The sequence below is a fragment of the Oryzias latipes genome, chromosome 8 (genome assembly GCF_053564925.1).
Source record: "Oryzias latipes strain Hd-rR chromosome 8, Olatipes_Hd-rR_3.1".
NCBI classification, from domain to species: Eukaryota; Metazoa; Chordata; class Actinopteri; order Beloniformes; family Adrianichthyidae; genus Oryzias; species Oryzias latipes.
In genome coordinates, this window is record NC_136244.1 from 23,671,011 (window position 1) to 23,743,099 (window position 72,089).

Here is a 72,089-nt window from a genome sequence, read left to right on the forward strand (position 1 = left end):
CGTCAGTGAGCAGTGATTGGTACAATTTGGTCTCAGTCATTATTTCTATGGCAACCACTATCGCTAACCCATAGAATAAAAAATATCGTGAAAAATTTTTAGATTATGAAGAACGTGTTAAAGTCCCACTCCAACTATATTCCCAGTGGTCTTTTAATTATTATTTTGAAGTTTTTAGCCAAAAAAACAAACGAAAAAACGACACATTTTCTGCAGAGCCACAGACGTTCATCAGGAATTGACCTCTGAGTTGTGGGCAGGAATGTTGTCATGAAAGTAATATGTTGATATCCCACGACCTGTTTAACACTCTCTCCTGCTAGCTTACAGCCACTCACAACCTAACATTAGCGGGGCTACAAAAACTGTGAGCCATATAGGAGCCATCCAGCTGTACACTTTCGAGCTACATGCCAGCTCAGACGAGAGAGAAAAAAGACGTACATGGATCTATTTGTCTGCAAGAGGATGCATTAGCATGGAGCAGAGCAGGGAGCTTGGGGCCCGCCCATTTCAGTTGCTGCGTCACAACTGGGAGCTTTATCAAATGGAAGGTTTTAATCTGCCCCTGATCCATCACAGTTTGAACAAAAAATACACAGAAATGCAGTTTTAAGCCTAACTTCTTTAATATATGTCCTCCATCGGGAGAAAAATTCTACAAACTCATGTTTTAAACACCAAAATCCTTAGTTTAATTTGAGTGGGTTTTTAAAAACACACAATGGAAAGACGGGTTAATGGTTGTTTATTTCTCTATAAAAGTCAATGGGATTGTGGCTTTTTGGAGCCTGCAAATACTGTTTGGAGCACCAGGGAGGGGTCACTCAGTCCAGTAATTATATACGGTCAATGATCTTCATCTAGGACCCACTACTGTACCCAATTCTTTATCATTGCTATTGTGTGTTTCAATGACAACAAAAAGTCGAGTTTTTTGTTACGTCAGAGAACATTTGAGTATTTGTACTCAAAAGCAGGGTGATATCGCGTCATTACAGTTAATTCTGTGAAAAAGAGCCACTTGACAGGACAGAAAATGTCCTGTTAGGCGCAGAAAGAAATCATCTCAGATCAAATTTATCAGCAGAAACAAAGAGACGAAGGAGAGAGGAAACATCCCAGCGGTCAGTGTCACCATGAACTGAGTGTGAATGTCAAGACAGAGCAGCCACGTTTCAGTCTTCTAATCCACATTTTTTAGTTTTTGTGATTGTCACAGACCAGTGGAGAGTGGTGTACTTGTGGCTTTCACTGCATTTCTTTAAGCTCTGGAGCAGATTTCCCAGCAATGAGATGTTTACCTCTGTGGATTTATGTTTTCTTTGTTTCTCATAGCAGGAGATTGGTGAAATCACAGCAGGCCTCCAGAGGATTTTCTTTATTTTGATTTATTATTTCATCCTCCACAGTGTTCTGGAGTGAAAAACGCCTTCTGCAGCCAATTCTAAGAAAAAGACATGTTGTCTGAGTAACAGAGCTTGCCAACTCTTTACAAATGAAAACAAAGAGATGCCAGACGATTCTGGCTGATAGAACAGTAAATATTAGACTGTTAAGAACTTGTCCTTTGAGGAAATAGGCGCTACTCTGTCTAAAAGCAGACAGAAGAGCATGAAGATGGTTATAAACCATTATCTCCTCAGTGTGACCTGGACACACACAGGAGGATCAGATCTGATCAGAAAGCTTAGACATCCTCTGTGTGTGTGTGTGTGGGGGGGGGGGGGGGGGGGGGGGGGGGTCTGAGGCAAACAGAGGATGCAGCAGGAGAACATCTGAGTGGTGTCATGTTGCTCCTGAGACGGTTCACATCGTTACAGTGACCCAATCCGAGCCGGCACCAGCGTTTCAGAGGGAAGAATCCCCTTTGCATTCCTGGATGACGGCGAAGTGAAATCAGAAATAAAACATTGCAGTGTTTCTGTTCTCCTGGGGGGGGGTCAGGCATACTTGCATCCAGATGCCCCCTCAGATCCCCTGCTGCCACCCTGTGCCGACACAGCTCCGTGAATGTAGCAGGTTGTAAAACACGTGACCCCTCGGAAGCAGGAGCCGGACCTGCAGGTCAGCGAGGGTATTTACACAGCTGATCCTCAGAGGGCGGACACACTCGCTGCAGAAGATTTCCATTTTAACAAGTCATTGCAGCTCATGTCAGCGTATCAGCTGACATCTTTATGATATATTTGCCTCCATTGCAGCTGGGAGACTCAAAGTAAAACAAGAAAAATGTTGATCCTGACTTAAAACCTGTCTGTTTTAACCATCAAGGTATCAGAGCTTGAACTATTTTACATTTTTAATTTCTAACTATTAATTAATGCACTTCAGGATGGAAATTACTTCCTATCACCCATCTGTTTACACTCCCTCCCGCTAGCTTATAGCCCCTCACACCCCCAACCTAACATTACCGGCGCAACAAAAATGGCGAGCAATATTGGAGCCATCCAGCCGTACAATTTAGATCCAGATTCCAGCTCAGATGAGAAAAATGAAGGCCAACATGGATCTAGTCGTCTATAAGTGGATGCATCAGAAGTGACAAGCTTTTGTTGATTGCAATTTTTACGTCATAAATAAGCACTTTTTTAAACTGCCTTTTTTCATCTGCTCCTGATTTACAACCATTTGGATAAAGAAATACTCAGAAATGCAATTTTAAGCTTAATTTTCGTTATTTGTGTCCTTTAAATGGACAAGTAGAAACAAGATTGTAGACCTGAACAAAGACTGGGAGAAACCAATCTACAATAAACTGATGCCTAGGATCAGCTGATCAACTTCACGAGAAGCCCAAAAGGGAAATGAATAATAATAATAGTAATAAACAAGTAGCCTGAGAGAAGAGATCGAGTGTTGGAGCAATCATTAGAAAATGGAAGAAAAACAAGATCACTGACACCTGGTAGTCTTCCTCCACCTGGAGATCCATGCAAGATCTCACCAGGTGGAATAGAACTTTCTTTCCTGTTCTGACCAGAAGGAAGGTGGAGTTCAGTTTGAGCTCCTCATTTGCTTTTTGTTCATTTGAAAGCTTAAATAAAACTGTGATCAACATGAATGAACCTGAGCTGGATTTCAGGAAACATCTTGTCATCTCTGAGAAACGACTTTCAAACAAGGATGTGAGCTATTAGAATCTGGACTTTTTTTTGGCTGACAAATCATAAAACAGAAACATGATAGAGAAAGTAAATCTGTTTCCTATAAGGCCTTTTTAGCCTTTATCTATATATTGATGGAGATTCCAATAACTTTCATAGGACAATTTTCTGCTTCCGGCTGCAGGATGGATGCTCTTCCTTCAGTATTGAGAGTCTTTCTTCACAAGTTCATGAGAAATGGGTTCATTTACTGTTGAACACAATTGCTGTTAATGACCTGTAGTCCTGTTGATGCAAAAACATAAAGTATAGAAAGCTGCGCGCTTGGAAAGAAGTGCTGCCCAGAGTCATCAGAATAGTTTTCTCAAAGGACGATGTAGGAAGTGGGAAAAATTGATGTGTCCTTAGATCAATACTGGAGAGCATCAGATCTCAGAAGTGGAACTAAATAACCTTGTGGCCTCAACTGCTGCTGCTGCTTCAGGGACATCGACGGATGATCCGGGTGGAGGAGGAGGAGGAAGTGGCAACATCCGGAGGACGAACGCTGAACTGTGTGGTAAAAATTTAAAGAAAAAAATGTGGTTCTTTCTTTAAAAAAAGCACTATTTGGGGTCAAAGCAGCTCAAAGTAACTAGGAAGCAACAAACAAACAAACAAAACAATCACTGTTTGTTATTTTTACACAGATACGTTTATCCTTTGCAGCCAGGATGCAACAAAGAAGTCAATAAAATTCAGATTTTTTTTGTTTATATGCTAGGACTTATTCAAATAAATTTGTGTTCTCTCTGTTCTCTGTGATGAATTAGTTGTAATTTTGTAAATTTTGTCTGTTAGTCCTGGCTCAAACTGTATTCCTGAGGGTTATATATCCAAATTATCAGCTTTCTACCACCAAACTCATTAATTGGCTTAAGATTTTTTTTGGAGAAATATTTTTTACCATAATAACTATGCAGTTTGGTTAAAAAAGTGCAGTTTAAAAACTCTTAAAAACATTAGATTAAAGGGAATGTAAAATAGAGGTTTATGTTTTTTATTGAAAAATGTTATGAACGAACTAAAACACATGTAAATATTAAGCTAAACAGCAAATCGTGGAATCACACCAAAAACTTTGCTATTAAAAGGGAAGTCATTTTTTTAAGAAGTGAAAACTGTTGTGATGATAGGTTGTGTTTGTTAAAAGAACCTCATGTCTATCCAATTGATTTAATTAATGTCTATCAAATTGATTTAATTTAAAAAAATGTTTGCCTGTGATCATCACAAATTGCTGAGTCGCCCCCCTGTGGTCAATAAAGAGCATGGCAGGTTTAACTTGAACTTTAAAGTCAGGAAAAAAGCTTGATTTTTCTGAATCTGACAGAAGTAAAAGAGAAAGATGACATATTTATAATGAAATGAATATTTGTATTCAACTCCTTTCAGTGGATAGGTGTGTGGTGGGTTTGTTTTGTAAGTGCGCAGATCTTTGTAATAGCGCATGCATGTAGAAACATTAGAAACACACTTTGGTATAATGCACTCCAGAAGGTCGCAGCGCATTCTCCAGTGCTTTTCAGGCATTTTTTGCTCTTTTTTCGCCGCTGGTTTCATTTGCTGTTTGGTTCATTATGGATCCATTTCAGCCCTTTAAGTTCTAATTTGAATTCTTCTCGGTTGCTTTGTGGTCACTGGGAATCGGTTTTTGCATCTTCACACTAATTTGTGCTCACGTTCCGTTCGTGTGGGATTTCATTCGTTTTGCATATGTTTTCGCTTTTCCGCATCTTTTTATGATTTAGGTTTAGTCTCTGAAGTCATGTTGCATCATTGTTAAAACATCCTTTTTTGTATAAATCTCATTTGGAAGTATTTAAGCTTCATTTTGGGATCATAAAATGCGTAAATTTCACCAGGGATGGTCAGATCCTCCTGAGGAAACTTTACATGACATAATTTGGGTTTATTTCCGCCTTTTTACCTTTTTAATAATAGTGATTCATTAAAAAGTAAATGGATGGAGAATCACTTAATGAGGACAAATGAATGTTTTCATTGTTGGATGCTACAGATGCCTATAATTAGATGCTGACGCTGCAATAAAGCAGGCTTCACGTGAGGCGGAAACAGAGGAGGGCGCGCGGATCAGGACAAGGATCAGGTTGTACTGCGGAACTATCAGGGCAATAAACCGGAGGCTGGACGTGCCCCTCTCCTCCTTCTGTGTCTCGGCTCCTCCGCAGTGCACTTGCAGCTGAGCTGAACTCCGCGCAGGACGCTCTCCTCCTCCTCCTCCTCCTCCTCCTCTTCCTCTGCGCCTCGGTGCGTGCGCTCTGCTCTGCTCGGGGGCTGATTGACGCGCGGTCGTGCGGACTCATTGAGAAAATCCGCGCCGCTGGATTTATAATGAGATGTCCTGCTGAGGGGCTCTGCTCTTCCTCACAGCGACCTGTTCTCTGCTCAAGAAGATCTGTTTCATGTGAGTCCAGCAGCAGAAGCAGGATGACTTCTGTCTCATCGGTTTTGACTTTGTGCGCGCTGGTAAGTGATGCATCTTGAATGTGTCTCCTCATCATAAGTCATCTCCAGTCTATGTTTTATTTTTCAGTCTGGGACAACTAATGTATTTATTTAAAGATTTACAGTAAAATTAAAAATCTCCCGAAAATTAAATTTTCTGGATAAAACTTGTGTGGCAGTTTTGAATTATTTCAAGTTTGGCTGTTTTGTCCTTCAGTCAAACATCTCTTGCTTTTACACGTCAGTGATGTTCAGCCCATCATCCATTCTGTTGGCTTTTCAGACAGGGATGAGAGTTGCTGCTGCTGCTGCTGCTGCTGCTGCTGGGATTTCTGCAAAGTTGAGATTTGAGCCTCATATTGCTATTCTGCCTGCAGACGCTTTGCTGTAGACTTCACAAGTAAATCTTTTTCCACCGGTTATCTCAGATAATTGAACAAGTTTTCACCTATAGCTGCATTGTTGTTTTTTTCCCTGACTGCACACAAATGCCGATTATAGAGGATGAAGCTCAGAGCAGAGGGTTTCATCCTGGCGGTAACCTGCATGTCCACAGCAGCTGGTCTAATTGGGCTGCAGGGCTCAGTCCTGTATGTGAGGCGGCACTCTGTTATGACAGCTGGTGTGAAGGGGTGGCGACAGTCGGGTGCACTTTAGTGGAACTCAATTTGGAAATAAACTCACAAATTGAGCATGAAATCCTGGAGAGCAGAACCCCGATCCGTCACACGTGTGGCTTACAGAGGTGGGTTTGCTTTGAATTTACCATCGGTTTCAGTTTGAATGAATTTCCAGGTGGATGTTACAGGAAAATGAGCTGGCCGGCAGGGACATGAAACCCCAAAGCAAACATATTTTCAGGCTGCTTCTAAAACAAGAAAAACAAATCCAAAAGACTTAAAGTCACAGACCTGGGAAGAAGTGCTGATAGAAGCAGGGTAGGGACAATATTTTAAGAAGGGGAGAGGATATAATTGGGAGGGGATTGGGAAGGAGGAATGACAGAGGGAGCTGCTGGCTCCTCGGTACATCTGTTTCTGAATGAAAGCAGGGACAGCAGGCAGGGGAGGGGCAGAGGGAGGCACGAGCAGGAGAAGAGGATGAAATGATGTCTCAGCAAATGTGAATTAGGTGGAAATGAGGTTTTACTCGTTACGTAATAAAAGCCATCGTTCATGGAATAATGACTTTCTTTGTTCTCAAACATTTGGAAAAAATTTTTACCATTCGACGCGAACACAGACTAGCAGAGGACGCCTCAGTTCTTTTGCCAGTGAGCTTTTTGGCATTTACATCAATCAGACGAGGCTGAGGCAACAACGAAAGAGAGAGGCTGGAATAAATGACAAAATAGACAAGATAAGAGGAACAATTGTCAACTTCAAAGCTTGTTTAAGAATGCATTCATGCAAACTTGCATTTTGTTTTTTACATAAAAAACTGCCTGAGCAGAAAATGTGTTTTCTCTTTCTGGTGTGCTCCTTCATATCACTGCAATGACCTGCAGCCAAACACCAGAAAACTCAGGCTTTTATCTTTGTGAGGACGTGTTTGAATCTATGTGAACCTTTTTGGAATGTGGCAACAGCTCAGCAGGTTCTCACTTGCATGCAGGTATGCTAATGGATGGATCCTAACATGCTGTAAAGTCAGGAGATGTCCAATAAAGATGGGAGTCCTTGTGGGAGTGAGATGAGAGGCAGCCGTCACCTTTGGACAGTGATTGGGATGGGCACGTGTGAACTGTTATGTGCAATTTTTTATGGTCCCCGCCTCGGCTGGGGCGGATGTACCTGCAGGGGGGCTATTAGGACCGTTTGGGCAGCAGCTCTGTTTGAAACGTTTTCCAAAGTAGGAGGAAGCGACGTGACTCATGATGAATTCAGGTTATTAGAAAAGGGGTGTTTACCTGTAATTTGCAGTAATCTTCATCCCGTTTCCTGAACCGCTGTCCCCCGTGTGCCAGGTGACTTTAGCGCAGGCAAACGAGACGGAGCGAGGTCTGGATCTGCCCTGTGGTACCGACCGGTACACCAAAGATGGAGAGTGCTGCGAAGAGTGTCCACCTGGAGAGGGAGTGGTGAGGGAATGTGGCGCCACTCAGACTGTCTGCTCTCAGTGTTTGGACAGTGAGTCATGATTTTTCATTGTTTGCACCTCACCTCAACACGTGCACGCACCAAACTCATCAGGCTGAGCTCATGCATGTGAAGGCTAAGCACTCTCAGCTCTGCCGTCAAGTTAAAAGAAACATCTCTTGTGCAAGATTTACAGTAGATGTGGTGATGAATAGCCGTGCTCATCAGAGACTGATGCTTTTTAGATTAGCCCTTCGTCGAGGATGAGAAAAGCTGCCGGCTTGTGTAAAATCCTGTGGTGTTCCACAAGTCAAACCCACAGCCATTTACATGGAGAGCAGTCGGTGGGGCCTTCCACAAACTCATCCCAGCCAACAGCAAAGCAAAAACACCAGAGCTGGTCTTCAGCTGGACCATAGATCAGTCTGCGTCGGATCCGGCCCGTCTCATCCGGCCATTATAATCTGCAATTGATGGGCCTCCTGTTTCTGTTTACTGGACCACAGATAGAACGACTAATAATAAAACAACAGCAAACAAAATTTGGCTCATTTGATCCACATTCTAAAGGTGGTCCATCATCCCAATGTTCCTAAAATATGACAGATAACACTGTTAAAGCTTTACTAGAATTCTAAAAAACAAACCTATCCATTACTACATGAATACAATGAAAAAAGTGAGCTAAACTTTGAACAGAGGATTGGTACAGTTTGACATCAGCATTGCCACCAAAAACTGGGAGTTTTTTCCCAAGTCCTGCAGCTTTTTCAATCCATCGTCAGTGTTTCTTGGACACCCATTTTTTGGTAACAGCAGATAAATTCAGAAAAATGAGATGTGAGACCAGACCCTTCTGAACAAGCACAAGAAAAGAGACAGACAATGGTTACATACATGGCAACATCTCTGTGAGCAGGTTTTACTGTTGGCACCGATAGAAACTGAAACTAGAAACAGGAACCAAAACTTTGCCTTTTTACAAAATAACTTTGTCACTAAATTGTAGAAACATCACTTCCTAATGTCTGTTTCAAGGTTTAAAAATGTTCATTATTTATACATTGACTCATTAAATAAAGCTTGATTATTGCTCTACCTATTTACATTTGCATGAACAAGATTTAATAAAAATGAAAGTAAGTGAGATATTCATAAGTTTGATTTAAGCAGTTGGTTTAAATTTTACTCACAGCTCTGTTTCTGGTGTTTTTAACATGTCCTTGTGACATGTTTCTGACTATAAAGGACATTTATAAAGAAAATTAAGCTTAAACTTGCATTTCTGGGTATTTCTTAATCCAAATCAGGAGCAGGCAAAAAAAAAAAAAAATGCTGTTAAAAAAAAAATGGTGTTAAAAAAGAGCCTGATCTGCTCCATTCCGATGAATCCATTTGCAGACCCACTTACTTTCTTTTTCCTCGTCTAACATGGCCTCTGGCTCAAAAATGAAAAGCTGGAAAGCTGTTAAATTTGCCCGCCATTTGTGTTGCATCTGCAATGTTAGTTTGTGGTTGTGAGGGGCTGTAAGCTAGTGGGAGAGCATGTAAACAGAGAACTCTAAGCAACGGGGAGGGGTAGGGGGAACGGAGTTGCTCTGTGCCATCAGTCCTGTCCACAACTCAAAGTTGAATTTCTCTAGACTTCCTGCCGCTCTGCAGAAACTATATCCTAGAAATTGACACCTTTTTTGGATCAAAACGGCAAAATCAAAATTAAAAGACCACTGGGAACGCTTTTACAATAGATCAAAAGATAATCGGAGGGGGACTTTAACACGCAAGAGGAGGAACCTGCATCCCAACATCTCAGTGGCCAAAAAAGCAGATAAAGAGTCAGAGCTGACAAAAAAAAAAAGGATGAATCATCAGACTTCACTGCTCTCTGTCGTCTCTTTTGTTACAAGAACTTATTCAAGAGAACTTGAACATCAATTCTTGAGAAATGCATGCAACTTTTAAGAAAAAAAAAGCATTTCAGATCCCATTTCTAAAGGAGTTGCAGAAAATGTATGTTTTTCTGCAGCTTGGCTATAAATGAAAAAGTATATTAAAGTTGTTTTAGTTTGACATAAAACTGTCGCCAAATAAGAAAGGTGAATTCAAGTGTAAAAAATGCTTTGCATCAACGTGGCTAAAATGGCAGAATAAATCTTAGTCTTGATGTGGGATTTGTCCCGCATGTCACTTTCCTGCAGATCGTGTGGAGATGCTAATCTTCAGCTCAGTTTTTGCATACTGTGGGCCGGCCCTCAGGACTGTCCTGATTAGGATGCGTCTGACTCAGCTCCTTTATCCTCCACTCCTCCGTGGCATCAAATCCCACCAACTGCTGTCCTGCCCCCCCCCATCCTCTCCTTTAATCACTTTTCTCAGCCAGCGTCGGCCCCTCCCAGCCGCTGTGACTCATCGCCTGCATTAGCGGATAAGATGGTGTTAAAGCAGTGGCCATCAAAAGGCACGATCTGCAAAATTTATCATGCATACTGCCACATCAGTGAATCTCTGCTCGTTTAATCCAGCTAATTAAACCATATTGAAAAGCCTATTGTGTGCCCAACAGTCAACAATTATCCTCCTCTGCAGAACAGAAGCAGTATTCACCGCTGATAAACACTCAGCAATTAAGCTGAAACTCCCGGGAGGTTGCACTCAATTTCCGGTGCAAGTTCATGTTCACATATTTAAATACTGTTTATGATTCAGTGGATATCATCTTCGTCTGCCTAGGTCAGCATGGAAGGAGCACTATGAGGCGGAGCTGGATGTTTTTTAAGGTCATAGGTCAAAAAATGAGACCTAACCTAAAAGAAAAACCAAAAAAAAAACAGGGGCCATAAATACATCCTCTAAAGTGCAGAAATTAATAATTGATGAGTAAAATTGAACACATCCATTTCCTGTCCCACCGTAAGTCTGTATTTACCACTACCCCCCAGTAATTTCCCACTTCCTGTTGGTGTAACCCCCACCCCCCACCTTACCTACTCATGGTCCTCTTCTCCCAACTGGGGACAAGTGGCAGCTTCAGCAGATATGAAATATTTATCGTTCTCCTCCACTTCTGCCCACCGTCAGGGAAAGAGGGATGAGCTGGGAAAAGCCCTCGGATGAGCTCGCCCTGAAAACTGGCTGAAGACCTGAGAGAAAAATGATTGAGGAGACAGAATGGAATTTAAGAGGAGGCCCTGGGCTGTGGACGGTAGCTCATGGGGAGTTTTAGGGAGAAGGAAAGTTAAATCCCTGGAGCGTCTGGTAGAGGGCTGAGGCGGAGCGTTCAAGAGCTGCTCCTCACTTCGGTTCAGTCGGGACACAAAGAGGGGGAAAGAGGGGTTTGACATTATAGGATTCATCCAAACACAAAAAAAGTCAAAACCATAAAAACCCATTCCAATGAAAACAGTGTTTTTGCGTTTTTATCTTGTTCTTGTGGCATTTTTCTGATGATGGAAGACACATGACAGGAAAATTTAGCTCAATATTGCGTTTCTGAAAATTTATTTATTCAAAATGTTGTGAATCAGGAGCAGAAGAAAAAATGCTGCTTGAAAAAGAACGTATTTGTGAATCCGCTCCGCTCCACTCTGATGCATCCACTTGTTGACAAATAGATTCATATACGTTTTGGTTTTCCTCGTCTGAGCTGGAATCTGGATCAAAACTGTCCGGTCGGATGGCTCCAAAATCGGTCGCCCTTTTTGTTGCACCGGTGATGTTATGTTTGGGTGTGAGCTAGCGGGAGAGAGTGTAAACAGATGGATGACGGTAAGTAGGGGACGGGCTTACTCTGCGTCAACAGTCCCCGCCCTCAACTTAGAGGTGGATTTCTACTGAGTTATTGCCGGTCTGCAGAAACTATGTCCTACAAAAAAATGACATAGACTTCTGGATTTTGGCTAAAAACTGAAAAATCATAAGCAGAAGACCACTGGGGTGACTTTAGAAGTTAAAGCTAAAACCTCACTAGCTGTCACGCACCTAGGTGTGTGAAATTTGCTCTCCGCATATAGCCCATCCCCTGGGGGGGGGGAGCCACGCACAGGAAGCATTTGGTGGTCCAACCCCTTCATGCTGAGTGTCAAGCAGGGCGGCATTGGGCCCCATTTTTAGAGACTTTTGTTTGAGTAGACCCCACTGCTTAATCATAATGCTAAAACACCTGTTTTGAATCTGGGGGTGGGCAGTGATTGCACACAGAAATGTTTGTGGAAGATTTTGAATGTTGATCATTTATCTTTGGGGTCTTGAGGGTCAGCAGCTGAATCCGTGGAGCCTGGAAAGGTTACCCTGGAAGTGCTGATTGTTAGGATCATCGAGGAGCTTCAAGGCCATTCATGTCTACATTATTGATGACACTAATGGGACTGAAGCACATCAGTCATAGGAAGTGGCACCTTTTAAGTGCTAAACGCCCCCCACTCATGGTCACATCTCCTCTACGCAACAAGACTTGAACACTGGAGAGCTGATCGTCACTGAAGTGTGGAAAATCAGAAAGAAGGTCATATTTTATTAATAAAGACACTGCCCCCCCCCCCCCCCCCCAGTCTTTCGCTGGCCTTTGACTTTTATCATTTTAGCCTGAGATGAAGGCATTGATGCATAAAACAGTAGCACCTTTTCAGCAAGCGGGACCTAAAGATGCTCAAAATGACAGAGAAAGCCTGTATGCTGAGCACTAACTGAAACAAATTCAGGAGGTCTTTAAAGTCCCTCTCTGATCCTCTTTTGATCTATTCTAAAAGCGTTTCCATTTCCTTTATGACATTATGACTACCCCGTTTTTTTCCCTCCAAAATACGGTGGCCCAGAAGGGTCACAACACAACACATTAACTTTATACACAACACACTAACTTTACACACAACACATTAACTTTACACACAACACACTAACTTTACACACAACACACTAACTTTACACACAACACACTAACTTTACACACAACAGATTAACTTTACACACAACACATTAACTTTAAACACAACACATTAACTTTACACACAACACATTAACTTAACACACAACACATTAACTCACAACACAACACAATAACTCACAACACAACACATTAACTCACAACACAACACAATAACTCACAACACAACACATTAACTCACAACACAACACATTAACTCATGGCCCAGAAGGGTCACAACACAACACATTAACTTACCTCACAACACATTAACTCACAACGGAAGTAAAGCAGCAATTGAAGTGCTTTTATTCTGAAATTTCTATTGGGCTGAGCAGCTAACTACCTAACAGAAAGTAATGTCACAGTGAGCTGTGGAGGGAGCTGCACGCACGCTCCTCTCCTCTCACACAGGCACGTGCAGTCCCCAACACACACGCACACACAGGACGGAGCGGAAAAAAGGAGAGGAGAGGAGCGCGCGTGCAGCGACAGAGGGGGGTGTCAGAGCGGAGGGTGGAGTGTGTGTTCATATTGTGTGTGTTTAGAGGAAGGAGAACCGTAGTAAAGACAAAGTTTCTGGCAACACTGCTGCTAGCTTCTCTTGTAGCAATAACATGCTCCCTCCACAGCTCACTGTGACATTACTTTCTGTTAGGTAGTTAGCTGCTCAGCCCAGTAGAAATTTCAGAATAAAAGCACTTCAATTGCTGCTTTACTTCCGTTGTGAGTTAATGTGTTGTGAGGTAAGTTAATGTGTTGTGTTGTGACCCTTCTGGGCCATGAGTTAATGTGTTGTGTTGTGAGTTAATGTGTTGTGTTGTGAGTTATTGTGTTGTGTTGTGAGTTAATGTGTTGTGTTGTGAGTTAATGTGTTGTGTTGTGAGCTATTGTGTTGTGTTGTGAGTTAATGTGTTGTGTTGTGAGCTATTGTGTTGTGTTGTGAGTTAATGTGTTGTGTGTAAAGTTAATGTGTTGTGTATAAAGTTAATGTGTTGTGTGTAAAGTTAATGTGTTTTGTATAAAGTTAATGTGTTGTGTGTAAAGTTAATGTGTTGTGTGTAAAGTTAGTGTGTTGTGTATAAAGTTAATGTGTTGTGTTGTGACCCTTCTGGGCCACCGTACCAAAATCCAAAAAAACCTGTTTCTTTTTTTTAGGACATGGCTTCTGCATAGCAGCAGGAGTTCATTAGAAATACACTTTTGAGTTGTGGGTGGGACTGTTGGCACGGAACAAACCCGCCCCTTCCCATCATCCATCTGTTTACACTCCCTGGAGCCATGCAGCTGTACAGTTTTGAGCTAGATGCCAGCTCGGAAGAGGAAAACAAACATGTACATGAATCTACTCGTCTACAGGTGGCTGCATCAGAATGGAGCGGAGCAGGGAGCTTGTGACCCGCCCAGCGGACATTCTTCATCACAAATACGTTCTTTTTCAAACAGCATTTTCTCCTAATTCATAACAATTTGAATAAAATACATACTAAGAAATGGAACATGAAGCACCCACAATGTTTCCTTTTATAGCCACAGTACCACTGGGTATTTATATGGTATCTACTTGTTTCCTGCGTTGTACCTGTGAGGTACCTATACAATATTTACATTGTACTTGCGTTGTACCCATGTGCTGCTCACATAGTGGTGGTTGCTATTTGTCTTACTTTTGTAGCTCTGTATTACACGTTTCATGGTACTTACCATGTGTAGGGAGAGAGCAAGTACACAAAACGTATAGTCCCTTGAACATACCGGTACACGGTAAGTTTATGTGTGTCATGGTACTTACCGTGTGTAAGAAGAGATAACTGGAAATGTTCTTTTTTTAGTTTGGTTTAAAACAGGAAATGTTCTTTTTTTAGTTTGGTTTAAAACAGGAAATGTTTTTTTTTTTTAGTTTGGTTTAAAACAGGAAATGTTTTTTTGTTTGGCTGACAAAATGTTATCAAAGATTGCTGTTGATTTTTTATTTGATCTTATTTACCTTCAAATTGGTCACGTGTTACTTGATGACAGTTGGAATGATGTTCTGTGTGTTGGTTGCAAGTAAATATGTGTGTTATTTGTTAAACACATGCTAAAAGTATTGTAAGAACATCCAAAGAGAGACAAAATTGGTACCATATGACTCCTCCATTGTGAGAAAAATGCCACAACGTTAAAAACACCAAAAATAAGATTTCTATTGCAGTGGATCGGAGAAAACAGAGACTTTCATGCTCACATATTTTAAATTCGCACTACCTTGAAGGTCGATTGTTTAAGTCTTAGGTGTTCAGTCAGTCCTTCCCCACCTTTGCCGCCAGAGGGTAGTTTAGAAAAAGTTGCATCTGATGGCTTTGGAGGAAGGAGAACCTACAAAAAACAACACAAAAAAAAAAGACGCTTGTTGATCCATTTCCCCTTCCAGTGGCTCGACTGCCCTCCCTTAACTCTTTGATTACAAAATTAGCTTTTTTAGATTAGATTTCGACAGACCACCCTCAGAGGCTGTTGCTTCAATTACGCCGCGACAAACACTCTAGATCCACTCGAGCACATCGAGCATCTGCCAGCCGCTTGTCCTGCCTCCTTCCTACCTGTCTCCATATCGTCGGCTCCATCTGCTGCGCTCAGGCTGCCTGTAGGATTTGACAGGCCTCAACGTCGGCTGCTTGGCTCTACAGCTGTTTACAAGGTGTTAAGCATTTTGGTTGGTGCAACTGTTTACATACAATGCAGACGCGCGTCCCAGGACATTGCAGCTCTGACGGATGGAGAAAACTCAGAAACATGTGGAGAAACAGATAAGAGTTGCTCAATGGAGCCCAAGCGTATACAGCTATACAGCTTTATTTAGAATTCCAGCAGTAAATTATGAAACAAAACCTTTTCACACAACAAGCCTGCAAGAAATTACTGCATGCCATCAAAAGCAATGCAGTTGCAAACCCTCTTGTGCTTTCATCTCCTGCTGGGAAGCTTTAACACCAGCTTTGGTTTCATGCCATGATTTACTCGGTTTTCCGTGCAAAACCTGAAAGGTGACGCTCTCCCGTGCAGCTCGTCACAGAAAATGAAAGTTGGATTTTGGAGAATAGTGATGCTGCCATGAATCTGTTTCTTTTCACCCCGTCAACTGCTACCAACACGCATGCACAGACTATCTCAGCATGCGTGATTCAGAGGGCTTCCAATTATATCTGACAATAATTCTAGATGAAAACGCAGCCTCAATACAATGTGTTTCGCCCCAAGGAGCTCTTAGTGCAGGAATAAGCTAATTTGAGGTCATCTCTTCCAAAACCTCTTGACACAAAATGTTCCTGGAGAGCAAATTTAAAGAGCCTGCAGTAATTGAAAGGAAGCAAGCAACTGGACACCAAACGCTTTTAGCTCATCTGGACAAAGTCAGAGGCTAAATCTCTATTGCCCCCAAAACCCCTACGAAAAAAATCTATAAAATGCTCTGTGTCTAATGCTCAGCTCGAAAATGAACCGGCTGTTTGCAGAGTTCATCACTTCTTGAGGAGGTTCAGGAAACAAGCTGTCAGAATTTAGAGGTGACTCACTCTTTTGGTCAAGGAAGGGCTGCTGTCCTGGACTGCAGACAGCTTCAGTCAGATATAGTTTGGCTGAGATGGAAATCTTTAAATACATTTAATGAAATTCTGCAAAATTATTTGTGCCTGTCAGAAGATATCTGCTTTTGAGATTGAGGATCTTTCATGAGGTGCCATCACTGATTAACCATCAGGGTTATAGCCAAGTTGAAGCTGGCAGAGGGTCCAGACCTACTAGATGCACTAATTTTGGATCTTTTTGTCATATTCATTAAAGGATCTGTTCCAGAATATCATAGTTCTTACAGATATCCAGAAACAATAAAGTTTAAAGGTGAGTCTGATATTTTCTGAAAACAACAGCTTGTCTGAAAACGTTAAAAGTGTCCATTTCAACAGAATAAACAAGAATATTCCTTCTTAGTTAGAGTTTCGTTGTTTCTGCTGCAGGATAAACATATATCACACCCAGCAGCAGTTGAAAATGTAAAAAGTCTTGAGAGTGCACAAACGCTTCTCTCAGATCACAGCAGTTTACTTAGCGCCGCACAAACACAGAAATCAATAAAGTTATGAGGAAAACAAGCTTTCAGCTCACGCCTCAGTGAGAGTACGGCACTCATACAGGAGCAAAAGTCAGTGCTGCCTCCTAATGAACAACCAATAAACAGGATTATCATCATTGCTCACAATACAGTCCCACTCCCAACATTTTTTGATCTAGTTTCAAAGTGTTCCTAGTGGTCTTTTAATTAAGATTATTCTGTTTTTAGCCAAAATCCCAAAACCTGTATTGTTTTCTTGGACATAGTGTCTGCAGAGCGGCAGTAGTTCACTGGAAATTCAGCTCTGAGTTGTGGGTGAAACAGTTGGCGCACAGCAACGCCACTGATTCACAACATTTTGAATAAATAAGTATTGAGAAATGCAATTGTGAGCTAATTTTTTAATATGTCCTCCATCCTCAGAAAAATGTTAAAAGCCAAAGACATCCTTTTCATCGTAGTTGGTCTATGGATTTCCTTCAATGTGTCATCTTCTCTCTAACACCGGCTTTCCTGATCTTGTTTTCTGCAGGTGAGACCTTCTCAGAGAGCTACAGCCTCACAGAGAAGTGCATGCCATGCACTCAGTGTGTCGGTTTGATGCGGATGGTGGCGCCCTGCACCGACATCAGTGACGCAAAATGTCAGTGCGACTACAACTTCTACTTTAACCCGCTGTCCGATCGCTGTGAGAGGTGCACGGTGTGCCCGAGGGGTCAGGGCGTGTACTCCCAGTGTGATCATGACCAGGACACGGTCTGTGAGGACTGCGTGGATGAGACGTACTCCGATCAGGACAGTTCAGTGGAACCCTGCCTGCCCTGCACCATCTGTGAGGAGGACCTGGAGACACTGGAGTCTGAGTGCACACCCACCACAGACGCTGTGTGCTTTAGTAAGTCTGCAGCACTTTTAGTCACTTCGATGCCCGTTCAAGTGACCTTTGCAGGAATTTTTAATCGTTTTAACATGACAGTCACCGATTTAGTGTTGAAAGAAATTATCCACCCCTTTGATTTGTTCAAAAACAGCAAACAGATTGACAATGAATATTTATGCAATAATCAAGTGTATGGGCAGCATCTTTACGAATGGCTGCCATTTGGGATTTTTCTGGTGGCTAATGCGCTTTTCTGGAAGAGGGGATCCTAAGGTACATCCATGCCAAATTTGCCGCCTGTACCACAAAATGCACAGTTTGTCTGAAATATCAACCTAACCCGCTGATGCAGAGGTGGGACGCAATTTTTGAACTAAACTAGGGGCAGAGAAGTGCACTTATCTTTGCATTAATTACATCAGGCTCAACTGGACAATTCAGGGTTAAATAACAAAATATTTTAACAGTAAAAAAAAGAATTCTGGCAGTTTTACTTTGAATTTGCAAAGCGGTTTAAAGAGGTTATGAGTTCTGTGAGCTGGATTAGGTTCAGGCTCATTTCCGTCATTATTTGTGAACAAATTTTTTTTTTTATTTAACGACAACAAAGCACTCAAAAGTTGAAAAGATTTCATCAGCTACAAATTCTAAGTTTATTTAATCCAAACAACTGCAAACTATGTCCTGAAAAGAGTGATGTGTCTCTGCTGCCAAAGATGGTGAATGTTGTTGTTTGGTCTGCATCAGTGTTTAAATACCTGAACCGAGCATGAGTTTGTTTGCACCAAGAGCAGAAATTAGGCGTGCAGGAACCTTCAGCGGAGACCCCAGCAGCTTCAGCACCACCAACTGCACACTGTATTCAAGTTATTTCAAGCTGGCTTTGAGGCGTTATACATAAGTCACTGGGGGGGTGACCGGGGAGGCTAAAGGTCAAGCTGGTCAGACTTTCAAACAACCAGGAGTTGAAAGTTTTAGCATTAAAAGGTCACAGCCTGCTGCAGAGTCAACACAGAGACGATCAATAACGCGCTCGGCCAGCGAACACGCCTGAGTTGCTCATGTCGGACAGTGGAGGGCCCAAGGAAGCTGTAAATCTTTTTGGGTCAGGCCAGGCATGAAATTGATCTGATCCTCGCTTTGTTTGGCATCTCTCTGGATATCCAAGATAAAAATCTGCCCTTGAAGCCATAACAAAAAAAAAAACACAGTGGGAAATGTTCAACGCTCATCTTCAGAAGCCTCTTTTGCCAAAGAGTGACCCTGAGATCAGACTGACAGTCCTGTAAAAATCTACATTTTACACTCACTTTTCATAAAGAGAAAAATGCCATATTATTCCATGGGTTTCAAGGCCTCACACATTAGCTTCCATGTGAGTCTGTTACGGTATTCAACCATAAAAAGATCTGCCAATGCTTGTGTTAGCTTCCAGGAGCCTCTCTGGGTGTTGAACGCCACGAACTGTTGAGTGATACGACTTGGAGTGATTGATGAAAGAGAAAAACAACAAATAAAATCATTAATGACTCAACAACTTTTCCTTGCGTGCAGCCAAACCCCCTCAGAGGTGCAACTTCATCAGAAAATCACCACCAAAGTAGCTGTGAACATAAACAAGGCTCTCGGAAATGTGGCTCATTTTCATTCTTGACTGCGTTTTACATTGCGACTCGCCAGATGATGTTCATACAGTAAATGCTTTCTGAAATAACCGCAAGATGTTCACGGATATCTGCTCACTGCACCAACAACACAGCTGTTTGCTGCTCTTCCAGAGCCCACCCAAGGAGCTCAACTTTGACCCGCCTTGTCCTGAGACACAGAAACACAGAAGCAGTAATGCTGCAGATTGGGGACAGCGTCATCAGTGACTTTATGAACGGAGAGCGCTGTCTGATAGCACCACTGGGTGTGCAGTAATGGCTTTGCTGACATATGGAGTGGTGGAGTGGTGATGTTTCCAGGCTTCCATGGTGGTCTCTGATGGATGTTCATATCGGTTTGTTTTCTGCAGAACAAAAATGTTCCTCCCTGGGATTCTGCATTTCTCCCACTTAGACTTTTTTTTTTTTATTAGCATTTCTTTTTTCAGCCCACTTTAGTTTAGATTTTGATTGGGGGAGTTTACAATTCCCCAAATCCCCAGTTCATATCCAGCTGTCAGCAAGTGTCAATTACGAGATACAATGACAGGGACAGAGCGGTGCAAACAGACAGAGAGCTGCAGCATATGTGCTGTGCTGGTATTCTATGCTGAGGGGTCGATATGAGTCCTGGGATTTCTTCTGCTCACGCTCAGGTTTCGCTGAGTGACCTCTATGAGCTCCCACACATGACTGCAAGATGCACACACGCTGACAAGCTTTAGATGCACAAAACAATTTTTTATGAGAACGTAAGATCGATGCAGTGCCTCCTCCCGCCTAGTCTAATTCTTCCAGATTTTTCTTGAAATCCAGGCAGCTCTAAAGCATCTTTGATGTGATGCTGAAAATCCTTCCCGTCTTTTCCTTCATCTTCAGGTTACTGTCCGCTTTGGCCTCGTCGCTGTTTATCCAGGAGGTGCTGTTCACGCTCCGCTTCAGCTGGAAATGTTTAGCACGTGTTTGTCTGCTGCAGCCAGAGAGGCAAAGATTAAAAACACAGACATCACTCCTGTCTGGTCAGACGGTGCTCATCACCCCCCCCCCCCCCACACACACACACACACACATAAGTGGACGGGCGGGTGGAGGTGGCGGAAGGTGCCCAGTGTGCTTTCAACGCCTCCGTCACTGCGGCATAATTACTAGTGCTAATCAGAGCACTTTACAGCAGCTCCTCTGTTCCTCTGAACCCCCCCCCCCCCCCCTCGCTTTTTGCTCAACCCCACCCCCCAGCGCTCTTCCTATTAACTCCCCTCAACAGAAGACAGAGCGCTCACTTGAATAATTGGCAGGACGTGTGTGTGTGATGGATGTGTGCGACAGGCAGTGGAGATAGAAGCCGAGCTGAGACAGAGGGAGAGTGTTTGGCGGCTGATAAAGAGGTCATTGTGCATGTGCTGCGCATGATAGTCGCTCATCTCCACCCTGAACCATAAGCGGGTGCGCTTGGGACGGGGGGGGGTTTGGCGTCCATGCGAAGACCTGAGTGGCTCATAAAAATGAAAACTTTTCCTCTGACCTCCTCGTCATGTCCTCACCCTGCCATCAAACATATCCTTGTCCGCTCTCGTAAAGGTCGGGGCTTGCTTTTCTGTTTTTTTTCAAACCCTGAGTGGAACAGTTAAAGGTCCACCTTCACCTTTTAGCTCATATTCTGTTGCAGCTCAGGTGCGCCAGACAGCCGGCTGCGTTTCAGGCCCGAAACCAGAGACAATAGAGGTGTTGCATTCGGTGTTGAGTCAAGTTTATATGAAGGCTACCCTCAGGAGAACCGTCAGCTAGGACTGAGAAGGTCAATTTACAGCTTTTGTTGAGGTGGGACCGACTGATGGAAATATACAGTACATCTGTGGAGGAAGAGCTTCACAGAGCACCAATAAAGCTGTGGGATGACCGATAATCCAGCGCCTTCTTAGATTGACCATCTGCACATGTAAACTCTTTTTTTCCCCACACCTTCCATTCACACTTTATTCCATTTGCAAGCTCATATTGCATTGCTAATACCATTAGTGAGGCCTGCATGGGGCGAATGATGTATGGCGGAGCAGAGGAAACCTGACTACATCAGAGGGAAGGTCAAGAAACGCATGTAATACAGACGCCGATGTTCCAGCGTTCTCCCGACGTTTCCTCCTTTTAGACAGATCTGAATCAATAGTGCTGCTTTAAATAGCTCCGTGTCTCCAGTCTGCGTGTTTCTATGTATGGCGTGCACATGTGCGGGATCTTTCTGAAAGATGCTTTCTAACGTTACGGTAAACCAAGACTCCAACGAGAGGCAGGACTGCTTTGTCATCGCCACGCGGACCCTTTAAAACAAACAGACGTCTCCAGAATGTCCACATAAGCGGAAGATCCCTCTGGCCTTTTTTAAATGAGTTACTGTTTTTCAATTATGCAGAGGATCAATGTGGAGAAACTTGACTATCTGCCACGTGAGAAAAGTGCCGTTGGCTGCAACGCTCCACTTTGTTCTTTATGTCTGTTTTAGCCTTCAGCAATTAATTCATGATGTGCTTTTTTTTTTTTTTTTTTTTTTAACACTGAGTGCTTTTAGTTTGAAGCACAGCAAAATGTTCACTCTTCATTGCACTGCATCCAGAGAAAACTAGACTTCCTGACTCTCCTACTTCAGTAGAAGCCCCAACTGATGATGAGGGATTCTTCTGTTTAACTACAGAATCTTTTAAAACAAAAGTTTGTGACCATTTCAAAGTAAGTTTTTTCAATTATTTACAGAATTTTCCCCAGAAATCCTCGGCAACTCCTTTTTCTTTGTTTCAGAGCAGCTCAGATCAAACCGTCAAAAAACTTTGAGGATTGTTCAGAATAATCAGGACATCGTTTCTGGATAGGCTGTTAAATTATTAAAATGTGATATCTGAGGTGCTGGGAGCACCACACATGGAATTTTATTTTCCCCTAATGCATGAGGGTGGAGGTGCAAATCTAGGAGGAGGATGCTTCAAACTGTTGAGAAAAAAAACAACAATTATCATGGAGCCAAATTGGGGCCAACAGTTTTGAAATCCTAAACACAACAACTTAAAACTGAGAAACTAGTGTTAAAACTCAAAACAAATGAAAAAGAAAAACCAACTTTGCAAAAGAGAATGATGATTTCTGCAAGTCAAATATAACCTTGATTTCTTTTCTGTTTCAAATTTTCTGTTTTTAAGTTTCAAAACTCAAATATTCACTTTCACAGTTGTTCCAATCCTGAGCACAGAGCCTATTCAGACTGAGGAACTTAAAAATGAAGCAAGCTCAGTCTGAATGGAAAAGAACCAAGACCACCGCTCTGACCCATCTTTCCAGTTGTTCTGGGTTCATTTCCGAGTTTCCATAGTCTGAACAGGAACCGTATTCGTTCTGGATTATCGGGTGAAACGGGTTTATCGTGTTTTCATTTTCTGGTAGTAAGGCAAGGCAAGGCAAGTTTATTTGTATAGCACAATTCATACACAAAGTAATTCAAGGTGCTTCACAAAACAGAAAAATGCATTAAAATCACAATACATCATAGAAATAATCAACGTAAAATTTACTTTAAAAGAAAAGAAAAATTTGAAAATTGATTTAAAAATAAAGGAAGGAAAAGAAAGAAAAGTGCAGATAGGACCTTTCAGTCATACACACGGCTAAACAGAAATGTTTTAATTCTAGATTTGAACATGAACACAGAGGAGGCCTGTCTTACGACTTCAGGGAGGCTGTTCCAGATTTTAGCAGCAGAATATTGAAACGCTGATTCCCCTTGTTTAGTTCCTCAGAGTACGAGATGGTTCATATGGCACTAACATGTCAGAGATGTACTTTGGTGCGCGGCCATGGAGAGACTTGTACACAAGCAGAGCTGCTTTGAAGTCTATTCTTTGAGGTACAGGGAGCCAGTGCAGAGACCTGAGCACAGGACTAATGTGATCATACTTCCTGGTTCTGGTCAGGACTCGAGCAGCAGCATTCTGGATGTACTGAAGCTGTTTTACAGCTCGTTTGGAGAGGCCGGTGAGCAGGCCGTTACAGTAGTCTAACCTACTGGAGACAAATGCATGAATAAGTATCTCCAGGTCTCGCTTTGAGATTATGTTTTTGATTTTGGCAATGTTTTTCAGATGGTAAAATGCCGCTGATGTTACTGACTTGATATGGCTGTTAAAGTTTAGGTCAGAGTCCATGATTACCCCTAGATTTCTGACTTGATTTGAGGGTTTAAGAGACAGAGAATGACGGTAGCTGCTGACACTTTCTCTTTGTTTCTGTGGGCCAAAAATAATAACTTCGGTCTTGTTTGAGTTTAGCTGGAGAAAGTTGTTCTGCATCCACGCACTGATCTGTTGGAGGCAGTGGCTGAGTGAATCCACCGGCCCATATTCACCTGTTGTCAGTGACACATAGAGCTGAGTATCATCTGCATAGTTGTGATAAGATATGTTATTACTGCGTATTAACTGCCCTAGTGGCAGCATATAGAGGTTGAACAGAAGGGGTCCCAGGATCGATCCCTGGGGCACACCACAAGTCAAGGCCATGTAGTCTGAGACACAACTCCCAATTTCAACAAAATATTTCCTGTCTTCTAGATAAGACTTGAGCCAACTCAGGGCAGATCCAGAGATGCCAACAAAGTCTTGGAGTCTGTGCAAAAGGATCCCATGATCAACAGTATCAAAGGCAGCGCTCAGGTCTAGCAGGATTAAGACAGTGACAGTTGACTAGTAATTGCCTGGTTTCCACTGTCAGTGAATGTACCAAGCCTGAAACTCCCACCAACATCATTCTGATTGTTCCGTCTTCTAAGCCCCACCCCAACGTGCCAGAAAGGGGCCTAAAGTCGAAACTGAAGATTTCTGATTTGAAACTGGAAAAAAAGATTTGAAAGTGAAAATTTCAGTTTAGAAACTTAAAAACAGAAAATTTGAAACAGAAAAAAAAATCAAGGTTTGATTTGCAGAAATCATCACTCACTTTTTTTTAAATTTGATTTTGAAATGGTTCAAGCAATCAAAGAATGAGTAAAGCATAATACAATAAAATCAGCAGTTTTCGATACAAGGAAGTATCAAACTTAAGATAATTGGATAATTTAAAGTCGGGTGTTTATTTTGAGTTTTAACACCAGTTTTTTAGATTTCAGTTATTAACCTAAATGCCTGAACATCTTTTTTAATCAGTTCATACGAAACGTTTGTTCTCTCAGTGACTTTTAATTGAGAGAACGCTGAGGCGTTTCTAATCTGAGTTATGGTGAGTTAAATTCTGAATTAGTAAATTGTGTAAGCATCCTAATGAACAGACAGACAGACAGACAGCTATATACACACACATATATATTATTAATGAAGCAATAAGTCCATCTCTGCTCTGACTTCTCACTATAATCTTTTTTGCATACATAATATTAAAACTGCTGCAGTTAAACAGCATGGGGTCTTCATGGGAACAGTCCTAATCAACATTCATAATTGAAATATGTCTGCTCATAACTGCACATTATAGTGCTGTAAAGCATGGATTAAGTGCTGATTTGGGAAAGTTGTGCACAGCCCTCAAAAATGCTAATATTTAGAAACAATCCCAAAGGAATTTGGGGTTGAGGCCCCTCGTCTCTGGCCTTAAAAGAAGCTCCAGGGGTCCCCGTGAGGTTAATCCTGCGACAAAGCTAATGAGCAGCAGCCTGAGGTTCTGCTGAGAGTTTCAGGATCCGAACCGAGCTGCACATTTCTGTGCTCAGAGGAGTTTTTTGGCTGCTTGGTCGAATCCTAAGAGGATGAGGGATCCGTGGGCTGTTCGGCTCGTTTCTAATCATCTCACAGAATAATGACGTAACTAGTAACTGCTCCCTAGAACAGCAGCGTTACAAAAGCGAGGTCTGATGGATTGGGTGATTTAAACAGTTCATCAGAAAAGACGCGTTGCTGATGCAGGATGGGAAATGGTCATTAATGAAGCACAAACCAACAGGAAATCTGCAGATGTATGAAAAAACAATGTCTGTACGTCCTTTTGCCGTGATGGAAACCAGACCCACCAGTAGCACAGAGAACTATCATCATTCTGTCCTCGGCAAGAGCTGAGCTGCAAAAGGTGACCTCACTAAAGCAGCAGATCCTGTTCCTCAAGATGTTCTTAATGATCGCAATGAGCACACATCACCCACACAAAGGATGTGGTGAGAAATAAGCAGCAGAACTTTGCCTCGCTGGTTAAGGATCATACATTCTTCCTTTGTTGCACACAGCGATCCAGGCAGAACCCATCTGTCTGTCAGAAACAGCTGCAGCATGTGTGCAGGCTATCTGGTAACCACACCCTAGAAAACAAGAGCTCTGCAAATAAAGATTCCTCGTAAGGAGATTGTTTTTATCCAGAGGTTCTACATAGATGTGGTAAATGGGGCTGCATTAACTTCATTCTGAGATCAACTCCAAGTTCAAATAGGGACAATGCCTGACGAGATGTCCATTATCAGAAATTAATGGACGACGCATTATCTCAATTGTACCATGGTCACTTATGAAAGAAATACATATGAAATAAACTATCAGTACTTGTTTTTTTATACATTTAAATATCTTTTTACAAGAAGGAGACTTTTTAATACATGGTATGACCTGTTGTCACGGTAACGGCTACAGAACCTGCCTCTCCGTCTACTGCAGCCACTAGTGGAGAAAAGGTGTGTAAATACTGAATGTCATGCTGAGTGATACAAGTTTGTGTCAAAGAAACAAAGTCCACAAGTCATTTTCTAGATCGCTTTTTCTGAAGAAATATCCAACATTAACTCTGATCATTAAATGTGGACCAACAAATTATTTTTAAAATTAATTTATAATAGAATTAATCTTAAACACATATTTACTCTTCTTCTGCAAGACAGAAAGGCAGACAGCAAACAATTCCCAATGGAAGACAACATTACGGTTGACGGTAACATTTGACAGAGGACAAAGAGACATTTGAAGGACAGAGATCTTTTCTACTGTCTGGCTGTTGTGATAAACTGTGGAATCTGACAGGCTGTGTGACGGGAACCTTTTTTTAAGGTGTCCGTTATCATTTTTTAATGGACATCCTGCAGCCAATCAAGTATTCACCAGTACCATTGTATAACTTCAGATAATGAGTCAACCTGATGGACCCTCCTTTAGTTTTTTTGCCTGCTTTGAAGCCGTTATGATTATTGTTATTGTTTTTTTTAATAAATCATGCAAACATGTTTGGTTTAAATCATCAAAGTGACATATCTGAATCTGAACAAGACAAATGCAGTTCTTTTTGGGGGTTTCAAAGTCTTCCAGAAGTTATTACTCTGCATAAGAGACATTTGAGCTCTCATATCATACACCTGGGTTTTCCTCTTGGTCCTTCTCTGATTTTTGTCTTGTTTATGGCATCTATTTAGTTTACTTTTTAACTTTTGGCACCTTAGTTTTACATCAAAATTTAATAAAACAGAAGGATCCTAAAAACAGATGGATATGAGAAAACAAGCAGCAAAAAATGTTTAATTAGCTTTCTGAAAAAAACAATGACCTCAGTAGCAATTCATATTTCACAAGACTTGTTTTTACTTCTTTTACTTTGACGTTTTTACAAAGAAATAATTAGGTCTGCTTAAGTGCTTTATGAATTTTATATTTTGTTGCAAATGAAGGAAAATTCAGATAAGCAGTGTTTTTAAAGACACTGTTGTTGCAGCTCTCCGTGTGGGTGTTGTTGACAGAACATGTGAGTCAGGGGGACCTTTAGGCTGTTCTGAGCAGGTCAAATGTTTTTTATTTTTTTAATTTAACTCTAAAATATTTCATTTTGTCGTCCTACAGATCCCAACGCCCCCACAGATGTCATTCCAACCTCTGACATGACAGATACCTTCCCATCTGAAGACTTCCCCAACCTGGACAACCCATGGCCAAGCAGCGAGACCACTACACCCAGGGCCGGCTCGCCTCACTTCCTGGGCCACGGCTTCAATGAAAACCTCATTCCCATCTACTGCTCCATCCTGGCCGCTGTGGTGGTGGGGTTGATGGCTTACATCGTCTTCAAGAGGTCAGCTGAAAATGGAGCACATGTGGCTGTTGATCTACTCCAAGAAGGAAGAACAAAAAGATTTTCCGAAGCCACTTTGGCTCATATGTCACCAAAAAAATAAAATAAAATACTTCAACGCCTTTAAAAACACACCATCGTGAGACCTTAAAGGAAAAACAACCACATTTAATGCGACAAAAACACATTAGTGAGAACACACACTCCCACAGACAGATACAAACAGCAGCTAAACACATTTAAAGCAAGTAAACAAGCTCATTAGTGGCATTGATTGTTTGAAGAGCGCCGACCAAGGAAATTTGAGAAGCAGACTTATCAGCTCAGTCACACTCACATCTGGCTAATAATCCACATGTTCTTCTTGCCAGGCATCAGCACAATAAAAATGATGTGACTTTCTGCAAGTCTTAAAGGAAAATCATTCATGTTTAACAGGAAGAGCAATAACAGAAACACCTCAACAACTCAAACGACCAGCATTTTTCCTGCTACAACCTGACACTCATCACAATGTTTGCAATGTACCACAGTAATGGACAATTATGTTCCAGGGTTGGCAGAGTTTATTTTAAACTGCTTCTGATGAGCTTAATACACAGCGTTGTGCTGATAAACGGCGGCAACAGCAGCAGGATTTTTTCTTTCCACACAGTGTCATGTTGGGCTGCTTCTCCTAAACAGAAGACAGAGGGTGAAAAAAAATAGAAAACATGGAACTTCCTAATGATTACTGTTTGAGACCACCAACATTCCTCATTCTAGTCCGTTGCAAACATGTCAAACTAAAAATCATATTCCGCCAATCAAAACCCAAAATCAAATAGAATGTTATGTTAAGTAACAGTTCTGGACTGCAAGGACCAGATTGTTTTCCCAATTCTTCTTGGACCCTCGCCACATACTCACAAACTCACCAGAATTTCCACGCACCTAGTACCTGATGTAAAAGAATTTGGGGGATAGTGAAGACCCTGCCCCCCAAAAAATGATGACATCACAGCAGATAAATCGTCAAAAAAAGAATGGGGCCAAACTCTATTATGAAGCTCAAAAAAAAAAAAAGAAGAATCATTTCAAAATCCACTAACAAAACCCAAACACAGGTGTTAGGGATATTCACAGGAAGCTTTTATAGGATGGTCCTTAGCTTGATGGCCATTTTTTGATAATGAGTCGAATTTGGTGATTTTCACAAAAAAGAAAAAAAGAAAACTTGTTTGAGTAATCTTTACAAAATTTCAAACACCACTCAACAGCTTAAGTCTCCAACAACAACTAACGTTTCTTAGACCTTTGACCTCTGGAAGGACACAATCTTAAATAAAAAAACAAAACAAAGCACTTTTAGTACCAGCTACAAATTTAAACTCCTCCGAGGGATTTTAATCTATCCCCTGGATTTAGAAGTCGTAGTTTTTTGAATGGCGCTAGCGTAACAAGCTCAAAAAAGTGTTGTTGCTCGTCCATTTTTTTTTTTTTTGCCCGAGTATTTTTAATAGCAAATTTTACTGAAGACATAAAAAAAAACTTGTTACATCCGCCAGGTCAACATAAATGTGCCGCACATGTATTTTCAGAATATTGAAAAACCTGTTAATTTATCGGGGTTTTCAATTTTTGTTTTCCATAGCTCATAAATTGATCCAAACAGTGTGTTGTAATGTTTAATTACATTTCCTGTTACCAAGGAAATTTAAAAGTTTACTTTTGCAGATTATTTTAAAAAGTAAAGACATTTGTTGGTCACCAGTAGGCGGTCAAAAAACAAAGTGGTTACTATGGAAAAAAGAGTGTTTTTTTCCATCAATTTTTCACATGCAGCTCTGAGCAGGGTAGCAGGGGCAAAGGGGGAGAGTGAGGGGCCAGTAGCAGCAGCTCAGCCAGGGAGGCGGGTCCGGAGGGGACCGTGAGGGCAAAACCACAGGCAGCTTTAATTTTATTTGACTTTTTATGCTGGCAAGAAGACTAACAATATATTTTTAAAACTGCACCGTTATTATTTTCACGCAGAATCTGATTTAGGTCCAGGTTTTCATTTGTGGTCAAACGGCGGCGACTTTTATGCATTTCATTAAATTCTATTCTGATTCCTGTGATATAAATACTCTGATCACATCAACACCTCATAAAAACCAAGTGGGATAAAATACAAACAGACTCCATACATACGATGCACACTGTTATACCCACGCATAAGGTATATGTGTGTATATATATATATACCAAAGCTTAGAAAAAAATAAATAAGCAACGATAATATTAGTTTTGTCTTTTATTTTATTTACTATGTCACTTATTTTATACTTTACTATTTTCCTTTTTAGTAGTTTAACCTTTTTAATATTTTGAGTTGTCATGACACATTGACGATGAATCATGTTAAGGTGGCAAATGGATGAACAAGATTTTTATTTGTTATGTCACTAATTAGATGTTTTTACTTTAATTTTAAAGCAAGAAAAAAGGTGTACTTTCTTTTGGCACAACTAGATGGCTTGAACAGCATTAACTTAAAAAAAAAGGAATGTTAAGGAAGAGCTGTATTTTAGTCAGTTGCAGTCACTTTGCCAATAGATGCTTATTTAAGTCTACTTGAATATTGCTTTTTTTTTTACAAGACATAAACATTTAATAACAATAAAACAGACTGGATTTTTCTTTTTTTTTTGCAGATTAATAAAATACTGGTAAATTATTCCTGCTTCTTCTCAGGTGGAATAGCTGCAAGCAGAACAAACAGGCAGCTAACAATCGTGCAGCGACAAACAACCAGATGGTGACGCCGGAGGGGGAAAAGCTGCACAGCGACAGCGGCATCTCAGTGGACACTCAGAGCCTGCAGGAGCAGCAGCAGCACGGTCAGGCTGAAGTCCAACCTCAGCCGTCACGCTCACACACCCAGGAACAGATAGGTACGATTCCTTTCATGAGAATATTGAAGCAAAAAAGGTAAATAAAATGAGCAAAAAAAACCAACCTAAAACTAAAACTATCTTTTTAAATTTCCTTTGACCGAAACTTTGGTTTTTCTTTAGTGAAAAAGGTATTTTTTGCACCAAGTAGCTTTAAGCTGCATTGCAGCCTGGCATGACATGACAGAGTTCTCACCACCACATATTGCTTTCTGCTCACAGTGATATTCAAACTGCCAAAGAACATCCTGACTGATTACAACATGATATCCTACTGAGATTTGGTTTTCACAGATCCTTTGCCAGTTTTTCCCCCTGAAACAAAACAAACGTTTGTTTTTCTTTTTGCTTTGAGATTGAAAAACGATCAGTTGACAGAAAGACTGATGCTTGCATCCTTGTGAGGCACCTGAAGTAAGCAGGTTATGGCTGAAAACAAGCTGAAGGAAGTCGGGTCTTTGTGTAGGAATCATAGGAACTTTGCTTCAGTTTTGCTAAAAATCTGCAGGAGCTCAGTGCGTAGAGAGAAAACCAAAAATTGAAATCCCATTCAAAGCATTTTACGCTCACTAATTAGACATCACAGTATTTCTTATTTATATTTCTGATTTTGTCTAAGAAAGGGTTAGACGGGGGTAAAGATGTGCCAACTGGTGGGGTAGTTTCCTCTTGAGCAGTCCATGCCAGCCCTGCAGTTCTGAACGTCCTAATGAGGCTTGGGAAAGGCTTATTTTGAGGTTAATCTGAGCACCTATTTGCATTCGTCCCATCCACAAATGCAAAGCCGGCTGATGAGGGAAAGACAGAATGTCTTTTGTAGGAGGAACCTGGCGCCGGTTCAGGGAGAGAGGAACTTCCTGGTTAACTCTGTCGCTTTCCTAACTCGTTGGCTCATTAGGAGGTGTTGCAGGACGGGATCCAGGACCGTTCTGCAGACCCGGTTTAGCATCCGTGTTTAGCTCCTTATAATTGGCATTAGTACAGCCAGTCAGCGTGAAAACCATTAGAACAGGCAACAAATCTGCTTGGAGGTTGTCGGTTCCGCTCCCCATTAGATGTGCATGACGGGGGGTGGAGGGGGGGTGGGGGGGTGTCGTGCACTGTAATGCAATGAAATGGCAGGGAGCTTCCTGCTTCCAAGTGGACCCTGCATTACTGGCGCCTAAACTTACGAGAGCGAATTTCAACCGAAAACAAGTCAAGCATGCTTTTAGAAACTAAATTTGAGGAACAGAGACTGACAAACGAAAGCTTAGAGCGTTGAAGGGGGGGTTCCAGAGTGGCTTGTGAGGGATGGGAGCTCCTTCATGAAGAGGGGTTCGTCTTTGTCAGCTCATCAAAGAACCATCTATCTCTGGAGCTCGCACACAACCGCCGCGGCTTCCTGCTCCCCCCTCACAAACACGCAAAGGGATGTAAAAAACCTGACTCGCTCAAAAAACCCAAACTGTTATAGAATTCCACAAAGGAGTCTTTGGGGTTCAAGTCTAGACTCTGAGAGGGCTGGATTTGAAGTTAGGTCTTCCAAAGTAACCAAATCGACGACCGCAAAACAGCAAAAGTGAACTCAAAATAAACATGGCTGACATCTCCAAGTCCTACATCAAACTCGATTAAACGACCACAAACTTTGATGGCTCTGCTGGTCTCTTCTAGTAGCAGCAGCTCTCGTGTCACATTACAGAGCTACACTTACAGAGGAGCTGAGTCACCTGATAGATTACTGAGGCAGAACTGACTCATGACGGCAAACATTTCCTCTACTCTTGTGATTTTTACAGCACTGCAGCAACAAAAACTGAACAAGAGTGCATTTGAACACAGTTGGGATATTTGAAACTGTTCCATCATAAAGCTTTGTTTACATTGAACGTAATTTAAGCGGCAATGATGTTAAGCAATATTAATGAAAACAACCTGTTTTATTTACATTGGCCTTTCAAGAAACTCAAGGACACTGTACAAGAGAGGAGTCAATAATATCACCAGAAAATACCGGTATACAATAAAAGCCCAACGAATAGCTGGTGACAGAAAGTGAACAGTAAAATCAGAGGGAAAGTGCAGATTTAAACAGATGAGTTTGGAGTTTGGATTGGAAGGTTGGTCTGATGGCAGTACGCTTCGGGCGACATGACAACGCGGCTCAGCCAAAATAAAATACATTTATATTGTTTCCTAAACTTTCACCAGTCCTACTGAAAAAATCTTGAGTCTTGACAAGAATTTAGATAGCATTGCTTCTGCTTTCAAATCCTAGCCTAATAGAAAGGCTTTTACTGTTCAGATGTTCTGGTGGGTCTCAAAACCTCTGAGATCTGCAGAAAACAGTCAGCTGGTAGAACCTGAAACCAGAACCAAACAGGATGAAGCCGCTTATTTTCTATTCCTTACGATCTTACATTTGTCTCTACCTAATTCCTTTTAAAATTTAAAAATTAAACATTACAACACACTGTTTGGATCAATTTATGAGTTTTAATAAAATGATTGAAAACCCACTTAATTGACAGGTTTTTCAATATTATGAAAATACACGTGCGGCACATTTGGGTTGACTTGGCGGATGTAACAGGTTTTTTTCATGTCTCCAGTAAAATTTGCTATTAAAAATTGAAATAAGCTGAAATTTTATTCTTCCAGTTATTGCCACAATCACAAAACTGCTCAGTATTTCTCTTGAAGCAGCAAATTCCAGGTCCATATTGATGATCCAATCATGCTGCAAATGTGCTAATAGATGAGAATAAAAGAAGGAGGAAAAAGAGTCTGTGACAAAGCTCGGGTCTGATTGGTAGTTCACATTTCACAGGAGACCTGATTGCTGTGGTTCAGGGAAAGAGAGCTTCCATTGATTCTTACAACGAGGTCGGACCCCATAAAACATCAGCTGGCCATATGGTTCTTATTAGCAGTGCTGCCTCTGAAATGAGGTGCAATCTCATCCCGGGAGGGGTTGGGCTGAAGCAGCGGTACAGGTGTGAGCCACTGTGCACGGGCGGATGTGTGTGGATGGCTCCGTCTCTGCTCTGTGTCATTGGTCGTGACTGTTTACGAAATGAGGAAGAGAGAGGAGCGCTGCAGACCACGCATGTCGCCGGACAGATTCAGTGCAGGCGCACAGAGGAAACAGTAAAGCTTGGATCATTAATGTGAATTCTGAGGTCTGCGATGAGGCTTGCGACACAAAAAAACTCCTTTTATCCACCTAAAGCTGCGTGATAAACCCTGTTGCACTCCCAGGCTTGGTTGCATTGATCAAGGCTGGAAAACACCCACAGGACTTAAGTGTCTTCTCATAAATGCATTCCACAGCCGTTTCCATGGCTCTCCTCAATTGACAGCAGGTTAAGAGGTTTGAGGGAAAACAGCATCCATTCTAATAACTCCAGGTCAGATGGAGAGTGGCCCCACAGGGCCCCCTACAGGAAGGACTGTCTTTTTATTCTCACAAAGATGAACTTTTGGAAGAAAGCTATCACGAGAAGCTGCTGGTTTCAGTGAAAATGATTCCCGTTTGTGTCTCCTGTCTCTGCAGTGGTCAGGGTGGACGGCAGCTCCCAGCCGAATTCACCTCCCCCCAATGTCTGAAGAGGAAGAGGAGGTGTCGGGGCTGAGGACTTGGCAACAGAGATGTGAGGACTTTACCAAGGACCAAAGTGGAGACATGGGGGCGCCACAGAGAGACTTTAAAAACAGACTTTTGTGGACCTTCCGTTTGGGCCACAGTGTGACTCATCCGACACTCTGAGTCCACCTCTGTCTTTTGCCTGGAAACAAAACCAATGGCAATACTGATCACTGAACCACAGACAGGTAATAACGGACACATGCCAGTTCATTTTAAGGGAAAATCCCAGTTTGTTGACATGCGACTCTCATTCGCTGCCACTTTAGAATCTTCCTCCCTTTTTGAAGTTTCCTATTTTACTTTCAGTCGTATGATCAGCTGCTGTGGCTCACGAGCGCCTGAAAGGCAAAAAAGACAGACTCTGATGTCTGTATTTACTTTTTTCCCAGCATCAAAGAGTCCGAAGCAGCCCCTTTCATATTCTCCTCTTTGGTGTCCTGCTCTCAGATAATCCTGGTCCCTCTTTGTGAGGCGCATTGCAAATCACCAACTGTCAGAGCAGCACAGAAATGCTGCAGGGGAGTCGGACTCAGTCCCAACTTTTTCTGATTGATAATCAGGAACTGGATCCTCTTCAACTCCACTAATCTCTTCAGAGTGCCTCCACAGTTTCTATTTTAACAGCTTCCTGGACTTAAGGTGACTCAGCTAGATGTTTGCTTTATTTTTTTGCTTTTGCTTTGTCGCTTGAGTTTTTAGTCCACGTTTCTTTTTGGATGCTGGAGAGGAGAACCTCAGGTGTGTGAGGAGAAAAAAGGGAATTGATCTGAGCTGGGATGTCATCACAGGTGTGTAAATTCATTTTGGACTGAAGAAAAGAGTAAAATCTGCCTGAAGGAATCCCATCTTTTAAGTGGAAAAAAAGGGACTCCCCTCTGGAGATAAAAACATTTTTACATGCATACACTCCCTCCCACCAACTTTGTTTTACAGAGTGTCCTCTGACTGTAAGGCTTTGTCACTGGCACTCATGTCAACAACGAGCCCATTAGGGAAACGTCCTCACACAAAGGTAATCACATAACCTCATGGGCTCAAGCTTCCTTCACCCTCCTGTCCACTTCCAGCAGGATGGATGCTGCAGACGTCACAGCCTGGATGGGGGGACTGGCATTTCCATCGCTATGGAGATTTAAAGCAGTCACTTCTTAAGCTTGAGGGCAGCTTTCTAGTAGAAGACACCTTCCAGCTGCTAATTTAAACTGCAAAATGGAAAGACTTTGACGGAGGGGGAAAGAAGGAAGTTCTCAGGCTTGAATTCCCTCATGACCTGAAACATCATGTAAATGTTGAATTATCAAACTTTAATCTAAAAGTTTTAAAGAAGGTTCTACGATTCTTATTTCTAGAAAACCTCTGACCTGACGGATAGTTGAGAAAAAGGTTGCTCCTTTAGAAAGGGATTTTTTATGTTACATTTAGTGGCTAAAACTGACCAGGGGTTGGTTCTGTGGTGGTCCAGCTCAGATGGGACAGACGTGCTCTGCTTATATTTACAAAAATATTTAAGAAGATGTTGTTTCTAAATACAGAGAGTCAATGTTCATGCATCATTCAGGAATGGATCGATTCAGAAGTCTGCTGTAAAGATTGAACGCAACATTTTCCCAAGATTTGCTGAGATGTGGATGTTTTACGACTTTTGCAGCTTTGTGTTCGCTATCTGATTGGTTGAACAGTGAAATTGGCCTGAAATTATAGTCAGTAGGACTCTGTATGAGGGTGTGAATACTTCAAAAGACACTTTCACTTGTTTGAAGTTCTTTAAAGTTCAGTGTTAAGCAGAAAAAGTCTCCACAGACAGGAAGTTGCAGGGAATATGAGTCATTGCGTTGCATTGCATCGATCACACGGCCACCGAAGCTTGGCGATTTCTTTCGCTGTGATTCATCAATCGCTCCAGTGTGATAAATGGAAGCGCGGCTCTGCGGATGCTAACAGCTCCGAGGCTGTTGTGGTGGGGACACGTGACCGGGCGCACAAAGACGAGTGTATGATTCACTCTTCTCCCGAGTGAGCCAGTGTGATTCATCCTGATCCTGGCTGTGACATTAAAGCAGACTCAACTGTGAGTGACCAGAGTTGAATTGAAGGGAGAGAAAGAAAAAAACCCTGAAATGCCTCAACTCCATCTCCCCCCTGAGGCCCAATCAGCCCTCCAGCAGCGCGCTCATCCGCCCTGCGCTGAGGTCCTCTACTTCTCCTCCAGCTTGTGAAGACAGAAACTATGAGAATGTGACGCCTGGCAACAAACAGGAAATATGCAAGACGCGTTCACAAACTACGTCTGACTTTATTCTTTAGCATTTTCTCTTTTTTTTCTTTCTTTGCTGTATGTTTATACTATGAATTGTACTACTTTCTAACTGATGTTATTTTGTAGCACTTATAGGAGATAATATGAATTCACTCAAAGAGTGTACCACAGTTCAAGTGCCTGCATTACCCAGAGTTTTTGAGTTCAGAAGTTTATGCTCTTTTTTTTTTTTTTTTTTTTTTTTTTTTACCACGTGTTTTGTGTCTTAACAGAATATTTTTTAATGCAATGAAGGCTTTTCGTGAACTGAAGTCACAACTAAACCTTTGGAGACTCATGCAAGCTGTAAAAAAGAGGTTCCCATGTAAAGTCTTGTGTTGAAATCATGGTTTCTGCATTCATCTGCAAGAAGTAAAACGGCGATTCTTCTTTTGAGCCGGGACTTATACATGCACACATTTGAGAAGCTTCAAATGACCAGACGCTAGTAAGAATAGTTTGCACAAATGAATGCAGAAACCATGCAGGAAGCTTTACATTAAAACCTGAATGCCAGAGAACACATACTGTATGTAACATGCTATAAATAAAAGCTCATGTAGCGTTGTAAAACATTTACATGCCATCAGGTACTTCTAAACCTACATGAGCTATATGTCAATAGAGATCAGCTCAACTGTACAGATGTGTTGCATGTACAGTAGCTTTCAGGCAGCAGGACGTGTAGTGTGCAGCACAGTGAAGCCTTTGGGGAGTTTCACTGTCAACGTGGGATTTTACTTGATACAGACTCTTCAGGACCTGGTCCCCATAGAAGCTGAATGTCAACTGTAGTTATCTACTAATGTTAAATGCATTCTTAGAGTTGATACGAAATAAACTATAAAATGTTAAAAAAAAGACAGAAATGTGTGAAAGTGAAATGAACATCAATAATTAAAAAAAAAAAAGATGCAATTGTATTACTTGACTTTTGGTCTTTTTCTTTCTTTGCCTCAAAGTCCCACTCTGATCATCTTTTGATCTATTTTCAAAGCATTCCCAGTGATTTTTTAATTATGATTTTGCTCTTTTTGTCCAAAAAGTGTTGTTTTCTAGGATAGAGTGTCTGCAGAGTGGCAGTAGTTGAGTAGAGATTCACCATTGAGTTGTGCGCGAAAACGTTTGCAACGAGCAACCCCGCTCCCTCTTCTCCTCCACGTTGCTAAAAGCTCTGACCAGGGAGCTTTTGGCCCATCCGATGCAATATCTATGCTTATTTTCAAACTGCAATTTTTCATCTGCTCCTGATTCACAAAGAAATACTCAAAAGGCAATTTTAAGCTTAATTTTCTTTATATATGTCCTCCTTCATGAAAAATGCTATAAGAACATGTTAAAAACACCAAAACACAACTATCTGAATGTGTACTTAAAAAAAACTATCTGAAGCAAGTACTCTTGTCGTATCAGCTGTCAAGCTTAAAACAGAAGACTGATGGAATTTGTGTTTACAGTAACTGTTGGAACTTTTTCTCTTTATTTCACATAAAAATGATGACGTCATTTTCCTTTCCGTCTATCCCCTGAAAGTTAAAGCTTCAACTCAAAACAAGTGCATGCAAAAATTCATGATGTGACAACAGCAATTATACATAAAATAATAACAATTATGACTTGGATTAGCTTTAATCATTAAAAAGGTGTAAAAACGCCAAATTTGTTCTTGTCTAAGATAGGTTTATTACAAAAAACAACACATAAAGCCCAAAGTACTGGAACATCTGTCATAAGACAAAATAAGTAAATTAGTAACTCCTGTTGTGATATGCAGACAGAATTACCAAGAACATCTAGAAACTGCTGGACAGGAGACTGAAGACAAAAATCATTTCTTAAGTTTGATCATATTCAGGTCTGTTATAGCCTCTTTGAGCTGTCATGTCTATGTTGGGTCTCTAATTAATCACTGCAATAACTGATTTAGTACATGAGGACTTTAAACTTCATGAGCTGCATCACCAGCAGAAAGCTTCACTCACTCATCAGCCTGAAAACAACTTCAGCAACATGAAGCTGGTGTCCTTAGAAAAATGTGTTCAAAAACAACTCAAACAGCATTATTATTATTATTATTATTATTATTATTATTATTATTATTATTATTATTCAGTGTGTGGAGGATTTTAAGGATTTTATTTTTCTTATTTACACAGAAACTGGTGCAAGTTTTTTTTTTTTATTTTAAACTAGAGGAAAATGCTTAAACCACAAAGAATGAGGTTGTGGAGCGGCAGCCAAACAAACCACAGTACAAAGCAGGACCATGTGGAACGTTCCAACAGATCAAGAATGCGGTTCTCTGCAGTCTTATCACGACTTTTATAAGGTGAGTCCAGTTGGACTTTTTCTCAAATGTCTCAAATGAATGAATATATTCTCAGAGAAAGAGCCTCATAACACGCTTTTGGCAGTTTCCCCACACATGTTGCTAAAGTGGTTTTACAAAAAAAAAAATTGGCTGAATTTTTTCTGTTTTTTTCCTGTTCAACCTATTTGTACATGAAAAGCTAAACAGACCAATATGGGTTTACAGATGGACTGCAGAATTTCCATTTAATCAACACAGAAAGGCACAAATCAAAAACACTTTTCTTTTTGTAAAATATAATCAAGACTGAAACTCCAAAGAAGCGTTTGACGGATTCAGTAAAATCTGTAAGAGGAAACACAAAGAGAAGGAATCCAATAGATCCATGGCCTCATTAAACCAAAGCACAAGTCAAACAATGATTAAAATAATGATCGTGACTGAACTAACAAACATTCAAAGTAACTTTAGAGGAGCAGGAATGTGCTTAATGTTCCCCCATTAAATGAAATAAAGGAAGTGTTAAATATGCTACAAATAACAAAAAAAAAGAAGATTTTTACTGCTAAGATTTACCGTAAAATGAAGGAAAGCTGTAGAGAAAGGTTGTTCTGACTTATTAATGAACAGAATGGGTCCTGCATCTTTAAAACAGAAGATGAGTCTTCTAGAAAACAGGGAAAATTAAAAAAAGAAAGATATTGTCAAAGCATCTACAGAAATATGATGCTGTGCAGCAAAACATAACCTGCACAGTTAGGTTTTGACTTATTTTCTGACAATCACAGCAAAGTTTATCTAAAAAAATTATACATTTAGTCTTTTCTGCAAATAAATCTTTGTGTATATATAACCAAGATGAACATTAAAAAAGAATAATGTTTTGTCAGTGTGTATTGGAACTCTGTGCAAACTCTGGTGTTGGATTGCACTGTGTGATGATAAAATTAGATCAAATTTCTTTTAATCCGATTGTTCAGGATGAGGTAAAAAATGCAGCAGATTTGTAAACAATGTATTATTATTTTTATGACTTCAAGTGTTAGAATCTGCCATTCGGTTTTGGATTGAAAAACCTTTTCTTGACTGAAACATCTGGACGGCAGCGCTTTGGCTTCCCTCAGCTGCCTCTACATCTGTGAGCAATGTGAGTTTTTAGCGTGAAGGAGGATATTTTTAAACTGTTTTCCCTCACAGTGAAGAATGCAGGACTCTGCTGTCTGAGGAAACCAGGTTTATGTACAAAAAAAACAAAACGAAAAAACGTCCCAAACATACAAGAGAAGTTAGCGTGAAACTCAAAACACGGATGCACGCAGTGACGTATGGAAGCGATTATGTAGCATTAATAAAAAGCAAAGTCAAAACCAGAAATGCTTTTTCATTTTCAAAATTAAAAAGCATTTTTTGACTCAAAAATAAAATGAAAAAGCAAACCACCAAAATGCTTTTTCATTTCCTTCCTCAACACAGCTTATTCTGTCACTTAATTAAAATGATAAATAAAATGGTATTTGACATTTCATTTTCAAGACGTTCCATGGTAAATGTGTAGCATAATTCATTTAGAAATGTCTAATTTGACATTCAAAATGGATTAATAGAAATGCTTTTTAATTTTCAAAATGAAGCTGCATTTTTTGACTCAAAATTAAAAAGAAAAAGCAATACTTCAAAATGCTTTATCATTTTATACTTCAACACAGCTTTTTCTGTCACTTAATTAAAATGATAAATAAAATAGTATTTGACATTTCATTTTCAAAAAGGTCCCTGGTAAATGTGTAGCATAATTCATTTAGAAATGTCTAATTTGACAATTAAAATGGATTAACAGAAATGCTTTTTAATTTTCAAAATGTAGCTGCATTTTTTGACTCAAAATTAAAAAGAAAAAGCAATATTTCTAAATGCTTTTTCATTTTATACCTAAAACCGCTTATTCTGTGTCATAATTAAAACGAAAATGCAAAGAGGGGATTGCATTTGCATCTTAACATCCACCCCGCGCACCTTGTCACAATTTTCATTTCGAATAAGCATTAGCAGAGGGGAGGCGGGGCGATGACGTCACTGCTTTCTCCGTGTGTCCGGCTGCTGACTGACGCACACACACGCACCAGGAGCAGACTGTGTTAGCGGCAGAGACGAGGGTTTTGTGATGATTGTGAACTTCTGATGAGTTTCCACAGCTTCTCAGGACTACATAGCAGCATGTCCTTCTTCTGCGGTCCTCCTCCGGACGCACCGCGGACAAGCTTTTGTTCTTCGGACCGCCAGCTGCCTTCGCATAGCGGAGCGCGAAGCTCCCGACGATCGCTGAAGGCGGAAATGCTGCTGCGATCTGAGAAACCATCATATGAATTTGTGTTTCCAGTGGTGTCCAGAACAAAATAAAGACTGATTCCCACATATTTACACATTTATCTGCAGCTTTGCGGTGAATTTGCTGTTTGATTTATTAAGATCCAGGAATCCAGGTTTGAGCGGGCCAGGTCCAGCGGTTTTTGAACAGGACCCGGTTTTACGTAATCTTAATGTGAAAAATACAGCAGAATGTTCCTTTAGTGCCCTCGCGAATCAGAAGCTGTGAATCGTAAGCCAACTTTAGCGTCGTCTGACCGCACGGATTTAAAAACATATTATCGAGCAGAGCAGGCCGTAAAATATTAGCATAACTGTAATAAAAGCACATTATGAAGATAGTCTCCTGCAGCTACGCGCTGAGTGAGTGTTTTGGTCCAACCAGCAACGTTTAGCATCGAGAAATCTGCTGTCTGTTGATGGAAGAAGTTGGGTTGCGATTCACAGCTTCTGATTCGCGAGGGAGCTAAAGGAACATTCTGCCGCATTTCTCGCATTAAGATCCAGGAATCCAGGTTTGAGCAGTCCAGGTCCAGCGGTTTGTGAACAGGACCCGGTTTTAGGTGATCTCAATGCGAACACAGACACACCAGGTCTCTCAGCGACAGCGGCCGTACACAAGGAGAAAGCAGTGACGTCATCGCCCCGCCTCCCCTTTGCTAATGCTTATAAGAAATGAATATTGCTACAAGTTTCCCAGGGTGGATGTTAAAATGCAAATGCAATCCCCTCTTTGCATTTTCGTTTTAATTATGACACAGAATAAGCGGTTTTAAGTATAAAATGAAAAAGCATTTTGAAATATTGCTTTTTCTTTTTAATTTTGAGTCAAAAAATGCAGCTACATTTTGAAAATTAAAAAGCATTTCTGTTAATCCATTTTAATTGTCAAATTAGACATTTCTAAATGAATTATGCTACACATGAACCAGGAACCTTTTTGAAAATGAAATGTCAAATACCATTTTATTTATCATTTTAATTAAGTGACAGAAAAAGCTGGGTTGAGGAAGGAAATGAAAAAGCATTTTGAAATATTGCTTTTTCTTTTTAATTTTGAGTCAAAAAATGCAGCTTCATTTTGAAAATTAAAAAGCATTTCAATTAATCCATTTTGAATGTCAAATTAGACATTTCTAAATGAATTATGCTACACATTTACCAGAGAACGTCTTGAAAATGAAATGTCAAATACCATTTTCATTTTAATTTTAATTAAGTGACAGAATAAGCTGTGTTGAGGAAGGAAATGAAAAAGCATTTTGGTGGTTTGCTTTTTCATTATATTTTTGAGTCAAAAAATGCTTTTTAATTTTGAAAATGAAAAAGCATTTTTGGTTTTGACTTTGCTTTTTATTTATGCTACATAATCGCTTCCATAGTGACAGGCAAATCTAAATAAAACCTTGCAATTCAACAAATGTCTGATCTTATCGGAGTTCTTACGAGTCTCTACATGGTGAGAAATATCAGATCTGAAGCCCACTTCTGCGTTCTGAGTCACACTCATGAGGAAAACCTCCAGCAGATCAGGAGTGAATGAGGACTTCAACCAAACCAGAGCCGCCCCTCCATCTGCCTGCACCCAGATGCAAGGACCACCCCATCCCATCTCATGCAGTTTTATGAATAAAACGGCAAAAACAGAAAAAGAAATGGAAGAAAAATAGAATCTCACCACGAAACGACTTCCCACCAAAACAACAGACCTTCATCGATGACTCAGGTTCATCGTTTGTTCTCATGCAGGGTGTGAAAGCACAGAGAAAACAACAGAAAATGTAGTTTCTGTCAGGAAACCCCAGCCTCCTGCTTTTGAACAGCATTTCATTAATAAATCCATAAATCAAGCTGCAAGTATTTTCACATCAAGACAGTAAGCACCTTTTATTTTTAGATATTTTTTTGCCTCCAGTGACCAGCAAGATGGATTACAGCTGACGTAAAAATCTCCATTTCATGTGGCAGTGTGCTGTTGTATTGACTAAAACAACAATAATATCTCTCTGCACCGTTCTAATGCGGCAACTGAAGCGTGGATGTGGTTTGATTAAATCCTCCACCCTTGCAAAGCAGCGTGGACAGCTGAGGTGACTAACGGAACGCCAGTGTCAGACTCTGGGGATTCAGTTTGCCTCCAAACAAAGCCGGCCTGTCACTTCAAATCAAGACAGGGATGAATAATTTGAACTTCTCTTTCAGGCTTTTACCACAGAAGAAGTGTAAATAAAGGTCTAATCAGCACTTGAACCCAGGTATCTGGCTGTAAAATGCTGACACCCTAAACTGACAGGGAGACAGAAAGTGGGGAGGTTTTAATCGAAGCTGGGGGCCCGGGCCCCAACTTCATGAGAAGCAGGGAGGGCAGCAATCGTGTGGGGGAAAGCCCAAAAAAGCTGATCTGTCACCAACAAAACCAACGAGAAATCAGGTTCATCTTTGGCATTAAAACTGTGCTGAATTCAACGCATCCACGCAGATTTGATTATAAGAAATCAGAGAGACGAAAGGCTACAGCTCTTTAATATTTGTGTGTTGGCCTAAGTTTTTTGCAGTTTGTGTTACACTAATTATAGTAATTTAGTGTGCTTTAAAAGAAATTCCCTAAAAAACATATGTGGATAAAGCAGAACTTTTCATGCTTGACATTATTGTAATTGATTTGATCTGTACTTATAATATAATTAGAGAAACGTATAAGTAAAAAAGGATTGAAAATGATTCTGCCTGTAAATAAGTCTTGAGTTACTTTGAAATACTACCGTGAAGATATCAAACAGCAGCATCAGAGAGCAAGACGGGGGACATTTCTGTTGCCAATGTGCTTTCTCTTTTTTTTCTTTTACTTGCTCAGGGACAAGTAAAAGAAAGTATTCCACAAGTTAGAACATTTAGAGAGTAAAAACATTCCATCTGAACAGCCACGCTGTGAAAGTTTCCTACTTCCACCAGTTTTTTTGACGCCATAGATGAATTGTTTGTGCTTCACTGAGATGGCTCTTCTCAAATGACGCTTTTAATCACTGGCAGATGAAAGCAATCACAAGGCAAGCTGTGTTAATTTTTAAAAATACACCTTCTCCTTTGATTACAAGCGAATACCCTTTTTTAACCTCTAATCATCTTTGCTTTTCATCATGGACAAAAGGACTGACTGGGAAAATAGAAGAAAGGTAAACATTTATTTAAACTTTTGCAAGGAGAGAGGAAGTCTTTCTTTACAAAGAGCTGCTTCCAGCTCACTTCAGGGCTCATGAGTAAAACAGAAAGCCATCAGGAGCATCACAGCAGCCTGACATTTTAAACCACTGCGCTGAACTCCATCTCCTGGTTTTCATTACTCAAAACAATCCAACTTTCAGGATTTGCTCATTCCTTTGCAGCCTGCAGTTCGTCATGGATTCTCGCTGAGATTTCGTTCACAGTTTGTCCTTTTTTTTGTTCTTTTGCAGCAGCAGATGCACCACAGGACTATCACCAGCAGATGCATTAAGGGGAAAAATGGAATCCCTGTGTGCGGAAAGGATTTCTGGGCCACTTAGGAAGAAAGAACCTGCTGAACAAAGAACAGGAATGCAGGAAATTGAGAAAATTATGTTTTTTTGCAATAGAAAAATAGATGAAAGCCACTGCAGACTGTGGGTCGGTCATCCCCTTTATGCTGGAGATACTGAGCATCTACGGCTTCAAAGCTGCCACAAAGCATACAGCAAAAATACATCAGCAAATACACCTAAAAATCCGTTTTCTGATAAGGCATCATCACCTGCTTTTGCTAGAATAGAGGCTGTTTCAAAAGAACATCAAAGCTGCATCACAGAGGAGAGACTTTTTTTCAATTTGTCTTTTCTACTTTAGCTAATCTCAGTTGGGAACGACATCCATTATAGAAGCAGAAAGGAAAAGACTTTCGTTAATTAGAATTTTTCTCAACCAATTTTATGTCCACTAAATCCTTGAATGACTCATTTTTTATTAACAGAAAAAAGACTTATGACAAAAAATGAACCCTTTAATTTTTAATAAATGCATTTTCACAAAATGTGTCCAATTATAATATTTTTAAACTTCATGGAAAAGAAGATGGGACTTGTTTCACCTGCTTCGTTGAGATGGCTGTTCTCTTATTCCTTTTAGGAATGACCTCCTTTGACCTTTGCATTATTTTTTAGAAAGGAAATAGGAAAAAAAGAGAAACCCCCTAAATCATCAAAGTTCTTCACACTTTATTTTCCTCTGAAAGTCTGCGTGATCAAAATTAATTTTTTTGGTCAATTTGATAAATTCTGACAAGTTTTATTTGATTTGTACATGTGATCAAACGAAAAGTCATAGATGCAAACTACAACTAAAATTTATTTTTATGTTGCTTTAAACATCAAAGTGAATGTTGGAAGAGGACTAGAATAAGTTTTCAAACCAGAGGACACATTTTTCACCGTCTCATGACCCTTATGGTCTCCCACATATTTTTCTAGATGTAGCACCGAGAAGAATCTCTAGTGGTTGGATATCTGGGTTGGTTAAGCCTGGCACATGGGAAAACCAGGGTTCGATTCCCAGCAGGTTTAATGAGCGCCATCCAGTGTGGGTCCTTGGGTAAGGTCCTTTTTGCCACTGCCCAACACTGAAACCACAAGAGGCCCAAGTGTTGGTCTGCCTGTGCCAGTCCCCAGCCCCGATAAAAATGGGGTTGTGTCAGAAGGACCATATAGAACAAAATCTCTGCCAGTCCACCTGTACAATTCAGTGAAAGCTGAGTTTCTGTGGCGACCCCCAAAGGGATTTGCCAAAAGGTGAACAACAAATTTGAAAAATGATCTCTGGAAAAATTTTAAAAGTTGTTGGAAGCATAAAAAGATGCCTGATGATTGTTATTGTCCGATTACCCTGGTTTTGGTATCCTTTACACTTGTGTCGCATAACAACCTTGTGTAGCTTTCAATGTCCAACTTGGAGTGGATCGTTTGTTGTCACCAGTACCCTTTCTAAAAAAATATATTATTATTATTATTTTTTTTTACATTTCATTAATTTCATCTTCCCCCTTTGGTGTTTTGTTTCATGTCAGACTGTTTCAGGGTTGTTCTTGTATTAGAAAATGGAAAAGAAAACTAATAAAAAGTGAGTGAGAAAAAGCCCTTTACCTATTGGTTTGATTGGAAGAAGATCGTCAGCTCAGAAGATACCTTAAAGTAAACTAAGTTAGACTTCTAGATAGTAGGTGAGAAGAGACGTGGTTGGAACGTCAGCACAGCTACTGAAGGACTAAACATTCAAGAGACAGAGGCTGAGACCGATCTGTGCTTGGGTCCAACATTGGCCCAATGAAGCAAAAACAGACAGCATGTAAAGTAGAAGTAAGCTGAGCCATAGCTTTGGACCTTATTCTAAAAAAATGTTCTGGAGCAATTCTTGCAATTCTTTTTACACCCCGTTTTCTGCAGCTAAACCCAAAACAAAGTGCAAATACATTTGAGCAAAACTATGTATTTACTTTCTGCCTATAGTATTGGAAACTTTGTCAGATCTTTCGTATATCAGTGCTGTAGATTCAGGAAGCATTTTGGGACCTTATGTGCAGTTTTAGCCTGTGTGACCAAATGAATGAATGAATGGTGATACGTGTTGACCTTTAAACAGAGGTTGTTTGCAGTTTGAAGAATATGTAACACATAGAACTGGTTCATAATCATTTTAAGCAGATCATGCACCCCATACATGTGAGAGGCACCACTGCAGTTTAGAGGAGCAAACACATGAGTGCAGGTTGTGGAGGTGGGTGCCACTGATGGCATGGGGGGAGAATGTTTGGAGGATATGTTCTGGAAACTTCCCGTCTGTGCGCTTTCAACACAATCTCAAAGCTTCAAGTTCCAGTATCTTTTTAAAAACCAGGAAATTTTCTCCTCACTTGTGTCAATTCTTAAGATTTTCCTTTTTTTTTAGGATAAAGAATTAACAATTTAAGTGGGTCTTAACATAATTATTTTAAATAAACCTAATTCTGAAAATGAAAAAAAGTCATCTTTGTTTTAAAAAGCTTTGCACTTACTACAAAAAATAGTATAACTCAGGTTATTTTGTACAAGGTTTTAGTAACAATTTGTTTTCAATCGAAAATGTTGATGATGGGTTTACAGTACAAGTATTTTTTTACAGTAAGTTCCAAAAAAAATTATTTGCCATCTTCCTAAAACTTCTCAAAGCTACCTTTTGTGTGTGACTTATGATATTTTAACAATTTTGAACTCATTTTTTATTTGTAAAAAGACATCATAAATCCACAAAAAGTGTCAAAGTCTAAGCAGTTTATCAAATTCCTGCAATTTAAATAAATCTATTTCAAACAAAAGTATCAAGAAAAGAAGGATTTCATTTTCAATGTTTACAAAAAAGTGCAATACCTGTGCAATTTTAATTATGACATTAGAGAAAAATCACATTTACAAGAAAAAAAAAATTGCTCACATTAGAAAAATCTTATAAATGTCTTAATTTTGGTCATAACAATATTGAATCTTCTTCCTCTTTCGGCTTCTCCCATCAGGGGTCGCCACAGCGAACAAGTCGCATGGTAAACTTGGCAATGTTTTACGCCGGATACCCTTCCTGACGCAACCTTCTCAAACCGGGCTTGGGACCGGCACAGAGGTAGAGACGGGAACAGGGAGCAGCCCGGAGTCGAACCCTGGTTTCATGGATGGAAGGCGCCGCAAACCAGCACGAGCTAAACTGGCTCCTCATAACAATATTGAATAAACTAAATTAATAAATTGATTAGCCAACTGTTTTCTTTCTTGCAATCAAATGGAACAATTGAATTGGGCGCCCAAAATCTGGACAATTTGGGAAATTAGATATGTGTGTGTCTGCAAAATTTAACATGAATAGAATGATCTTTTTTTTTTTCTTCATCAAAAATAATTCTATCCATTTTCTTATCCTATCTAATCCCTTTTGTGGTCACGGTTTTGCCGGAGCCTAACTTGGCTGCTGTTGGGTGAAGGTGAGGTAGACGCTAGACATATCGCCAGGCTGCCGCAGTGCTCTGAATAATTCACATTTAAAAAAAGGTTCAGAGTATGAAAATATTTTAAAGGTTTTCACCGACAGGAGTCCTCTATAAGGTGAGTCATCTTTTCTTTTGTGGCTTTCAGTGCCAATTTAAAACTTTCACGAAACCATTTTTGATTCTCTGATGCCTGAAATAATTTGACTCACCTCAGTGTTTTGACAAAAACAATCACACTCGCTGCCTTCAGAGAAAAATGGAGGAAAAAAATGGAGGAACTGAGGTAAAAATGCAATCGCATAATTTTTTTCAGACATAAAATCACAACTATCTATGAATAATCTCATGGCAGATCCAAATTGCCTCTGAAATTTAAATCAATTTATTTAAATGTAAAAGAATAAAAAGTATAATAAATGCCATTCATAGAATAATTGCCATTATATTTAAAGAGGAAGCCCCACTTAGGGCAGAAAGCAGAGTGCTCCACTTAAACCTAATTGATCTGAAATTGTGGCCAGGTCATGAAGCAATATCAGTCATTGTACGGAGACGCTGGGAAAAACAAAAATACATCACATGCATTTTAACCAACCATTTAGAGAACATCCAACAGATCAGAAACATCTAATGGATAATTGCCTCTCCTGGATGAAACCACACACCAACCACAATAGCTTTTATTCTTCTCAAAAGTTACCCTGAAGTAATGTTGGATTTCACTCAAATGATCGGAATGCATACGAAACTTCAAATCCTCTGCTGACTAACGGCTGAGTCCCCTTAATGGGGGATAAAGTGGCGATTACAACAAGGAGGGCCAGAAAGTAAGCACTAGAACGAAAGGACAGAACATTTTTCCCAATGTCTTTACGAAAAACGAAGCCCCTGTGACTGGGCAGGAAATGAGGTCGTCTCAGAGGACGCCGGTATACAGTAGATCACGAACTTTAGAGCAGCGGAGTAAAGATTCAGTCATCAATCAGAGCTCCAGCAGTCATTAACACCACAAGGGTGCGTTGGGAGCCAACGAGGCCTCGCAGAGGCGGCCTCTCCCTCACTGAAGAATCTAACACAGGATGTCTTCATCAAATTAAGACCTTCAGCACTGGCTTTTGGCCAGGAGAAGCATCCCATGCTGTGTGACAGAGGCTGACAGAGATCAGGGAGCAGTGGGTCATGTTTGGCAGGCAGGTGAGGTATTCGAGCAAAGAGGACAATACGAAAGCTCAGTGTAGCTGGAAAGGCTGACACAAAGGGCATCATGTTAACTCCCAGTTGAGGTCATCAATCAGAGCCGTGGTGAGTGGGTCACACAGCTGCTAATTTAAGGCGGGACGAAGGGATAGGCTGTCAGAGTATGACCGACCTGCAACTTAAACTATCTGTAACCTCCAACGTTTTCCAGTTTTTCGCCCACATCTCAGATTCTCCCTTCCCTGCTGGTTCCCTCTCCAAGCTCTTCCTTTAGAGGTCTTATCAACACATGTGCCTGGTGAGGTTAGTGTTCCCATCCATTTTTACACCCTGTTTTCTCAAAGAGTCACTGGATCCCTGAAGAGCTCTGCTTGTACTGCTTCCCAGAGGCCTCTATGCGAAAATCTGAGAGTAACTGAAGACCCCTGACTTACCACAGGGCAACATTAACCTGCAGGGACCTCCACGACCAGACTGTTATTACTGTATGATAACTAATGGGGGGGGAGGACATGGTGCATGGATTTCACAATGACATGACTATGCATGAACAGGTAAAAACATCTGTTCCGTAAGAAAACCTGTTGAAGTCAGGTTTTTGTGGGATCTCTTGAACATGAATTATGTGTAACAGCTGGAAATCTAATAGTTTCCAAATGGTCTTTCTCTCCCCACCCCCATCATACAGACGTGTTACTGCAGAGTGATATCACCAGAGCTTATGCAAGGCACATACGTGGAGACACCGCTTCTGACACGGCAGCACCGAATGCCATCAGGAAACGGTTGCGAATCGCCCCACTGTTTTTCTAACCCAAAAATAACAGAGCACTTGCAAAGAAGGCACCCTCACCAAACTCAAACAAGAGGAGTCCTGACTGACAGCTACCCAATCATGTTCTCAGATGAGGCATTAGGGAAAACGTCCAGATGTAGCTGAACTTTTTCAGTCCACGTGGATCCACTCACCATCTTTGTGAAAGAGCTCCTATTGTATAGCCTTATTCACAACTGTCTGTACAGGTAGATACGGGCTGTCCGCAGGCAAAAAATGGGCAAACCTGTACAGAGGTGGGGGTTTGGGGAGGCCGTGGTGCAGCGGTAGGGCGGTCGACCCATGATCGTAATATTGCAGGTTCAATTCCCGCCTTGCACACCCGTGTCCCGAAGTGTCCTTGGGCAAGACACTGAACCCCACCTTGCCTCTGGTGGGAGGTTGGGCATCAGTGTGTGGATGTGTGTGTGCATGGGTGAATGGGACTGTAATGCGCTTTGGGCCTTCGAAGAAGGTAGAAAAGCGCTATATAAGTATACGCCATTCACCATTTTAGGTGGCCCGTATAAAACATCAAGGGCAATCATTGCTCGGTGAGTCTGTAGAGCGCAAATGTTTACGCCCATTTTAATTCTATGGGCATGTTGCGGGCGACTGGTTGTAGCAAACACGTACAACATGTAAGAGTGAAGTAGGTGAGATGCAGGTGTGTCGCATGGATCTTTCTGTTTTTCTTACCCTCTCAAAACCTTTGGACTGCGCAAGTAACCCATTAGTTCTGTTCATGTGATGAGTGTGTGATCCTTGCAGTTAGAAATGTAGAAATTAAACAGTGTGTAGTTTGTATGGACATCCTAAAGGCACTTACATGATGTTCGTGCTTTTGACAAGGGTTAAGTTAGGTAAGTGCAGCGTCCTTTTTTCAATTTTCTCTCCAAGCAGCTCCACCCTCATAATGGTCACAGTTATTCCAGTCGTGTGTTTGACATCAGAGGTGAGACGTCTGTAAAACGCACACGTCTGCTCTCAGTTTGTTTGTTTGTGTGGAGGTTCATGAGCAAAACAGATGCACTTCTTTGTAACAGCAAATAATACCCCAAGGTCCTGTTGACAGCACATGAGACATACAGTTAAGTTATGTTTATAGAGTCATTAGAGCTGCATTAATGCACTAAGTGCTATGAAGAGAGCAGCTAAATGGACACTTGTTAGCTTTATTGCCTTGCTGATGCTGGTTCACAGAACCTACAGTAATACACAGCAGACTGAAGAGAACGCATACATTAATTCCTGACAGGATCATCCAGGTCAAACTGAACTGCGTACAATCAGAAGATTGTTCATTTCTGCAGAAAAACAATGACTAAAATGCGCAATGATTGGTTTGACCTTTAACGTTTGCAAAACGAAATACACTGGAGCTTGGAAAAAAGACGCATTTTAAAAAGTGGGTAAAACTTTGGCATCCTTTTTCTGGGTTAAAATTCAACATTAAATAGTATCGGAATTTTAGAGGCATTCATAAAAGGCATACACACTTAATAATGTTCTCAGCTTTTTTTAATCATAATTCAGTAAGTAATATGCAATAATAGTATGCAATTTATTATTTATAAATGACATTTAGGATTCAATATTGAAATGTATTACTATGACAATTAAAAAAATAAAATATGAAAATGAAAACAAAATCAAATGATTTTAAACTGTCAGGGGTTGTGATGTCATAATTCAAATGAAAAAGCATTTAGCAATTTATATTTATATTAAAAAAGTGACATTTCAATTATTTTTTATGTAATTTAAAATCGATTGATTTGTAAACCGCCGTGCGGTTTTTGTGTCCAAATTTAAATGAATTTGTAAAACAGCGCCCCTTGGTGTAATACTTCATAAATCAGTATCTTTCTTACTGCACTTTTGGGCAAAAATGTAGACCCTGCTACATACTTTTATCCAAGCGATCTTCACAAAACTTCACACACGTGCCACCTGGTGAAGTCTACAGCAACATAAAAAAAAAAAAAATCACCTTTAGTACCTTCTACTTGAGGAAAACATTTGGGAATCAGAAGTTGTAGATCTTGAACTGCGTTAACTGGCGAGCTTGCAAGCGTGGCGTTCCCCTGTTGCTTGCACATTTTCTACCTGAAAATTGTGAAAAACTACTACATGATTCGATGGCTCTAGCTAAACGAAACTGATTGACATGATTAGAATATATTAAGAATGTGGGTGCGGCTAACAAAAAACTTCAGTTGACAAGGATTCTTCTAAAAATGACAGACTTGTTCATCAAGTCCAGGTGACTAAAAATAAAATGGCAGTGCCCTATAGCATAACTTGTGTTGAGCCTGTATTCCGGTTATCATCAAGTCCTCTCCGCTTGTGTAGCGTTTCTAGTTCATCTACTCTTTGTTCTGGTTTCAGTATTTTTCCATCAGCAGTACCTTTAGTGCTTTCACTTCATCCATCAATCCAAAAATTTGGTCCTCTTGCTCTCCTCTAAGTCATCTGATGCCATCGTATTTTTTTTTATTTTTTTTGCAATCGCAAAAACAAATAAATAACCTGTAGCCTGTTGTAGAAAACTGGATTTGACATGTTTTGAAAGTAGAAGTGCTCTGTTACTGCATTGCATTACAACTCCCTAAAATGTCCCCTCCTCGTTCAATCAACCATTTAAAGTTGATTTGTATTCTGCGCAAACTTCAATAACATCATGTGCTAAGAGCAACATAATGCCCGCTAATGCACAACAGCCCCTGAACGGTAATATGTCACTGTCTGGTTTTAACTGTCTGTGTGGAGATGGGTGGCTTAATGTACTAAAGAAAATGTCTCAGTGGCTGGTGAGGGGGGCAAGGCCAGATTTTACAGCGAGTCTCAGCGCTGCTTCTGATCGTGAAAAATGGTGTGACTCATTTATGAGAGCGTCTGCTGAAAGAGGGGACTTAATGCATCATGGGAAGATCAAAAACAAAGACCTGCGCTCCTACCTGCTGAGCCTGCCAGCGTGGACACGTAAATGCCACCACTCACTCAGACATCTTTAGTTAGCTCAGCATCTCTGCGGTGCGTCTGGACATAAGTGCAAATGATGCATTAATCTGTTTACATGCGAGTGCAGGGATCTATTCTCGTCTATGATGAGCTTGATGATTGCAAAGTTATGAACATAACTTATGCAAACGGCACTTTCTGTTTGGAGTTAGCTGCTTGCATCAGTGTGCCTCCATTAGCCTGCTGAAGGTCATGGAGGTTCGGGAGTGGCACGTTTCAATGTCCAAGGTCAGAAGCGAAATGTGCAAACTCCTCCATTAAAGTGCCTCAGAGGCTCGCGGACGTTCTCTTCCGTCGCCAGCCTGCAGCATGTGTTTGAACATGGCGGTTCGGCTGATGTATTTATGTTACGGCTGATGGCGTTCTCTGGGTGGTCCAAGTTCATCTTCAGCATTTCCTATCCACGACCACAGTCTATGAGTCACACTCAGGTTTTAAGCAAACATTATTCAGGTTTGCAAAAATAAAAATAGTCAGTCATTTTTCACTAAAGCTCTGTCAGGTAACTAGTCAGGTTTTGGTGGGTTTAAAATAACATTTTTTTACTGTTTAAAGTAAATGTAGCTGCAGGCGGTGTGCTAATGTATGCAAATGGGCTTTACAGTGATGATACATGGCTATGGAAATAAAAAAAGGGCTTGACAAAAGGCAGTTCAGGTGTCTTTTGATGTGGTCCCCCTCTACATATTGTTTAATGCTTTGATCTGCAGCTCAAATTGTGCTGCAGTTTTAGAAAAACAAAACGTCAGAAGCTGTAAAATAACACTTCAAAGCTTTAGTAAAAAAAAAAAGGTGAACTATGAAAAATCGTCTGTTGCAAGACTTTTACAAACTTTTACCCTGTAATTATCACTTTTACTGCCCTCAATCATTCTTGCAAGTGTTAACGGTAGAGAAGCTGGTGATACCTCTACTCTAATTTCAGCTTCATGTGGTTCAAAAGTTGATCTCGTCTAACTTTGCACTAGTTTCTGTTTATACTCTGACCAAAAATATAAACGCAACACTTTTGTTATTGCTCCCATTTTTTATGGTATGAACTCAAAGATGTGAAACATTTTCCACATACACAAAATAACCAGTTCTCTGAAATATTGTTCACAAATCTGTCTAAATCTGTGATAGTGAGCACTTCTCCTTTGCCAAGACAATTCATCCCACCTCACAGGTGTGCCAAATCAAGATGCTGATTAGACAGCATGATTATTGCACAGGTGTGCCACAAAAAAAGGCCACTCTGAAATCTTCAGTTGTATCACACAGCACAATGCCACAGATGTCGCAAGTTTTGAAGGAGCGTGCAATTGGCATGCTGATAGCAGGAATGTCCATCGAGGTCTCGACCTCACTCCAGTTCGTCGTCGTAACCGACTTGAGTGGGCAAATGCTCACATGCGATGGCGTCCGGCACGTTGGAGAGGTGTTCTCTTCACGGATGAATCCCGGTTTACACTGTTCAGGGCAGATGGCAGACAGCGTGTGTGGCGTCGTGTGGGTGAGCGGTTTTCTGAGGTCAGTGTTGTGGATCGAGTAGCCCATGGTGGTGGTGGGGTTATGGTATGGGCAGGCATATGTTGTGGGCGACGAACACAGGTGCATTTCATTGATGGCCTTTTGAATGCACAGAGATACCGTGACGAGATCCTGGGGCCCATTGTTGTGCCGTACATCCAACAACATCACCTCATGTTGCAGCATGATAATGCACGGCCCCATGTTGCAAGGATCTGTACACAATTCTTGGAAGCTGAAAACATCCCAGTTCTTGCATGGCCAGCATACTCACCGGAACTGTCACCCATTGAGCATTTTTGGGATGCTCTGGATCGGCGTATACGACAGCATGCTCCAGTTCCTGCCAATATCCAGCAACTTCGCACAGCCATTGAAGAAGAGTGGACCAACACTCCACAGGCCACAATAGACAACCTGATCAACTCTATGCGAAGGAGATATGTCGCACTTCATGAGGCAAATGGTGGTCACACCAGATACTGATTGGTTGTCTAGGTTCCCTGACCCCCTCAATAAAACAAAACTGAAGATTTCAGAGTGGCCTTTTCTTGTGGCCAGTCTAAGGCACACCTGTGCAATAATCATGCTGTCTAATCAGCATCTTGATATGGCTGTGAGGAATATCCATCCCACCTGTGAGGTGGGATGGATATTCTTGGCAAAGGAGAACTGCTCAGTATCACAGATTTAGACAGATTTGTGAACAATATTTCAGAGAACTGGCTATTTTGTGTATGTGGAAAATGTTTCACATCTATGAGTTCATACCAATAAAAAATGGGAGCAATAACAAAAGTGTTGCGTTTATATTTTTGGTCAGTGTATATATGAAAAAACAGGTTTTACTTTATTCTAAAAAATAAAATAAAAACTGTTGAGGTTGGGGTTTGTTACTGTAGCTCTGAACAATAAAAAAAAGCATGACATTTTACACCTTATGGACCAGTCAAGACCTGGAGCAGTAGCATTTAAATCAGGAGTTGGTTTGATCCTCCTGTTGCCAAGAGATACCCAGTCTGTGTCTGCTCTAAACTGTGTCGTAATCATTTTCTGTAACAGATTACTTTTTACTTTAGTTAAGTGGTGTGAAGTAATACCAGTACATTTTTGTAACATTATACTAACTACATGTTTAGTAACTCTCATTACATCAGGCTAACCATCTAAAATATAAATGTTCAAATCAATGAAACCAGGAGGCGTGATAAAAATTCCACAATCAAACTATATTCAGCGCTCATAGTCAGTTTATTCGCATTTTTATGATCCTAATAAATGCATCTAGAAAAAAAAAACTCCATGCAAATTAAAATTAACTCACATTTTTGTTATCAGATAATTTTTTTCCGGCAGGAGAACAATTTATGCCATCGGCTGCAGAAGTCCAAACTCGTTTTGGCACATGGATTCCTATGATAAGGTAATGATATGACACGGTGATTATGGCATCACCATGAGTGGCTATATTGATTTAGATGGTACGTAATGTGGATGGAACTGTGTTCTGCAACCTGACTGGCTGTTGACCTTGTCAATCACTCTTCTCACTGTCACGTCTTCTTTACAGAATGCGTTCACTTTGCCAAGTCTACATAACTTTCAATCTTTCATTCTATAATATTGGATTACTTATTCTATGAAGTTTTGAACTTTAAGAGTTTGTAAAGAGAAAATTGTTAAAATGTGTGAAAATGGTTTATAAAGTGTTTAGTTAAGGGTTTTACGCCATTGAAATATCTGTCATCCTAATTTGTGGATTTTTATTTATAGCGGGTTAATTTTGGAGCAGAACTCCTGCAATGAATGAGGGACCATAGTAACTCCGAGGCAGTGAAAATGTAAGGTTAGTGGATTACTTTTAAATAGGTAATCTGTAATATTTTATGGTTTCTAACTTGCAGTACACTGGCTCTAAACTGGGTTGAAAACACCCTTTTTGCTAAAAATGGAGGTCTTTCAAACATCAACCGACCCGAATAGGATCAAATCAGATACAACAGCAAAGCGTTTGTCATTGAGATTTCGTCAACACCTTATAAGGCAATAATAATGGCTCTCTTTTCAAAGGCTGAACACTCTGAACCCGCCTGGATGCAATTTTAAGTGAAATGGTTTTGGAGTCATAAAAATGGTAGAATACACTCAGCTTGGTGGGTCCGCATTAGGTGCACTCACAGCCATGGTCTAACCACAAGCCTTTTAACTGGCTTGGAGGTACATGCAGAAAAGGGAACAGTCTGAACTCAACATGAGAGAAGTGTTTACTTTTAGTGCTCAGTGAAAGACCAGGCTGGAGCCGGTCCATCATATAAATCTCTCTTAGAATTTGATTTTTGCATTCTAACACCTTCTGATTCACCAGCTCTCTGAGAGGATCATTCCCACCAAAGGTTGTGTTTTGACATGATTCACACAAAAATATGTCTCTGGTTGATGAATAAAAAGAGTCAGCCAAACCAAACAGTGTTTGCAGGATGTGAAGGTTGCTGGTGGAAGCAGCAGCGAGTCTGGATGGACAGACGTGGGAACTCCACAGCAGGTGTTTCAGTCCCAGTTGGAGGACAAAGAAGCCAAGTCAGGTCAGACAGACTACCCTGAAAAACCACATTTACCCCCTCCCTCTATGCCTCGAGGCTTCCCAGGTCCTGCTGCCACTTATGTTATTTTCAAGCTGTCCATACTAATTATTTAAAACATAGAAGCTATTCAATGAAGCTGATTAAACAGTGATGGGGCTTAAATATTCTGCTATTTCTAAATTAACATTTTATGTGTTATTTACTTTGTTTCACCTAGATAAAAATAAAAGCTCATTGCCGTTGAAGTTGATAAACATCTTCAATACATTTCTCCACCGCCTCAGTAGATTGGTAAATGTAATGCATCTCATTGGGTATTTTGTGTAGAAACCCCGTCTCTGTGTTGTCTTTGTTTCAAACATAGAAGCATGAGGTTGGAGGTTGTTGTCCCTGTGCAGACATGCTCTCTGGCCTGTGCAGGGGAAATGCACTGGTGTGGAATAGAGAGCTTTTTAAAAGCCTGTGAATAAAAGCATTGACATCCCCTCTGCCCTGAATCCCATCTTCATTTTCCTCCAGCCGCCCTCACGCCACTGTTCCTACCAGAGCATGCTGAGATGCAGCGAACACAATTAAGCTGGATGTAATTAAATCACATGACTCTGGTTAATGGAGATGCTGGGGAATAGGGTCAGTGTGTGCATATAGTGGACTGGAGCAGCTGTCGGACTTGTTTTTTTTTTTTTGTTAAATGGACCCTCAGCCTCATCTTTCAATAAAACAGTCTGTAAGTTGGGATCTTAAGAGTCACTTGTTGCATAAATATAGAACATTTATTTGACAGATATAATGGAGTGTTCTTAGGATGCATTTTCTTGATTAGGCTCATAAAAAGTGTTAAAAGTTTAGTCCAGCTAATTTAAAGTGGATCAATGATATATTTGACCTTTGAAGGAAGTCTGGAAATGACTCAAAATACCGAAGAGTTTGCTCCACTTCACTTAATGAAGTACACATAATAATTGAAGTTTTAGTATAAAAAATTAAACTAAATATATCACTCAGACTTCACTCGACCGTTCACAGCAGCACCTGCAGCAGAACGGAATCAAAGTAGTCCTCTGACATTTAATCGCTGGTTCACATCATCTAACAGCCTGACTCAAATGTTCAGTTATACGTGATACAGTAGAAGTCAGAGAGCGACCCCGGAAATCAAACATCTTTAACTGATACTCCAGTGACTCTTGATCCTGAGCAGTGAAGTCAGACACATCATGGAAAGGGTTCACTGAAGCAGCAGAACAGCCACTGGAGCAGAATAATGGGCAGTTCGTAAGTGGACGTGTAGTGGGGGGTGTCTTCTGTTTTTGGGAGACTCGCTCATATTTTTATTGTATGAAGAAACCGACAAACGGTTGTTTTCTTTGGAAATCGGATATTTTCACAGTTGTAGAGACAGAACAAAGTCTGTTTTTACATGAATTCATTAGAATTTTTTTTTACAACCAAATGAGATCTGAGACTGTGGGCAAAGGAGGAGAACATGAGACAAACCTGGGGCCACTTTGTAGACATATGGAAGACCACAAGAAAGACATGCACTAAAATCATCCAATCGGTCATTTTACAAATTACATCCAAGTGGTTTCTTTACTGAATATACATTTTTTCAAGGTATATTTGTGTGTTAAGTGAAAAGCAATATCATATGAAACACTCAACAGAACATTAATAATACTTCTTTGTCTTTCAGCAGATCCCTATAGGGAGACTCCATCTTAGGCAGTACCTGAATTGCTTCCCTACCCGTCTGGCTCCTCCCAGGTGTAGTGGTGTCCAAAATTGTTTTTTTTTTAAAGAGGAGCCATGGTGACTCAGGGATGGCTATCCCTCTGCTGGTAGGGTGATCCGCGTCACGCTGTGGTGCTGAGTATAAACGCATTTCTTCAGGTGGGTGTGCTCTGAGGCACAGAAGTTTAGATTTAAAACAAAATATCAACTTTTTGCTTTTGCAATAATTTTGAAAGTTATATAACCGGTGTTACATACAGTATTTTCCGAGCGCTGGGAGCTACGTGCTAACGTAGATAACTGGCGACTATTAATGAAGTCATTGAGCGGTACTAATGTCCTAATTCAAAGAAACACATTTTTCCATATCTCTCAGCTTAGAGGGATAAATGTAGGGATACGGAGAAGCCACAGGGGTACAGGGAAACAATTCTGAATCCTCCTTGTTCACTCCAACCTCAAGTCCTTCTTGTCTACATCTATCAACCTCCTCTTTGGTCCTCCTCTCTTTCTTGGTAGCTCCAACCTCTGCATGCTTTTCCTAACATCCTCCCTGTTCCTCCTCTCAATGTGTCCAAACCATCTCAATCTGCTTCCCTGCATTTATCTCCAAAACATCTACCATGATCTGTTTCTCTGATGGTTTCATTCCTGATCCTATCCGTCCTGGTCACTCCCAAAAAAAACTTCGACATCTCCCTTTTTCTTAGAGCCAGCTTACTGGAAGAATCCTCTTCACGTCTTTCCCACACACTCTGTTGCTCTTGACTGTTTGACCCCAAGTACTTAAAGTCCTCCACCTTCTTCACCTCTGCTCCCTCGCCGTTCCACTTGAGTTCCTCTCATTTACATACAGATACTCAGCTGCAGCTGACCTTCGTTCCTCTCCCCTTCCAGAACAAACCTCCTCCTCTTTGGAAGTTCCTCCACCTGCTACCTGCTTCACAATGTCATGTGCTAACAAGAAGCAGCTCTGAGCTGATTCTTGGTGCAGTCCCACTTCCACCTTGAACTCCTGTGTCACACCTGCAGAACATTTCACCACTGTTTTCCAGTTATCATCCATGTCCTGAACAACTCCCATGTTCTTCTCTGCCATGCCAGACTTCCTCATCCTCATCTCCATTTCCTGTCATAAACTTTCTCTAGATCTACAAAGACACCAAACAAGCAGAAATAACTAAAATGTCATACTTATGTGCTATCTTTTCATTCTGAAATCCCCTGTAACGTTATCCCAATAATTTCTCACTAAAATTTGTTCTGGATCTGAATCATGCAACCTCCACCCCGAGTGGGGGTCAGAGACCCTTCAAACTCATTCGCACATAAGGAGCTATTTTTAGAACCACTAATAAAGCTGTGACAAATGCTTTTTGAAGACCGGGAGGAAACTTTGTGTCTGCAGAAAAACCCATGCAGAGAGCTCAGAAAAGACCCAGCTGGGGTTGGAACCTGGACCTTCTTCCTCAGAGGCGACAGTGATGACCACACACCACTGGAAGCCTCATCTGGAAATGATGACATGTTTTTATCTGTGTTGAGAATCCCTCCCCCGGCTACACACCACAAAAATCCATCAGCTTCTCTCCGGTGGATACTTGGCTGCAGACCAACAAAAGCAGTCCATACATCTGAAGCCTCACATGCATTCACCCTCAAAGAGCAGCTGTTCTGGCCTTTCACAGTTCACACACTCCAAACAACTGAATCCTTAAATTTACTGGAAATTTTAAAAGCACAGATGGGAACAAACACAGTGCCTCTGACCGTGTGACAAATGAGAGGCTGCCAATCCGTGGAAGGACAGAATGTGAGGGCAAAGAATGACACGCGGACATAACACAAAATAGAAAGAAAAAAAGAAAAATTGCAAGTCCATTCATTTGTTTCAAATATTTACTGAAAAAAAAAGTTCCCCAAACATCCAGACAACTGACAGGATTATAGTGACTGCACTTTAAAGGACGTTTTACTCCTCCTGTACACTGAAACAGATTAAAACACATTAAAAATAAAGAACACAAGATGTTATAATAAAACAAAAAGGAAATACTAATGGAAATAATGAAATTTGTCCTGGTAAGATTTTGTAAAGGGCCTATATTATTTTTCTTAAGCTACTCAGAGTAATTTATTTTCATATATATAATAAAAAAATTACCTTTGGCACACTAAAGAATGTGCTTTTTAAATAAAATCATAGTAGCATAGAAAGTAAGACGATTTGACACTGAGGCCCCTGCTTTCGCTTCTTTTGGATGCCGCCCATTTCATGAAATCAACCTAGAGTCAGACTCAGCAGCGTGTCTGCATCTCACCCACAAAAACAAACCAAATACGAACTTTTGCAAAGATGTATGTACATATTGAGCACATAGAAGGAAAGCATTTAGCAGATCACAGCTAGCTCCATGGAGAAAGGGTTTGAGTGTGTTAGCCTGGGGGGCGGGGCTGGCTGCGCAGACTCTTCCTAGAAGGGGCTGTTCCTCACTTTGTGACGTCAAAAAATGAGGACCCGCTCGTTTTTGTGGATTGGGAGGGGCTGGTGCTCATAGAGGAGGTTTTTAGAGGGTTAACCAGAAATGTATAAGGGACTCAAAACATTATAATGCACTTCAATGCTCAAAAAGTTGATTTTGCACATTAATCTAAATAATTTTTGATTCTGTCTTTTAAAATTTACAAAACGATTCATAATCGTTTATGCTTCAAAATCGATGCATTTTTAAATTGATGCCCCACCCAGTCACCCATGTCCTCATGTGCAAGTAGTACAATAGCAACTAGCACACACTTCTTCATCAGCCCTCCACCTCAACATTTATTTCAGTGTTTCAGCATAAGAAACCATCTTTCAAGGTTTACTGGTAAGAAAGCAAAACAAAAAAAACGCTGAGTTTGTTCTATTGTGTCACATCTATCCAGCTCGCACAAACCATGTAATATATTTGCAAATGCACTTCTTGTATGCACTACTCAAACTCATCTGCAGTCCATTACACAGCCCGCACAGAGGGGTACTTAAGTTTCACAGAATACCTCTCCGTCAGAGCTGGTTTTCTGCAAGCGGACCGCTTCCCTTTCAGAATTAAACAAATATTTTAAAAGCACACTGGGTACATTACAGGTATCAACACCGGAGATGGGGGCCAAACATGCAACAAGAAAATAAAGCAGATAAACAGGATTAAAGACAAATTGGGGGTGAATTTAATCGTAAAGGCTTTTTGTCCTATAGAAACCCAGAACCCATAAACACAGAAGTGAGAGATGAGTGAAAAAGTAGGAAAGGAGTGGTCTGTGAAGAGGTAACATTAGAAGAGGAACCACAGAAGTGCAGGAGGAATGAAGAGCAGCTTGAGGAGGCAGCAGAGGATGCTGCTCTCTTTGTGGAGAACTGTCCAGATTAATCAAGGGGTGGATGAAACATCATCCAGTTTAACTAATGGGGAGGGAATTTATGGTAACACTTAAAGACTGGGATCAATAGGAGCATTGCTTCCAGCAGGGAGGAAAGGGAGGAGCAGACGGGCCCAGCACAGTCGATACCGGTCCACCAGGATCACTTACATCGCAGAGAAGATGGAGCCGTAGAAAAAAGGGGTCAATGCTGCTGCCTGGTACCTTCATGCATAGGATCCACCTCATAACTGAATTCAGCCTCAACAACTACCAGTTAAAGAAAAGGATAAAAAGGATACATCATAGATTACAATGAATCTATTGCTTCAGCCTGATTTAGCTTAATCTGAATCATTGAAAAAGAGGAAATTAAACTTAAAAGCATGAACAGATGTTAGTTGTCTCTAGTTGAAGGACAAGGACATTACAATTAAGAGAAATCCTGGAGATTTTTCCAGTTGAGTGTTTTATGTTACTGAAAAATTTGATTTTTGGGAATAAAGATGTTTTTTAAACCCTTGAAGTTAAACGGTGAAATCCATAAACACAATTTTTCATTTTTGATCATTAATCATTTTCCTATTAGAAAATAGATTGTATCAATTATGACAGTTTTTGCTAACAAAAAAATGAAAACGTTTTTATCAAATGCAAAGAATCAAACAGGGCTGCATGAATAATCAAAAACGCATGTGAAACTGGATTTTATGACATAAAAAGCTCCCATTCTTCTGAGAAACATTACAGTATTTAGACACTTTATGTAAGCCACAGACATTTAGAGTCAGCAAAGACAGAGCAGAAAGAATTTTACAGCTCAACTGTTTGCCTTTTTAAATGCTACATTTATATAATTGCTGTGTAAAAAGTGGCAGACAGGCCAGCATGCAGCCGGTGGTTTACCGTGTCAGACCTCAGAAACTCACTGCTTTTACATTAAAACAGCCAAGCCAGAAATTTTTATTTATACTTTATTTAATCAAAACTTTTCAGCTTTTTATCAAAATTAATTTTATTCCAATCGTGACTTTATCTGCAGTTGCAGTCGGTGATTTACTGGAACACTTCAGAAAACTTTTGTGCATTTTGGGTAAATTTTCTGTTGAAAGATTTTTTTCCTTAGATTATTTTTCTGCTTCGGGTTTTTTCATAGTTTTGAAAAGCTTTTTGATTTGACTTAGATATTTTCTTTTGGTCACTTTTCCACTCCCAGTGTGAAAAAATGTAAAAACAATGAAGACCTTTTTGAGCAACCAGACGATATGAAACAAAATGTACTCAGTCAGATGCCAGACAGGCAAAAACACATTTTTAAAGTGAAATATTACTTTTAGCATTAATAAGTGGTTGGTTCCAGCTGTGAGTGTCAAGAATCACAGCCTGAAGGTATTGCATGAACATGCAGGTTCGTGTTTGTGTAATTTAAATGTAAACGGGTGAGGCTGATAAGAAATGTATTGTTGAATTTTTGCTCTAAAGCTAATCATAATTTAATTTACCCAAAACTGAAACTCAGTTTGGCACATTTGGAGGACTTAAAGTGAATAAAGGTGAACACATGGAACGTGTCAGTGCCTTTTCAGAGAGGTATAGTTATGGCTCTCCGGCGCTGCAGGGGTTGGAAATCACATGTTGGAGAAGTGAAAAAGTCTGAGGTGCTAAAGAGAACCTGTGTGACGGCATGATTTCTCAGGTTTCAGGACCGGCTATTAATCTTTCCAATAGGTCACTTGAAAAGAAAACCAAGGACGTTTGAGTTTTACAGCACAACTGGAGCGATACATTTGTGAATCATTTTAATGGGTTTAGTTTTCAAGCAGGCCTAATTAAATTTATGAGGACGTTTAATGACAGATTCATGCTTTCCATGCAGAGACGCAGAGCAAGTAAGTTCAATGCTTTGGAAATTTTCAAAATGTTCCTGGAAAAAGATGACGTGTTCTAACAAAGAGGAAGGAGTTCCCTGTTGATCTGCTGTGTTTGACCTCAGTTTGGGATTGCATGCTGTTGGAAGAGTGGAGGGAGATAACACTGCTCAATTCAACTATGGAAAAGGTCTGTGCTCACAACTTGTAAATCAGCACAAAGTCAGAAAAGGTACAGCAAAGAAACGGAAGCTGGAATAAAAAACCTGTAGGACTGAAAAAAGCTTGTCATCTCAAGATCATATTGTGACCTTACTTTTGTGCTGCAGTAACTCAGTTACTCACTACTGCTATGATCCACATCTGTGAGTCTGCACTGTAAACTATTTTGATCCTTGCAAAACTGAGCTCTTGGACATTCAAGATATTTTAGCAGATTTTAAGTTGCTTTAGCTTCTCTTTGCTCCACAACTCTCCAAGCTTTACTTAAAATCAGCACAGTTGAGATTTTAATGTCTCATTAAGAGCTAGTATCAAGAAATAACTAAAGGGTTATTAAAATGAGTCAAAATTATTTTGCTCCATACTTTTGACAGTAGAAAAGATACTATTGCTACTAAAGCTACTACTAAGATATAAAACAATGCAAATTCCATAGTTATTTGTAGGTAAAGTTTATGGATGTTATTTAAAATTGTATACATTTTGACAAGTTAGACTGCCTTTCATTTTTATTTGGGAGAAAAAAGTGCAATTGTATGTTCTAAGACTAAGTGCTACTTTTAAATGTTATGATGATTTTATACGATGGACAAACTAAGATCATATTCTCATTTTGTTCTAAAATTATTTATTTTCACTTCTTTCACTAGTTTTCTGTCACTGTAATCAAAATAAACTATAATTAGATGCATACAAACTCAAAAAACTAGCCAAAAATACCTCAAATTGAGCTGTAGAATATTCAATTGGAAGAATTTTTCAAAATGAACTTCATCAGCTTATTTTTCCCTTTTTGAATGCTTGTATGGAACTCCTTAGATTTTTTCAATTTGCTGCGGTGCTAATGTGCAACATAAAACACTTAAGAATAAAAAAACTGACCAACAGTAAGCAAAAAAAAAGGAAGTGGTTCAAGTAACCCATGTCCAGGGTGAGAAGGGTCGGCTGCTATCCGACCTGCACGCCACCGGGTTCCGGAGGCGTATAGGTCTTGGACAGATGGAAGGCTGCAGCCAATCACCTTCTCAGCTGAGCGCACAATACGCTGCAGTCTGTTTATGTCCCTGGTTGTAGCTCCGGCGTACCACACTGTGATGGAGGAGGTGATGATGGAATCTATGGTGGCCGTGTAGAACTGCACCATCATCTGGGCAGGCAGCCTGGCTTTCTTTAACTGCCGCAGGAAGTACATCCTCTGCTGGGCCTTTTTAAGGAGAGAGCTGATGGACGCCACTTGAAGTCCTGAGTGATGGTGGTGCCGAGGAAAAGGACAGAGTCCACTATGGTGATGGGAGAGTCTGTCAGGATGAGAGGGAGTGAGGGGAATTTCCTGAAGTCCACTATCATCTCCACGGTCTTCTGGGTGTTCAGCTCTCATTCTACTACACTCTAGTGATTTTCTTTTTAAGATGAGTGTTCTTGTCCTATTTTCCAGCCCATCCTTTTTTGCAAAGTGGCCAGTGTGTATCCTGCAAAAAAGGTGCCTTAGAAATGAATTCAAAATCTTTAAAATTTAGAAAATTTTAAAACTAGGGTCTTTTGACCTTCTTAAAGTTCTGTCTTTGCCATGTATATTGTGTCTGCTGTTTTTTTTTAACCTCAATCTCTTATTAGACCTGCAGGGGTCCACTTTGGAAGAAACTTTAAAAGGTGTGTGTGAGCTAAGCCAGCCTCTGTCTTACAGTAGTGTAGGGCTCCATCTAATAACTGGAGTGGCCTGAATGCATTGAAATGACTCAAAACCCATTTAATCTCAAGTCTGACTTTACAAGGTGTCCCACTACAAAGACAAACCCTTATAAAGAGCAGGAATTGACTGAAGAACCCGAGCAGAGTGGACAGCCTGCTGATGGGGAACAGTCAGCACAGTAATTATTTCACTTTAATGAAAACATCTTGTTTTATTGTTGTAGTTTATTGTTGGGGTGAGTGGAGAAACGTTACAGCACAGAAGGGTGAGGAAGGTCAGATGAGGAGAAGATCCAATCAGAAGAGTGAGAGACCACCGGGGTGGCAGTGGCCAAAACTGTCCATGCAGAGTCAAAAAAATTCCTGCTGTTGCACAACCAGGAGGACTTGTGACAGGCAGTTTGACATTTGAGAAAAACAAACTGTTTTGGGTGGCAAAGGAACTTACTCCAAAGTGGCTAGATGCATGGAATCAATGTCGATTATTTTTTCAAGATGAGGAATGGTGAAAAAAGCTGATTTCGATCTGTTTAAGTGATGTAATTTTGCGTCTTTATACGCGTCATTTAGCAGCACTCCTTGGCTCTGGGTGTTGTGGCAGCAGGAGCCAGTGGCCATGAAAGCTTTTTCTGAGATCGAAAAGTGAATAATTAAAGGATATTTTTCTCATTCATGTCCGTCTTTTATGGCACATTAGAAAAATGTGATTTAATCACTGTCTTCTATGCCACCTATATGGTCACATAGGTGGCATATGTGAAAGGAGCCAAACCACTGCAGGGGTTTAGTATGAAGGAGGTAATTATTCTCTTAAAAGTTCATTTGCCAACCAAATTGCCAAACAAGAGTGCTCATCTCAAATAACTGAGCCAGGATGAACCTTTGTTTATCCAAATTAAACAAACAGCACATGGAGAGCCTGACTGAATAACTAAAATGGTTTATTTTCTGTTGAAATTCTTCAGGGAGCCATTACATTTGTAACCTGGGATTTCCTTCCTTGGCGGAAAAACCAAGCGCAACCCTTTTTTCTGCATTGCCGAGTTACCTTCAGGTCTTTGCTGTCTGGTTAACTAATTGCTGTTGTTTTAAAACGGGAACTCTACCAGAAAACCCAAATCATTACCTGCTTTTTCTTGCAGTGCCATCAGGAGAGCGGTCATCTACAATTGTTAATATGTTTACTTTAAGCAAGAAATACGAATCGATGGATTGAGCCAAAGACCAATTAGATGAAATAAGAGAACACTGCAGAGCAAACAGTGTAAACAATTGATTACGGATGATCTTTAACTTCCTGGTGACTGAAAATCCAGGTAGTCGCCTTGTTAACCGCATCCTGTTACGTTGATCTGAAGCTCAATGCGACCCTCAGAATAACCCAAAGTGACCCTTCTAATGGGCAAAGGGGCTGAAGAATAGATGAGGGCAGTGGTTCTCCATCACAGCACAAGAAAATAAAGAGGAAGGAAGTGACAGCTTGGAGACTTGATGCTTCCCATATGTCAGCGTCACTGGCGCTTGTTTCTAATCATGGATGTAGCCCCAAGGCGTGTACGTAAGACTAATTTTAAAATAAACCACTCACTGCTATCATTCCCATGTTGGCTGCTAATATACACAAGAAAAATGATAATGAAAAAGTGTTGAGTGCAGGACATGATCAATGTTGATGGTTAGCCTGAAGGGAAAGACCTGAAACAGCATGTCTACAGACATCAGGCTGCACATGTACAACCATCACTACTGGATCACGTCGAATTATGGAGGCAACCACCTTGTCAAACAAACAGAAGCAGCTTTCTGAGTGATGAAGGTTAACCATGCAGGCAGATACCAGGGCGGGAATGTGATTGCACCATTAGCCTCCACTGGTTTACTCCAATATCTTTCATGTCAGAATAAGCAAGTATGGGGAGTGTTTTTATTGCATCACCAGTGAGGCGAAACAAGAAAACTCCCTTTAATAAACGAAAATAGATGACATGAATGAGCTGACATGCACAATTTATAACTAACACGTCTTTGCTGACGATCAGAACTCGGTAAAGACTTTTGCAATTGGGATTCACCAACTACAGGAGTCCCGATACACAATAGACTTAGGCTTTGTGTCTGAGTGTGGAGTTCACATATTACAATTGAATCGGTTAGTTCAAAAGGGGCCCAAGTCCACAGTTTTTCAAAATAGAGATATTATGTATTCTATGGTCTTCAAGGGAAAAGCTATCTGATTATGTGCAAAAAAGTCCCAAGTCCGTTGTAATGTATTGACTATACTTGAAATTTAAAATGCATTAATGCAAATTCCTGGACTTGGGCCTCTCTTGCATGGGTTTTGCTTTATCCCATAGTTGACAGCACTAGTTATCCAATATGGCAGCGCCACTGTTTAACCCTTGTGCTATCCTATGACCCAACCCTCACATTGACGTGTTTTCCCTACCATGACACTGGTGGACAAAGGTAAAGAGGATTTCCTGTAATCCATGGACACCAGTGAAGATCACAAATCACTGAAGAAAAAAAATTCAGCGCGCTGTCTTATGGGTCTAGACTCCCAATATTAAAGTGCCTAGGATAGCACAAGGGTTACTTCAAGAAGGGCCCAAGTCCAGAGACTTTTTGCCAGTCCTAGTGTGCTGCTCCTCTGAAATGATAAAAGTGAGGTGCTTCATATTATAGCATTTGTAAGCTATGAACTGGTGCTAAATCTGGGTAAAGTATTAATCATTTGGTGTAGCCTCCCTTTCAGCTATGCAATTAAAATCCTTTCCTGGAAAAATAAACCTCTTGGACTTGGGCACCTTTTGAACTAACCGATTCAATTTACTGCAACCGACGGTAGTGAACACAAAAAATGCTAAAAGCTACAGTCACACATTTAAGCGGGTAATTTCTGTAGGATGGTAAGCATCGTGACACAGTAGAAAACAGGAATATTTGAGATCATTGCAATTTAACCCTTTAACACCGGAGCTTTAGCTCCAGTGTTCACATTCTTTCAACTACCATAACTCTTCAACCGTTTACCGAATTAATTCCAGCGTATTCTGACATAAAGAAAAGTGATTCTGCGCCATTTTGCAACACTTTACAGCAGTAATGTGTTACATATCGGTGCAAATTGTAGTAGGTTTAGGGGCTGTCATCTGGACTTTGGTTTTTAAAGTTAGAAGACGTTTCACCTCCTATCCAAGAGGCTTTGTCAATTCTGAAAAAGCTGGTCGAAGAGCTGGTATATATGCGTTCATGGGGGAGGAGTCAGACCTGAAACTGGAGTTATTGTCCACTTGGCCTACATGGTTTCGGGTAGTTAATAGTCCTTTGTCCTCAGCTGGGGGTTGTTGAGCCAGTGACTCCCTCCCCAAACAGGTCGTCTCTTTCCGCTGTTAACGACTCAGGTGGAACTGTTTTGGGTTGTTTAGGTTTCAACACTGCCGTAGATGGATGGAAGAATAAACCTGAGACCGCCATTCTTATTAAGAGAAGGTTTATCCTTCTTGACAAAGATGGCTTCAAACCATCCTTTCTCTCTGGCTAGAATTCGGACTTCACTGTCCTTGAACGAGTGGTTTGTGGCCTTCAGGTGGAGATGCACTGCAGACTTGGGTTGGCTCTGCGATGTTGGTAGAGCCGCTTGTGTAGAGGTTGTTTTGTTTCTCCTATATACTGTTCATTGCAGTTCTCTTTGCAGTGGACAGAGTACTATCCTGTTAAAAGCCTTGCAGCAGTGTTTTGAACTAACTGAAGACGGTTAAGAACAGATTTATTAAAACAATTAAAAAGAGAATTGCAATAATCTAAATAAGAAGAAGTAAAAGTATGGATAACCATCTCTAAGACTGATTTAGATAAAAATGGCCCGCAGTTTTGCTATGTTACGTAAATGATAAAAAAAAATTCTAATTAAGAGGCTGGCCTGTCCAAAGACAGTACAAAGACATTGATTGGTCAAACTGACAACCAAGATTTCTGATACATGGCTGTAAAGAGGTGCTCAAAGAAACAAGATGCGGTGAAATTATTTGGATTGTTTTTTCTGGGGCAACTATTAGTTTTTCCGTCTTTTCTGGATTTAGCTGGAGACTGGAGACTGTTACTTGTGAGCAGGCAAGGCAATCTAGTAGTTCTGTAAGTTTGTGGAGTTCTGAGTCTTTGAAGGAGCAGTACAGCTGAATATCATCTGCATAGAAATGGTATGACACATTTTTAAAGTTATTTAAAAGCTTTCCAAGTGGGTAGATGCACATTAAAAACAACAGTGGTCCTAAAACAGATCCCTGGGGCACACCATGCAGGAGTGGAGAGGCATCAGAAAGCATGCCATTTATATAAACAGAGAATGTTCTGTTAGTGCGATAGGAGGTTAACCACTTTAAAACAAACCCAGCAATACCAAACTCATTTTCTAATCTGCCCAACAGTATTTTATGATCTACAGTGTCAAATGCTGAGGATAGGTTAAAAGAACCATAACTGGATATTTTCCAGAGTCAGCAGCCATCTGTATATCATTTAAAACTTTGAATAAAGTGGTCTCCGTGGAATGCATCTTTCTAAAACCAGATTGGTACTTATCGAAGAGTTCATAGTTGTTTAAAAACGTTTTTAACTGTTCTGCCATTATCTTGTCCAAGACTTTTGAGAGTAAAGGTAATTTTGAAATTGGCCTTTAATTGGAGGGTTGTGATGGATCCAGGTTGGGCTTTTTTAAAATGGGACAAAGGTGACATAAGCCTTTTTCCCTGCATCAAAATCAGTTCATTCACATTGATCGACTAAACATTAAAAGAATTCCAGTATTATTGTCATGTTGTTGGTGATAGTTCCAGGGTTAAAGGCTTGAGAGGTAGATGCATATTTTTCCAGGAACCTCAACTAAGAGTTTCGGACATCACTCAGCAGCATTCTAACTTTTAAATGCATTAGATATCTAAATAAGGAGGTGTAAGTTGTCAAAAATCAATTTAAATCAAGTACCAACTCAGTGGCCAAGTAGTAAAATGAGACTGGAATCCAACTTCAAGTCAAACCGAAGACTCCAATGCCTCACACCCAGCAAGAATACCCAGTGGTATTTTAATTATTTTTATGCCAGTATTTAGCCAAAATCAAAAAGCGTATACTACATCATGATGAAGGTGAATCAATAAATATTGAAAAAGGAAATTTTAAACTTAATTTTCTCAACACGTGTCCTCCATCATCAGAAAAATCCCAGAAGAACATGAAAAAAAACAACCAAAACACAATTTTGGTTGGACTGGGGGTTAAACCCCATGGTACCCAAGTGTGGCTGTGTCTGCAACTTATCGCTTCCTGCAGGGGAGGGGTCAAATGTGGAGAACAATTTTCTCACACTTTAAATGAATGGGGGACGTTAAGCTTTGAAGAGGCTCAAATATTCCAAACTTTAAACATTTGTCTGGTCAAGTTTATTTTTTACCCTCAAACCGTGTATTTGAGTTTCTAATTTTTTAACTTGAAAAGTCAATATTTTGTGTTAAACCTAAACATTTTGGTGGAAACGCAAGACGTAGATTGAACAAAGTCCTGGTTTGGGACAAGAGTTTCACTTTAACTTTTCTCTGACTGCAGTCTATCCATGCAAAAAAATATGAAAATAACAGCTTGAAATTTGAACAAACTTAAAAACTTTGCACCAAACTTAAAAACTGGGTGTATAACATATCAAGAGGCAAGAGGCCTGTAAACCCTCCTGTAAACACACAAAACATTTTACAGTTCTTTAAAGTTCTAAATTTGCCATCATCATGGAAGGAAATCTCTGCACCAGATGGGAATAAAACGCCTGCAAAGCAGCCTGCAGATTCCCATCCCTCCATGAAACCCGGCTCTGCTGTCATCTGACGGGTGACAGACTTGCTGCTCATGATATGGAGTCATGACACCCATAAAATCCTCAAAGTTCTTGGTTTATTTTACTGTAATGTACTGCTCCTTTATAATCTGTTAACCCAAAGGGATTTGAACGCCACTTTTCTCCACAGTTATCACAATACTGCTCCTTTCCTTTTGTTATGGTATAATCCTCAAACAATGATCCCATAAATCCTTGACCCCATAGGATACAGACATCGACTTGAACAAAACTGGAGATAATCTAAACTAACACTGAAATTAACACATAGCTTGGAGAGTAAAAAGAAAAGTCGATAAAGTTTGAATAGATAAAAGTTTATTCTTACAGCCATT

The 72,089-nt window shown here is 40.5% G+C and overlaps 1 protein-coding gene across 1 annotated transcript; it reads left to right on the forward strand.

Annotated features, from left to right (window-relative positions):
* Positions 1–5,226: 5,226 nt before the first annotated feature.
* On the forward strand, positions 5,227–37,059 carry ngfra (nerve growth factor receptor a (TNFR superfamily, member 16)). The gene is made up of 6 exons (XM_011477846.4): positions 5,227–5,639; positions 7,585–7,747; positions 17,237–17,599; positions 27,066–27,294; positions 30,010–30,209; positions 33,748–37,059. Exons 1-6 carry the CDS (start codon positions 5,505–5,507, stop codon positions 33,798–33,800), a joined length of 1,143 nt encoding a protein of 380 aa, XP_011476148.2. The 5' UTR covers positions 5,227–5,504; the 3' UTR covers positions 33,801–37,059.
* Positions 37,060–72,089: the final 35,030 nt, after the last annotated feature.

What these genes read in the sequence shown, in the direction of transcription:
- ngfra (XM_011477846.4), top strand. Translation starts at nt 5,505, where the DNA reads ATGAGATGTCCTGCTGAGGGGCTCTGCTCTTCCTCACAGCGACCTGTT. An exon ending in TTTTGACTTTGTGCGCGCTG is followed by an intron (nt 5,640 to 7,584) that starts GTAAGTGATGCA and finishes CCCGTGTGCCAG; the next exon opens with GTGACTTTAGCGCAGGCAAA. An exon ending in GCTTACATCGTCTTCAAGAG is followed by an intron (nt 27,295 to 30,009) that starts GTCAGCTGAAAA and finishes GCTTCTTCTCAG; the next exon opens with GTGGAATAGCTGCAAGCAGA.